Raw genomic sequence first — 72,089 nt, 5'->3', positions numbered from 1 at the left:
ACCCCGAGCCGAGTAAAACCTTGGTTATACGATAGTTTCATGTGTGTACAATAGTGTCCCGCAAAGTTCAAACGCGATTTCGGCATAAATAGATTAGAATCTGGTCATTTAAGACAGGTTACTCTGCCGAAAAAAGGCGCGAATTATATCGCAAATACCACTTTTTCGACATACGCGCAGTCGTCCTGCCCAAAGGCTAGAACCCCAAGCCGAGTAAAACCTTGTTTTTACGATAGGTTCATGTGTGCACATTAGCGTCCCGCCGAGTGCAAAAGCGATTTCGGCATAAATAGATTAGAATCTGGTCATTTAAGACAGGTTACTCTGCCAAGAAAAGGCGCGAATTATATCGGAAATACCACTTTTTCGACATACGCCCAATCGTCCTGCCCAAAGGCTAGAACCCCGAACCGAGTAAAACCTTGGTTATACGATAGTTTCATGTGTGTAAAACAGCGTCCCGCAAAGTGCAAACGCGATTTCGGCATAAATAGATTAGAATCTGGTCATTTAAGACAGGTTACTCTGCCAAGAAAAGGCGCGAATTATATCGGAAATACCACTTTTTCGACATACGTGCAATCGTCCTGCCCATAGGCTAGAACCCCGAGCCGAGTCAAACCTTGGTTATACGATAGTTTCATGTGTGTAAAATAGCGTCCCGCCGAGTGCAAACGCGATTTCGGCATTATTAGATTAGAATCTAATAATGCCAAAAAAAGTCGCGAATTATATCGGAAATGCCACTTTTTCGACATACGCGCAATCGTCCTGCCCAAAGGCTAGAACCCCGAGCCGAGTCAAACCTTGGTTATACGATAGTTTCATGTGTGTACAATAGCGTCCCACCGAGTGCAAACGCGATTTCGGCATTATTAGACTAAAATCTAATAATGCCAAGAAAGGCCACGAATTATATCGGAAATACAACTTTTTCGACATACGCGCAATAGTCCTGCCCAAAGGCTAGAACCCCAAGCCGAGTAAAACCTTGTTTTTACGAGAGTTTCATGTGTGCACAATAGCGTCCCGCCGAGTGCAAACGCGATTTCGGCATAAATAGATTAGAATCTGGTCATTTAAGACAGGTTACTCTGCCAAGAAAAGGCGCGAATTATATCGGAAATACCACTTTTTCGACATACGCGCAATCGTCCTGCCCAGAGGCTAGAACCCCGAGCCGAGTAAAACCTTGGTTATACGATAGTTTCATGTGTGTACAATAGCGTCCCACCGAGTGAAAACGCGATTTCGGCATAAATAGATTAGAATCTGGTCATTTAAGACAGGTTACTCTGCCAAGAAAAGGCGCGAATTATATCGCAAATACCACTTTTTCGACATACGCGCAATCGTCCTGCCCAAAGGCTAGAACCCCGAGCCGAGTAAAACCTTGGTTATACGATAGTTTCATGTGTGTACAATTGCGTCCCCCCGAGTGCAAACGCGATTTCGGCATAAATAGATTAGAATCTGGTCATTTAAGACAGGTTACTCAGCCAAGAAAACGCGCGAATTATATCGGAAATACCACTTTTTTTACATACGCGCAATCGTCCTGGCCAAAGGCAAGAACCCCGAGCCGAGTCAAACCTTGGTTATACGATAGTTTCATGTGTGTACAATAGCGTCCCGCCGAGTGCAAACGCGATTTCGGCATAAATAGATTAGAATCTGGTCATTTAAGACAGGTTACTCTGCCAAGTAAAGGCGCGAATTATATCGGAAATACCACTTTTTCGACATACGCGCAATCGTCCTGCCCAAAGGCTAGAACCCCGAGCAGAGTCAAACCTTGGTTATACGATAGTTTCATGTGTGCACAATAGCGTCCCGCCGAGTGCAAACGCGATTTCGGCATAAATAGATTAGAATCTGGTCATTTAAGACAGGTTACTCTGCCAAGAAAAGGCGCGAATTATATCGGAAATACCGCCTTTTCGACATCCGCGCAATCGTCCTGCCCAAAGGCTAGAACGCCGAGCCGAGTAAAACCTCGGTTATACGATAGTTTCATGTGTTTACAATAGCGTCCCGCCAAGTGCAAACACGATTTCGGCATAAATAGATTAGAATCTGGTCAGTTAAGACAGGTTACTCTGCCAAGAAAAGGCGCGAATTATATCGGAAATACCACTTTTTCGACATACGCGCAATCGTCCTGCCCAAAGGCTAGAACCTCGAGCCGAGTAAAACCTCGGTTATACGATAGTTTCATGTGTGTACAATAGCGTCCCACCGAGTGCAAACGCGATTTCGGCATAAATAGATTAGAATCTGGTCATTTAAGACAGGTTACTCTGCCAAGAAAAGGCGCGAATTATATCGGAAATACCACTTTTTCGACATACGCGCAATTGTCCTGCTTAAAGGCTAGAACTCCGAGCCGAGTAAAACCTTGGTTATACGATAGCTTCACGTGTGTACAATAGCGTCCCGCCGAGTGCAAACGCGATTTCGGCATAAATAGATTAGAATCTGGTCATTTAAGACAGGTTACTCTGCCAAGAAAACGCGCGAATTATATCGGAAATACCACTTTTTCGACATACGCGCTATCGTCCTGGCCAAAGGCTAGAGCCCCGAGCCGAGTCAAACCTTGGTTATACAATAGTTTCATGTGTGTACAATAGCGTCCCGCCGAGTGCAACCGCGATTTCGGCATAAATAGATTAGAATCTGGTCATTTAAGACAGGTTACTCTGCCAAGAAAAGTCGCGAATTATATCGGAAATACCGCTTTTTCGACATCCGCGCAATCGTCCTGCCCAAAGGCTAGAACCCCGAGCCGAGTAAAACCTTGGTTATACGATTGTTTCATGTGTGTACAATAGCGGCCCACCGAGTGCAAACGCGATTTCGGCATAAATAGATTAGAATCTGGTCATTTAACACAGGTTACTCTGCCAAGAAAAGGCGCGAATTATATCGGAAATACCACTTTTTCGACATACGCGCAATCGTCCTGCCCAAAGGCTAGAGCTCCGAGCCGAGTAAAACCTTGATTATACGATAGTTTCATGTGTGTACAATAGCGACCCACCAAGTGCAAACGCGATTTCGGCATAAATAGATCAGAATCAGGTCATTTAAGACAGGTTACTCTGCCAAGAAAAGGCACGAATTATATCGGAAATACCACTTTTTCGCCATACGCGCAATCGTCCTGCCCAAAGGCTAGAACCCCGAGCCGAGTCAAACCTTGGTTATACGATAGTTTCATGTGTGTACAACAGCGTCCTGCCGAGTGCAAACGCGATTTCGGCATAAATAGATTAGAATTTGGTCATTTAAGACAGGTTACTCTCCCAAGAAAAGGCGCGAATTAAATCGGAAATACCACTTTTTCGACATACGCGCAATCGTCCTGCCCAAAGGCTAGAACCCCGAGCCGAGTAAAACCTTGGTTATACGATAGTTTCATGTGTGTACAATAGCGTCCCGCAAAGTTTAAACGTGATTTCGGCATATATAGATTAGAATCTGGTCATTTAAGACAGGTTACTCTACCGAAAAAAGGCGCGAATTATATCGGAAATACCACTTTTTCGACATACGCGCAATCGTCCTGCCCAAAGGCTAGAACCCCAAGCCGAGTAAAACCTTGTTTTTACGATAGGTTCATGTGTGCACAATAGCGTCCCCCCGAGTGCAAACGCGATTTCGGCATAAATAGTGTTATGGCAGAAGGCAATTCGAAGGCTTTGTTTCGTCAGGTTCGCCGTCAGCCTTTAATGGCGTCCATTCTCTCACTGGCACACACTAAACTTCTTCTTCCTTCCTGTATTTGCAAGTCTTCGTCTTGCACAACAACCTTTACGGTGTGATTCTTCGTCTTGCACAATACTCTTTACGGTATGAGTCTTCGTCTTGCACAACACTGCACCCCTCCCTGTAGAGGCTCTCGTCCCGAGGCCCGCATATGTGTTCACTTAGTGTGGTATGGTGCGAGACGATCGAAATGGACTGTCTGAGGTTGATGGTTGTTAACATGGCGGATCCGGTAGACAACATCGTTCAGTTTCTTGATGATCTCATAGGGGCCATACCAGTTTCGTTGTAGTTTTGGACTACGACCTTTGGTTCTAGTTGGTCTGTATAGCCACACCAAATCTCCAGGTTTCAGTTGGTGGCTGGATGCGCTTCGATTGTAGCGAGTCTCTGCATGGGTGCTGCTGAGTTGTAAATGCCTTCGTGCGAAGTCATGGACACATTCCAATTTCTTGCGTAAATGGAGAGCGTGGTCTAAATGAACATTTTCACGTGTTGCCTCCCGTGGTGGTGGCGCCGGAGTACCGAACATAATGTCCGCAGGTATTCTTAGCTCTCTCCCCATGAGCAACATTGATGGTGTGTACCCTGTTGCTGCGTGGACAGCTGAACGGTAGGCAAGTAAAAAGAGGGGAACCAGTTCGTCCCAGTTGTCCTGGTGCTCGTTGACGAAGAGAGATAGGTATTGCTTAAGGGTCCGGTTGAGCCTCTCCACCATACCGTTCGACTGTGGATGTAATGGTGTTGTTCTAGTTTTCTTTATGCCAAGTGCTGTGCACAAATTCTTGAAGGTCTGCGACTCAAAAGTGCGTCCCTGATCAGAATGGATTTCTAGGGGCACTCCGTACCTCGATACGATGTCTGTAAGCAAGATTTGAGTGATGGTTGCTGCGTCGTACTTGCGAACAGGGAAAACTTCTGGCCACTTTGTGAAGTAGTCTGCAATGACTATTAGATACCGATTTCCTTCTCTTGTTTCTGGCAGTGGCCCTACGACGTCAATGGCTACTCGCTCAAACGGCACGCCAACGTTGTATGTTTTCATCTGTCCTCGGCAACGAGAGGGAGGTCCTTTGCGCGATGTGCAGTGGTCACAGCCTCTGCACCATTCGCGCACGTCACGGCTGGCGCCGACCCAGTAGAATCTGTCACGTACTCTCTGTAGAGTTTTGTGTACCCCAAAATGCCCGCCGGTAGGACTGTCATGGAGTTCCTGCAGCACAGTTTTGACTCGCACTTGAGGCAGGACAAGTTGAAGGGAAACGTTCACTCCATCGTTGTTTTCCCAGCAGCGAAACAGGAAGCCGTTTTGTATGACGAGAGAATCCCATTGAGCCCAGTAGGCTTTGACGACATGGTTCTGTGGTGCAACCAGGTACCAATCCGGCCTTTCGCCTTCTTGCTTCCACTGTATAACAAGCCGAATATTGTCGTCCTCTCTTTGAAGCGTACGCAAGGTTTCGTCACTCCAGTCAGTGGGATCATCATCGGTTGATGGACGCGTGATCACCGCCTGTCGCGTTACCGTTGACTGAGACGGTGGATCCGTGCTGTTGCGGTCGGAGTGCGCTTCGACATCAAGGCACGGGTGGCAATCTTTTCGTGAGCAAGGCCTTCGCGAGAGTGCATCGGCGTTCATGTGTTTCCTACCAGCTCGGTGCTGGACATTAAATTGGTACTGTTGTAAACGCTCCAGCCACCTTGCAACTTGTCCTTCAGGGTTCTTAAAATTCAAAAGCCAGGTGAGGGACGCGTGATCGGTCCTAAAGAGGAAGTGCTTGCCGTAGAGATAATGGTGAAAATGTCCTACAGCTTTAACTACGGCCAACAGTTCCTTTCTTGTGACACAGTAGTTTAGTTCTGCTTTCTTTAATACCTGACTGTAGTACGCAATTACCCGTTGAGTTCCATCCTCTAACTGTGACAAGACTGCACCCACGCCAACGTTACTTGCATCCGTGTCCAGGATGAACTGACGATTCGGATGGGGAAATCCGAGAATAGGAGGTGAAGTAAGGGTATTCTTGAGTTGGAGAAAAGCCTCCTCAGCTTGCATGTTCCAGTGAAATTTCGTGTTCTGTTCTGTCAACGTATAGAGTGGTTTGGCCACGGTAGCAAAGTTCTTGACAAAACGTCGGTAGTAGGTACATAGTCCTAAGAAACTTTTGAGCTCACGATGACTGTGTGGTTGGGGCCAGTTTCGAATACAGTCCGTCTTGTCGGGGTCTGTCTCCATCCCATTCTCAGAGACAATGTGGCCTAAGTACCGAACTCTTTTCTGGAATAGCGAGCATTTTTTGGGATTCAATTTTAGGTTCGCTTGTCTTAGGCTCTCAAAGACGTCTGACAGATGATGAAGAGCAGCTTCAAAAGTCTTTCCGTGCACCAATATGTCATCAAGGTATACGAGACACACATTGAGGGGCAAGCCTTGAAGAACCTTGTCCATGAGGCGCTCGAAAGTCGCTGGCGCGTTGCAAAGGCCAAATGGCATTACCTTGAAGTGCCACAAACCATCGCCTGTAGTAAACGCTGTCTTCTCACGGTCTGAGGGTTTTACCTCAACTTGCCAATAGCCGCTCCTGAGATCAAGCGTAGAAAACCAGGAGGCGCCGGCCATTGCATCAAATGTGTCGTCGATCCTAGGAAGAGGGTAGGAGTCCTTTTTAGTGACGTTGTTCAGTCTACGATAATCCACACAAAACCTCGTGCTCCCATCTTTCTTCTTTACCAATACTACAGGTGAGACCCATGGACTAGATGAGGGCTCAATGATGTCCTGTTTTCGCATATCCTGGATCATTTCAGTGACCTCATTCCTCTTAGCGAGCGGAATTCTCCGAGGTGCCTGCTTGATCGGAATAGCGTCACCAGTATCTATGTGGTGGTGAGCAGCACTCGTGCGCCCGATCTCTGATGGGGAGCAAGCGAAGACATCTCTGTAGACGTTGATTAAATTCGAAAGGGACTCTTGTTGCGGTTGGCTGAGGTGCTCCTTGGAGCGGTCTGCTAGTTCTAGCAAAGACATTGGCAGCCATCTTGCTTCACGTTGGTACTTTCTCTTCTCAGGCTTCTAAGGCTCACAGCGTGGGACCAAGTCGCCATTCGACAACCTTTTTTGATGTTTATCGCTTTATCCGTTAGGTTGGCAATACGGATAGGGACGCGCTCATTGCTGAAATTCACAAGTGTTTTTACGACAATGACACCTGGTATGTTGTCACAAGCCTCATCTCCTTCAGCGACCGCGATACCTTCAGAACAGCAATTGCCATCAGTTGTCCAAACGATGGTTTCACACTGCGGAGAAACAACAGTTGACTTCGAACAGATGAGGAATCCACCCTTATTTTTCAAGAGCGCTCGTCTGCTGCACAGGATGATGCTTTCCTCGCTCAGATCTAGTGTCTGATTCTTTAGATCCATCGAGCAACCGTGTTCCTTCAGAAAGTCGAGGCCCAGGATGCATTCTTCAAATATATCAGCGACATAAGTCACGTGTGAAAATTCTTGACTGCCAAAACGGAACATGAGCTGTGATGACGCCGTGACTGGTGCTATATCGCCTGTGGCTGTACGGAGGGAGCATTCAGCGAGCCGTCTGTACGATTCTAGAGATCCCTTTATTTGGTTGAATATATCAGGTCTCACTAGGGTGACGTTTGCCCCAGTGTCCACAAGCATACTACATGCAATACCCTCGAGTTGCCCATCTACGAAAAGTCCGTCTTTGTCGGCCCGCAATTTATGCACCTGGAATGCAGTTACCGGCTCCTTAGTTTTCAGTTCAGCCGAGTTTTGGCCGGTAAGCTCGGCTGACACTAGTTTTCCGTCATAGAGTCATCGTTTCCTTGCAGCCGTGTCTCGGTACCATTCCAGTTACAATAGCGCTGTAGGTGACCTTGTCTGCCACAGCTCCAGCACGTGGGTGGGGATCTACGACGCGCAGGTGCCACCGATGTTCTGCACTCGTGCCGCAGAGCAGGCTGACGAGGTGGCGGGGCGGGTGGGAACTCAACGGCGGCAGATACCCGACGGGTAGTTCTGACAGCTCTCCTGGCCGCTTCCACCTCCATGGCTCGCGCAACAGCATCACGCATGCAACCAGGTGACGAAAGCCGCACGAACTGTTGTACCTCCGAGTCAGAAATAGCATCCACGAAGTGCCCAGCTGCAACTAAGTCAAGTGTAGAGGCTGCACAACCTTCATAGGCATGGCGTGCCAGTCTTTCGATATCTGTCGCGAGTTCTGCCAGGGACTCATTCCTTTGTTGTACACGTGTACGGAGCGTAGCGTGGTATAGTCGCCCCAGATGCTTGTCTCCGAAGCGTCCCTCCAGAGCACTCACGAGAGAGTTGTAGTCTCTCTGTATAGTTGCGGGTAGATTTTGCAGTACTTCCAGTGCTGCCCCTCGAAGCGCTGACGCCAAGAAAGCTCCGCGTGAATTATTTTTCCATCCATTTATGTCTGCCACTAGGTCGAAGTGCGTCCGGAAGGTACCCCAGGGGTTGCGTCCATCGTATGTGTCAAGTTTAACGATCATCTTTGGGGCGATTTGGCCCTGCAGTTCTTGCTGCTGGCTTGCTCCCTCAGAGGAAGTCCTTTGCTGCGACGACAGGGGATCTGTTACGACTGCGTGGTCCCCGACATGGTCGATGGGTGAGGTCCGGGAACCACTGCTGTCATCAGGCATAGTTCCGGTGCCCTCACCAGACGAAGGCAGTGCTGGCATTACGCTTTGAGATCCCGAAAGCAGCGGTGAAGCTTCAGGTTCACTATCAGTTTGGAGTCGAGCGGCCACCTCTCGTCGCAATTCTGCGAAGGCTTCCCGATGCTCTTCCCGATGGCGGGTGTGTTCTTCGTGGAGACTGTCTAGTGACTCCTTCAAAGCGTTGATGGCTTCCAAGACCTGGTGCTGATTTTCTGGGCGGTGCTTCGGGTTTCCATGATCCCACTTCTGACACCAATTGTTATGGCAGAAGGCAATTCGAAGGCTTTGTTTCGTCAGGTTCGCCGTCAGCCTTTAATGGCGTCCATTCTCTCACTGGCACACACTAAACTTCATCTTCCTTCCTGTATTTGCAAGTCTTCGTCTTGCACAACAACCTTTACGGTGTGATTCTTCGTCTTGCACAATACTCTTTACGGTATGAGTCTTCGTCTTGCACAACAATAGATTAGAATCTGGTCATTTAAGACAGGTTACTCTCCCAAGAAAAGGCGCGAATTATATCGGAAATACCACTTTTTCGACATACGCGCAATCGTCCTGCCCAAAGGCTAGAACCTCGAGCCGAGTAAAACCTCGGTTATACGATAGTTTCATGTGTGTACAATAGCGTCCCGCCGAGTGCAAACGCGATTTCGGCATAAATAGATTAGAATCTGGTCATTTAAGACAGGTTACTCTGCCAAGAAAAGGTGCGAATTATATCGGAAATACCACTTTTTCGACATACGCGCAATCGTCCTGCCCAAAGGCTAGAACTCCGAGCCGAGTAAAACCTTGGTTATACGATAGCTTCATGTGTGTACAATAGCGTCCTGCCGAGTGCAAACGCGATTTCGGCATAAATAGATTAGAATCTGGTCATTTAAGACAGGTTACTCTGCCAAGAAAACGCGCGAATTATACGGAAATACCACTTTTTCGACATACGCGCAATCGTCCTGGCCAAAGGCTAGAACCCCGAGCCGAGTCAAACCTTGGTTATACGATAGTTTCATGTGTGTACAATAGCGTCCCACCGAGTGCAAACGCGATTTCGGCATAAATAGATTAGAATCTGGTCATTTAAGACAGGTTACTCTGCCAAGAAAAGGCGCGAATTATATCGGAAATACCACTTTTTCGACATACGCGCAATCGTCCTGCCCAAAGGCTAGAACCCCGAGCCCAGTAAAACCTTGGTTATACGATAGTTTCATGTGTGTACAATAGCGTCCCACCGAGTGCAAACGCGATTTCGGCATAAATAGATTAGAATCTGGTCATTTAACACAGGTTACTCTGCCAAGAAAAGGCGCGAATTATATCGGAAATACCACTTTTTCGACATACGCGCAATCGTCCTGCCCAAAAGCTAGAACCCCCAGCCGAGTAAAACCTTGGTTATACCATAGTTTCATGTGTGTACAATAGCGTCCCACCAAGTGCAAATGCGATTTCGGCATAAATAGATTAGAATCTGGTCATTTAACACAGGTTACTCTGCCAAGAAAAGGCACGAATTATATCGGAAATACCACTTTTTCGACATACGAGCAATCGTCCTGCCCAAAGGCTAGAACTCCGAGCCGAGTAAAACCTTGGTTATACGATAGCTTCATGTGTGTACAATAGCGTCCCGCCGAGTGCAAACGCGATTTCGGCATAAATAGATTAGAATCTGGTCATTTAAGACAGGTTACTCTGCCAAGAAAACGCGCGAATTATACGGAAATACCACTTTTTCGACATACGCGCAATCGTCCTGGCCAAAGGCTAGAACCCCGAGCCGAGTCAAACCTTGGTTATACGATAGTTTCATGTGTGTACAATAGCGTCCCGCCGAGTGCAAACGCGATTTCGGCATAAATAGATTAGAATCTGGTCATTTAAGACAGGTTACTCTGCCAAGAAAAGGCGCGAATTATATCGGAAATACCGCTTTTTCGACATCCGCGCAATCGTCCTGCCCAAAGGCTAGAACGCTGAGCCGAGTAAAACCTTGGTTATACGATAGTTTCATGTGTGTACAATAGCGTCCCGCAAAGTTCAAACGCGATTTCGGCATAAATAGATTAGAATCTGGTCATTTAAGACAGGTTACTCTGCCGAAAAAAGGCGCGAATTATATCGGAAATACCACTTTTTCGACATACGCGCAATCGTCCTGCACAAAGGCTAGAACTCCAAGCCGAGTAAAACCTTGTTTTTACGATAGGTTCATGTGTGCACAATAGCGTCCCGCCGAGAGCAAAAGCGATTTCGGCATAAATAGATTAGAATCTGGTCATTTAAGACAGGTTACTCTGCCGAGAAAAGGCGCGAATTATATCGGAATTACCACATTTTCGACATACGCGCAATCGTCCTGCCCAAAGGCTAGAACCCCGAACCGAGTAAAACCTTGGTTATACGATAGTTTCATGTGTGTAAAATAGCGTCCCGCAAAGTGCAAACGCGATTTCGGCATAAATAGATTAGAATCTGGGCATTTAAGACAGGTTACTCTGCCAAGAAAAGGCGCGAATTATATCGGAAATACCACTTTTTCGACATACGCGCAATCGTCCTGCCCAAAGGCTAGAACCCCGAACCGAGTAAAACCTTGGTTATACGATAGTTTCATGTGTGTACAATAGCGTCCCGCAAAGTGAAAACGCGATTTCGGCATAAATAGATTAGAATCTGGTCATTTAAGACAGGTTACTCTGCCAAGAAAAGGCGCGAATTATATCGGAAATACCACTTTTTCGGCATACGTGCAATCGTCCTGCCCATAGGCTAGAACCCCGAGTCGAGTCAAACCTTGGTTATACGATAGTTTCATGTGTGTAAAATAGCGTCCCGCCAAGTGCAAACGCGATTTTGGCATTATTAGATTAGAATCTAATAATGCCAAGAAAAGCCGCGAATTATATCGGAAATGCCACTTTTTTGACATACGCGCAATCGTCCTGCCCAAAGGCTAGAACCCCGAGCCGAGTCAAACCTTGGTTATACGATAGTTTCATATGTGTACAATAGCGTCCCACCGAGTGCAAACGCGATTTCGGCATTATTAGATTAGAATCTAATAATGCCAAGAAAGGCCACGCATTATATCGGAAATACAACTTTTTTTACATACGCGCAATAGTCCTGCCCAAAGGCTAGAACCCCAAGCCGAGTAAAACCTTGTTTTTACGAGAGTTTCATGTGTGTACAATAGCGTCCCGCCGAGTGCAAACGCGATTTCGGCATAAATAGATTAGAATCTGGTCATTTAAGACAGGTTACTCTGCCAAGAAAACGCGCGAATTATACGGAAATACCACTTTTTCGACATACGCGCAATCGTCCTGGCCAAAGGCTAGAACCCCGAGCCGAGTCAAACCTTGGTTATACGATAGTTTCATGTGTGTACAATAGCGTCCCGCCGAGTGCAAACGCGATTTCGGCATAAATAGATTAGAATCTGGTCATTTAAGACAGGTTACTCTGCCAAGAAAAGGCGCGAATTATATCGGAAATACCGCTTTTTCGACATCCGCGCAATCGTCCTGCCCAAAGGCTAGAACGCTGAGCCGAGTAAAACCTTGGTTATACGATAGTTTCATGTGTGTACAATAGCGTCCCGCAAAGTTCAAACGCGATTTCGGCATAAATAGATTAGAATCTGGTCATTTAAGACAGGTTACTCTGCCGAAAAAAGGCGCGAATTATATCGGAAATACCACTTTTTCGACATACGCGCAATCGTCCTGCACAAAGGCTAGAACTCCAAGCCGAGTAAAACCTTGTTTTTACGATAGGTTCATGTGTGCACAATAGCGTCCCGCCGAGAGCAAAAGCGATTTCGGCATAAATAGATTAGAATCTAATCATTTAAGACAGGTTACTCTGCCGAGAAAAGGCGCGAATTATATCGGAAATACCGCTTTTTCGACATACGCGCAATCGTCCTGCCCAAAGGCTAGAACCCCGAACCGAGTAAAACCTTGGTTATACGATAGTTTCATGTGTGTACAATAGCGTCCCGCCAAGTGCAAACGCGATTTCGGCATAATTAGATTAGAATCTGTTCATTTAAGACAGGTTACTCTGCCAAGAAAACGCGCGAATTCTATCGGAAATACCACTTTTTCGACATACGCGCAATCGTCCTGCCCAAAGGCAAGAACCCCGAGCCGAGTCGAACCTTGGTTATACGATAGTTTCATGTGTGCACAATAGCGTCCCGCCGAGTGCAAACGCGATTTCGGCATAAATAGATTAGAATCTGGTCATTTAAGACAGGTTACTCTGCCAAGAAAAGGCACGAATTATATCGGAAATACCACTTTTTCGACATACGCGCAATCGTCCTGCCCAAAGGCTAGAACCTCGAGCCGAGTAAAACCTCGGTTATACGATGGTTTCATATGTGTACAGTAGCGTCCCACCGAGTGCAAACGCGATTTCGGCATAAATAGATTAGAATCTGGTCATTTAAGACAGGTTACTCTGCCGAAAAAAGGCGCGAATTATATCGGAAATACCACTTTTTCGACATACGCGCAATCGTCCTGCCCAAAGGCTAGAACCCCAAGCCGAGTAAAACCTTGTTTTTACGATAGGTTCATGTTTTCACAATAGCGTCCCGCCGAGTGCAAACGCGATTTCGGCATAAATAGATTAGAATCTGGTCATTTAAGACAGGTTACTCTGCCAAGAAAAGGCGCGAATTATATCGGAAATACCACTTTTTCGACATACGCGCAATCGTCCTGCCCAAAGGCTAGAACCCCAAACCGAGTAAAACCTTGGTTATACGATAGTTTCATGTGTGTAAAATAGCGTCCCGCAAAGTGCAAACGCGATTTCGGCATAAATAGATTAGAATCTGGTCATTTAAGACAGGTTACTTTGCCAAGAAAAGGCGCGAATTATATCGGAAATACCACTTTTTCGACATACGCGCAATCGTCCTGCCCAAAGGCTAGAACCCCGAACCGAGTAAAACCTTGGTTATACGATAGTTTCATGTGTGTACAATAGCGTCCCGCAAAGTGCAAACGCGATTTCGGCATAAATAGATTAGAATCTGGTCATTTAAGACAGGTTACTCTGCCAAGAAAAGGCGCGAATTATATCGGAAATACCACTTTTTCGACATACGTGCAATCGTCCTGCCCATAGGCTAGAACCCCGAGCCGAGTCAAACCTTGGTTATACGATAGTTTCATGTGCGTACAATAGCGTCCCGCCGACTGCAAACGCGATTTCGGCATTATTAGATTAGAATCTAATAATGCCAAGAAAAGCCGCGAATTATATCGAAAATGCCACTTTTACGACATACGCGCAATCGTCCTGCCCAAAGGCTAGAACCCCGAGCCGAGTCAAACCTTGGTTATACGATAGTTTCATGTGTGTACAATAGCGTCCCACCGAGTGCAAACGCGATTTCGGCATTATTAGATTAGAATCTAATAATGCCAAGAAAAGCCACGAACTATATCGGAAATACCACTTTTTCGACATACGCGCAATCGTCCTGCCCAAAGGCTAGAACCCCAAACCGAGTAAAACCTTGGTTATACGATAGTTTCATGTGTGTAAAATAGCGTCCCGCAAAGTGCAAACGCGATTTCGGCATAAATAGATTAGAATCTGGTCATTTAAGACAGGTTACTCTGCCAAGAAAAGGCGCGAATTATATCGGAAATACCACTTTTTCGACATACGCGCAATAGTCCTGCCCAAAGGCTAGAACCCCAAGCCGAGTAAAACCTTGTTTTTACGACAGTTTCATGTGTGCACAATAGCGTCCCGCAAAGTTCAAACGCGATTTCGGCATAAATAGATTAGAATCTGGTCATTTAAGACAGGTTACTCTGCCGAAAAAAGGCGCGAATTATATCGGAAATACCACTTTTTCGACATACGCGCAATCGTCCTGCACAAAGGCTAGAACTCCAAGCCGAGTAAAACCTTGTTTTTACGATAGGTTCATGTGTGCACAATAGCGTCCCGCCGAGAGCAAAAGCGATTTCGGCATAAATAGATTAGAATCTGGTCATTTAAGACAGGTTACTCTGCCGAGAAAAGGCGCGAATTATATCGGAATTACCACATTTTCGACATACGCGCAATCGTCCTGCCCAAAGGCTAGAACCCCGAACCGAGTAAAACCTTGGTTATACGATAGTTTCATGTGTGTAAAATAGCGTCCCGCAAAGTGCAAACGCGATTTCGGCATAAATAGATTAGAATCTGGGCATTTAAGACAGGTTACTCTGCCAAGAAAAGGCGCGAATTATATCGGAAATACCACTTTTTCGACATACGCGCAATCGTCCTGCCCAAAGGCTAGAACCCCGAACCGAGTAAAACCTTGGTTATACGATAGTTTCATGTGTGTACAATAGCGTCCCGCAAAGTGAAAACGCGATTTCGGCATAAATAGATTAGAATCTGGTCATTTAAGACAGGTTACTCTGCCAAGAAAAGGCGCGAATTATATCGGAAATACCACTTTTTCGGCATACGTGCAATCGTCCTGCCCATAGGCTAGAACCCCGAGTCGAGTCAAACCTTGGTTATACGATAGTTTCATGTGTGTAAAATAGCGTCCCGCCAAGTGCAAACGCGATTTTGGCATTATTAGATTAGAATCTAATAATGCCAAGAAAAGCCGCGAATTATATCGGAAATGCCACTTTTTTGACATACGCGCAATCGTCCTGCCCAAAGGCTAGAACCCCGAGCCGAGTCAAACCTTGGTTATACGATAGTTTCATATGTGTACAATAGCGTCCCACCGAGTGCAAACGCGATTTCGGCATTATTAGATTAGAATCTAATAATGCCAAGAAAGGCCACGCATTATATCGGAAATACAACTTTTTTTACATACGCGCAATAGTCCTGCCCAAAGGCTAGAACCCCAAGCCGAGTAAAACCTTGTTTTTACGAGAGTTTCATGTGTGTACAATAGCGTCCCGCCGAGTGCAAACGCGATTTCGGCATAAATAGATTAGAATCTGGTCATTTAAGACAGGTTACTCTGCCAAGAAAACGCGCGAATTATACGGAAATACCACTTTTTCGACATACGCGCAATCGTCCTGGCCAAAGGCTAGAACCCCGAGCCGAGTCAAACCTTGGTTATACGATAGTTTCATGTGTGTACAATAGCGTCCCGCCGAGTGCAAACGCGATTTCGGCATAAATAGATTAGAATCTGGTCATTTAAGACAGGTTACTCTGCCAAGAAAAGGCGCGAATTATATCGGAAATACCGCTTTTTCGACATCCGCGCAATCGTCCTGCCCAAAGGCTAGAACGCTGAGCCGAGTAAAACCTTGGTTATACGATAGTTTCATGTGTGTACAATAGCGTCCCGCAAAGTTCAAACGCGATTTCGGCATAAATAGATTAGAATCTGGTCATTTAAGACAGGTTACTCTGCCGAAAAAAGGCGCGAATTATATCGGAAATACCACTTTTTCGACATACGCGCAATCGTCCTGCACAAAGGCTAGAACTCCAAGCCGAGTAAAACCTTGTTTTTACGATAGGTTCATGTGTGCACAATAGCGTCCCGCCGAGAGCAAAAGCGATTTCGGCATAAATAGATTAGAATCTAATCATTTAAGACAGGTTACTCTGCCGAGAAAAGGCGCGAATTATATCGGAAATACCGCTTTTTCGACATACGCGCAATCGTCCTGCCCAAAGGCTAGAACCCCGAACCGAGTAAAACCTTGGTTATACGATAGTTTCATGTGTGTACAATAGCGTCCCGCCAAGTGCAAACGCGATTTCGGCATAATTAGATTAGAATCTGTTCATTTAAGACAGGTTACTCTGCCAAGAAAACGCGCGAATTCTATCGGAAATACCACTTTTTCGACATACGCGCAATCGTCCTGCCCAAAGGCAAGAACCCCGAGCCGAGTCGAACCTTGGTTATACGATAGTTTCATGTGTGCACAATAGCGTCCCGCCGAGTGCAAACGCGATTTCGGCATAAATAGATTAGAATCTGGTCATTTAAGACAGGTTACTCTGCCAAGAAAAGGCACGAATTATATCGGAAATACCACTTTTTCGACATACGCGCAATCGTCCTGCCCAAAGGCTAGAACCTCGAGCCGAGTAAAACCTCGGTTATACGATGGTTTCATATGTGTACAGTAGCGTCCCACCGAGTGCAAACGCGATTTCGGCATAAATAGATTAGAATCTGGTCATTTAAGACAGGTTACTCTGCCGAAAAAAGGCGCGAATTATATCGGAAATACCACTTTTTCGACATACGCGCAATCGTCCTGCCCAAAGGCTAGAACCCCAAGCCGAGTAAAACCTTGTTTTTACGATAGGTTCATGTTTTCACAATAGCGTCCCGCCGAGTGCAAACGCGATTTCGGCATAAATAGATTAGAATCTGGTCATTTAAGACAGGTTACTCTGCCAAGAAAAGGCGCGAATTATATCGGAAATACCACTTTTTCGACATACGCGCAATCGTCCTGCCCAAAGGCTAGAACCCCAAACCGAGTAAAACCTTGGTTATACGATAGTTTCATGTGTGTAAAATAGCGTCCCGCAAAGTGCAAACGCGATTTTGGCATAAATAGATTAGAATCTGGTCATTTAAGACAGGTTACTTTGCCAAGAAAAGGCGCGAATTATATCGGAAATACCACTTTTTCGACATACGCGCAATCGTCCTGCCCAAAGGCTAGAACCCCGAACCGAGTAAAACCTTGGTTATACGATAGTTTCATGTGTGTACAATAGCGTCCCGCAAAGTGCAAACGCGATTTCGGCATAAATAGATTAGAATCTGGTCATTTAAGACAGGTTACTCTGCCAAGAAAAGGCGCGAATTATATCGGAAATACCACTTTTTCGACATACGTGCAATCGTCCTGCCCATAGGCTAGAACCCCGAGCCGAGTCAAACCTTGGTTATACGATAGTTTCATGTGCGTACAATAGCGTCCCGCCGACTGCAAACGCGATTTCGGCATTATTAGATTAGAATCTAATAATGCCAAGAAAAGCCGCGAATTATATCGGAAATGCCACTTTTACGACATACGCGCAATCGTCCTGCCCAAAGGCTAGAACCCCGAGCCGAGTCAAACCTTGGTTATACGATAGTTTCATGTGTGTACAATAGCGTCCCACCGAGTGCAAACGCGATTTCGGCATTATTAGATTAGAATCTAATAATGCCAAGAAAAGCCACGAACTATATCGGAAATACCACTTTTTCGACATACGCGCAATCGTCCTGCCCAAAGGCTAGAACCCCAAACCGAGTAAAACCTTGGTTATACGATAGTTTCATGTGTGTAAAATAGCGTCCCGCAAAGTGCAAACGCGATTTCGGCATAAATAGATTAGAATCTGGTCATTTAAGACAGGTTACTCTGCCAAGAAAAGGCGCGAATTATATCGGAAATACCACTTTTTCGACATACGCGCAATAGTCCTGCCCAAAGGCTAGAACCCCAAGCCGAGTAAAACCTTGTTTTTACGACAGTTTCATGTGTGCACAATAGCGTCCCGCCGAGTGCAAACGCGATTTCGGCATAAATAGATTAGAATCTGGTCATTTAAGACAGGTTACTCTGCCAAGAAAAGGCGCGAATTATATCGGAAATACCACTTTTTCGACATACGCGCAATCGTCCTGCCCAAAGGCTAGAACCCCGAGCCGAGTAAAACCTTGGTTATACGATAGTTTCATGTGTGTACAATAGCATCCCACCGAGTGAAAACGCAATTTCGGCATAAATAGATTAGAATCTGGTCATTTAAGACAGGTTACTCTGCCAAGAAAAGGCGCGAATTATATCGGAAATACCACTTTTTCGACATACGCGCAATCGTCCTGGCCAAAGGCTAGAACCCCGAGCCGAGTCAAGCCTTGGTTATACGATAGTTTCATGTGTGTACAATAGCGTCCCGCCGAGTGCAAACGCGATTTCGGCATAAATAGATTAGACTCTGGTCATTTAAGACAGGTTACTCTGCCAAGAAAAGGCGCGAATTATATCGGAAATACCGCTTTTTCGACAACCGCGCAATCGTCCTGCCCAAAGGCTAGAACGCCGAGCCGAGTAAAACCTTGGTTATACGATAGTTTCATGTGTGTACAATAGCGTCCCGCCAAGTGCAAACGCGATTTCGGCATAAATAGATTAGAATCTGGTCATTTAAGACAGGTTACTCTGCCAAGAAAAGGCGCAAAGTATATCGGAAATACCACTTTTTCGACATACGCGCAATCGTCCTGCCCAAAGGCTAGAACCTCGAGCCGAGTAAAACCTCGGTTATACGATAGTTTCATGTGTGTACATTAGCGTCCCACCGAGTGCAAACGCGATTTCGGCATAAATAGATTAGAATCTGGTCATTTAAGACAGGTTACTCTGCCAAGAAAAGGCGCGAATTATATCGGAAATACCACTTTTTCGACATACGCGCAATTGTCCTGCCCAAAGGCTAGAACCCCCAGCCGAGTAAAACCTTGGTTATACGATAGTTTCGTGTGTGTACAATAGCGTCCCACCAAGTGCAAATGCGATTTCGGCATAAATAGATTAGAATCTGGTCATTTAACACAGGTTACTCTGCCAAGAAAAGGCACGAATTATATCGGAAATACCACTTTTTCGACATACGAGCAATCGTCCTGCCCAAAGGCTAGAACTCCGAGCCGAGTAAAACCTTGGTTATACGATAGCTTCATGTGTGTACAATAGCGTCCCGCCGAGTGCAAACGCGATTTCGGCATAAATAGATTAGAATCTGGTCATTTAAGACAGGTTACTCTGCCAAGAAAACGCGCGAATTATATCGGAAATACCACTTTTTCGACATACGCGCAATCGTCCTGGCCAAAGGCTAGAACCCCGAGCCGAGTCAAACCTTGGTTATACGATAGTTTCATGTGTGTACAATAGCGTCCCGCCGAGTGCAAACGCGATTTCGGCATAAATAGATTAGAATCTGGTCATTTAAGACAGGTTACTCTGCCAAGTAAAGGCGCGAATTATATCGGAAATACCACTTTTTCGACATACGCGCAATCGTCCTGCCCAAAGGCTAGAACCCCGAGCGGAGTCAAACCTTGGTTATACGATAGTTTCATGTGTGCACAATAGCGTCCCGCCGAGTGCAAACGCGATTTCGGCATAGATTAGAATCTGGTCATTTAAGACAGGTTACTCTGCCAAGAAAAGGCGCGAATTATATCGGAAATACCGCTTTTTCGACATCCGCGCAATCGTCCTGCCCAAAGGCTAGAACGCCGAGCCGAGTAAAACTTTGGTTATACGATAGTTTCATGTGTGTACAATAGCGTCCCACCGAGTGCAAACGCGATTTCGGCATATATAGATTAGAATCTGGTCATTTAAGACAGGTTACTCTGCCAAGAAAAGGCGCGAATTATATCGGAAATACCACTTTTTCGACATACGCACAATCGTCCTGCCCAAAAGCTAGAACCCCGAGCTGAGTAAAACCTTGGTTATACGATAGTTTCATGTGTGTACAATAGCGTCCCACCGAGTGCAAACGCGATTTCGGCATAAATAGATTAGAATCTGGTCATTTAACACAGGTTACTCTGCCAAGAAAAGGCGCGAATTATATCGGAAATACCACTTTTTCGACATACACGCAATCGTCCTGCCCAAAGGCTAGAGCTCCGAGCCGAGTAAAACCTTGATTATACGATAGGTTCATGTGTGTACAATAGCGTCCCACCGAGTGCAAACGCGATTTCGGCATAAATAGATCCGAATCGGGTCATTTAAGACAGGTTACTCTGCCAAGAAAAGGCACGAATTATATCGGAAATACCACTTTTTTGACATACGCGCAATCGTCCTGCCTAAAGGCTAGAACCCCGAGCCGAGTGAAACCTTGGTTATACGATAGTTTCATATGTGTACAATAGCGTCCCGCCGAGTGCAAACGCGAGTTCGGCATAAATAGATTAGAATCTGGTCATTTAAGACACGTTACTCTGCCAAGAAAAGGCGCGAATTATATCGGAAATACATACGCGCAATCGTCCTGCCCAAAGGCTAGAACCCCGAGCCGAGTAAAACCTTGGTTATACGATAGTTTAATGTGTTTACAATAGCGTCCCGCAAAGTTCGAACGCGATTTCGGCATAAATAGATTAGAATCTGGTCATTTAAGACAGGTTACTCTGCCAAGAAAAGGCGCGAATTATATCGGAAATACCACTTTTTCGACATACGCGCAATCGTCCTGCCCAAAGGCTAGAACCGCGAACCGAGTAAAACCTTGGTTATACGATGGTTTCATGTGTGTGCAATAGCGTCCCGCAAAGTGCAAACGCGATTTCGGCATAAATAGATTAGAATCTGGTCATTTAAGACAGGTTACTCTGCCAAGAAAAGGCGCGAATTATATCGGAAATACCACTTTTTCGACATACGTGCAATCGTCCTGCCCATAGTGCTCTCACCCCGAGCCGAGTCAAACCTTGGTTATACGATAGTTTCATGTGTGTAAAATAGCGTCCCGCCGAGTGCAAACGCGATTTCGGCATTATTAGATTAGAATCTAATAATGCCAAGAAAAGCCGCGAATTATATCGGAAATGCCACTTTTTCGACATACGCGCAATCGTCCTGCCCAAAGGCTAGAACGCCGAGCCGAGTAAAACTTTGGTTATACGATAGTTTCATGTGTGTACAATAGCGTCCCACCGAGTGCAAACGCGATTTCGGCATAAATAGATTAGAATCTGGTCATTTAAGACAGGTTACTCTGCCAAGAAAAGGCGCGAATTATATCGGAAGTACCACTTTTTCGACATACGCGCAATCGTCCTGCCCAAAAGCTAGAACCCCGAGCCGAGTAAAACCTTGGTTATACGATGGTTTCATGTGTGTACAATAGCGTCCCACCGAGTGCAAACGCGATTTCGGCATAAATAGATTAGAATCTGGTCATTTAACACAGGTTACTCTGCCAAGAAAAGGCGCGAATTATATCGGAAATACCACTTTTTCGACATACACGCAATCGTCCTGCCCAAAGGCTAGAGCTCCGAGCCGAGTAAAACCTTGATTATACGATAGTTTCATGTGTGTACAATAGCGTCCCACCGAGTGCAAACGCGATTTCGGCATAAATAGATCAGAATCGGGTCATTTAAGACAGGTTACTCTGCCAAGAAAAGGCACGAATTATATCGGAAATACCACTTTTTCGACATATGCGCAATCGTCCTGCCTAAAGGCTAGAACCCCGAGCCGAGTGAAACCTTGGTTATACGATAGTTTCATATGTGTACAATAGCGTCCCGCCGAGTGCATACGCGATTTCGGCATAAATAGATTAGAATCTGGTCATTTAAGACACGTTACTCTGCCAAGAAAAGGCGCGAATTATATCGGAAATACATACGCGCAATCGTCCTGCCCAAAGGCTAGAACCCCGAGCCGAGTAAAACCTTGGTTATACGATAGTTTCATGTGTTTACAATAGCGTCCCGCAAAGTTCAAACGCGATTTCGGCATAAATAGATTAGAATCTGGTCATTTAAGACAGGTTACTCTGCCGAAAAGAGGCGCGAATTATATCGGAAATAACATACGCGCAATCGTCCTGCCCAAAGGCTAGAACCGCGAACCGAGTAAAACCTTGGTTATACGATAGTTTCATGTGTGTGCAATAGCGTCCCGCAAAGTGCAAACGCGATTTCGGCATAAATAGATTAGAATCTGGTCATTTAAGACAGGTTACTCTGCCAAGAAAAGGCGCGAATTATATCGGAAATACCACTTTTTCGACATACGTGCAATCGTCCTGCCCATAGTGCTAGAACCCCGAGCCGAGTCAAACCTTGGTTATACAATAGTTTCATGTGTGTAAAATAGCGTCCCGCCGAGTGCAAACGCGATTTCGGCATTATTGGATTAGAATCTAATAATGCCAAGAAAAGCCGCGAATTATATCGGAAATGCCACTTTTTCGACATACGCGCAATCGTCTTGCCCAAAGGCTAGAACCCCGAGCCGAGTCAAACCTTGGTTATACGATAGTTTCATGTGTGTACAATAGCGTCCCACCGAGTGCAAACGCGATTTCGGCATTATTAGATTAGAATCTAATAATGCCAAGAAAAGTCACGAATTATATCGGAAATACAACTTTTTCGACATACGCGCAATAGTCCTGCCCAAAGGCTAGAACCCCAAGCCGAGTAAAACCTTGTTTTTACGAGAGTTTCATGTGTGCACAATAGCGTCCCGCCGAGTGCAAACGCGATTTCGGCATAAATAGATTAGAATCTGGTCATTTAAGACAGGTTACTCTGCCAAGAAAAGGCGCGAATTATATCGGAAATACCACTTTTTCGACATACGCGCAATCGTCCTGCCCAAAGGCTAGAACCCCGAGCCGAGTAAAACCTTGGTTATACGATAGTTTCATGTGTGTACAATAGCGTCCCACCGAGTGAAAACGCGATTTCGGCATAAATAGATTAGAATCTGGTCATTTAAGACAGGTTACTCTGCCAAGAAAAGGCGCGAATTATATCGGAAATACCACTTTTTCGACATACGCGCAATCGTCCTGCCCAAAGGCTAGAACCCCGAGCCGAGTAAAACCTTCGTTATACGATAGTTTCATGTGTGTACAATTACGTCCCGCCGAGTGCAAACGCGATTTCGGCATAAATAGGTTAGAATCTGGTCATTTAAGACAGGTTACTCTGCCGAAAAAAAGGCGCGAATTATATCGGAAATACCGCTTTTTTGACATACGCGCAATCGTCCTGCCCGAAGGCTAGAACCCCAAGCCGAGTCAAACCTTGTTTTTACGATAGTTTCATGTGTGCACAATAGCGTCCCGCCGAGTGCAAACGCGATTTCGGCATAAATAGATTAGAATCTGGTCATTTAAGACAGGTTACTCTGCCGAAAAAAGGCGCGAATTATATCGGAAATACCACTTTTTCGACATACGCGCAATCGTCCTGCCCAAAGGCTAGAACCCCGAGCCGAGTCAAACCTTGTTTTTACGATAGTTTCATGTGTGCACAATAGCGTCCCGCCGAGTGCAAACGCGGTTTCGGCATAAATAGATTAGAATCTGGTCATTTAAGACAGGTTACTCTGCCGAAAAAAGGCGCGAATTATATCGGAAATACCACTTTTTCGACATACGCGCAATCGTCCTGCCCAAAGGCTAGAACCCCAAGCCGAGTAAAACCTTGTTTTTACGATAGGTTCATGTGTGCACAATAGCGTCCCGCCGAGTGCAAACGCGATTTCGGCATAAATAGATTAGAATCTGGTCATTTAAGACAGGTTACTCTGCCAAGAAAAGGCGCGAATTATATCGGAAATACCACTTTTTCTACATACGCGCAATCGTTCTGCCCAAAGGCTAGAACCCCGAGCCGAGTAAAACCTTTGTTATACGATAGTTTCATGTGTGTACAATAGCGTCCCGCAAAGTGCAAACGCGATTTCGGCATAAATAGATTAGAATCTGGTCATTTAAGACAGGTTACTCTGCCAAGAAAAGGCGCGAATTATATCGGAACTACCACTTTTTCGACATACGCGCAATCGTCCTGCCCATAGGCTAGAACCCCGAGCCGAGTCAAACCTTGGTTATACGATAGTTTCATGTGTGAAAATAGCGTCCCGCCGACTGCAAACGCGATTTCGGCATTATTAGATTAGAATCTAATGCCAAGAAAATCCGCGAATTATATCGGAAATACCACTTTTTCGACATACGCGCAATCGTCCTGCCCAAAGGCTAGAACCCCGAGCCGAGTCAAACCTTGGTTATACGATAGTTTCATGTGTGTACAATAGCGTCCCATCGAGTGCAAACGCGATTTCGGCATTATTAGATTAGAATCTAATAATGCCATGAAAAGCCGCGAATTATATCGGAAATACAACTTTTTCGACATACGCGCAATAGTCCCGCCCAAAGGCTAGAACCCCAAGCCGAGTAAAACCTTGTTTTTACGATAGTTTCATGTGTGCACAATAGCGTCCCGCCGAGTGCAAACGCGATTTCGGCATAAATAGATTAGAATCTGTTCATTTATGACAGGTTACTCTGCCAAGAAAAGGCGCGAATTATATCGGAAATACCACTTTTTCGACATACGCGCAATCGTCCTGCCCAAAGGCTAAAACCCCGAGCCGAGTAAAACCTTGGTTATACGATAGTTTCATGTGTGTACAATAGCGTCCCACCGAGTGCAAACGCGATTTCGGCATAAATAGATTAAAATCTGATCATTTAAGACAGGTTACTCTGCCAAGAAAAGGCGCGAATTATATCGGAAATACCACTTTTTCGACATACGCGCAATCGTCCTGCCCATAGGCTAGAACCCCGAGCCGAGTAAAACCTTGGTGATATGATAGTTTCATGTGCGTCACGTGCGTCACGCGTCTATGTTGCAACAACGTTGGACACATTTTTTGACCCGTAAACAAAAAAAAGGATGCCAAGGTATTAAAAGGATTAGATTGTCAAAGCACTCGGCGACATTTTATTTGTTTTAACTGCCGAGCTGTCGAGAGCGTCTCGTATCCTGTGTGCGGAAATCCGAAAAATCTGTCACGGAGCATTTTTTTAGTGTTTTGTTTGGTATGAATTTGAACCATGGTGAAGAATAAATATCAAGATGATCTGAATCACAATTAAAGACACAATTTAAATCAAACCTCTTTTACTGTAATGATTTTAATCAAACCTTTCTAAAAAATTCAGAAACTAGTTTTTATCTACAGTATTTCTATAATTTGGCGCTTTCTACGTGAATTTGCCTTAGACTGGAATAATGGTAAAAAAAATTAAGCAAGAGAGATTGATATCAGGATCATCACGAGCCAAAATTAGTGGTCTTCTTAGAAAATCAGATAACTCCGGGTTTTTTTTTTCTTTTTTTTTCCCTTTCCCCGCTGTGAACTTTGTTGTGCAAGCAAATCAGAACACTAAAGAAAAGCAAATAAAAATTTCATTATATAACTAAAAAAAACGCTGTTGTTTCTTTTAGTATAACGCGGGTCAGATCAGTTAAGTTAAAAATCTTAGCAGAGCGTGGTTTCGATCCACGGACCTCTGGGTTATGGGCCCAGCACGCTTCCGCTGCGCCACTCTGCTGGACGGAAGGTAGTGTTTGTCGTACGTAGATATGTTTCTCACTCATTAAAGCAGGTTTATTCATAGTAATTCTTCTAATATTTGCTACACTATATGTCTCCGGATACTACTACGATACTACCATTAATAATAATATGATTAAACTTACCTCGACACTTCGCATTCAAGCGATTGTCGCTGGATGAGCCGTGCGTTTCTTTTGACATATTTCATTATTTTTGTGTTGCCCCGTTTCGCAATTTCGATTTAAATCATACCTGTCTTACTATGGCGATTTGAAACAAGTTTTTCTTAAAAAATATTTCCGAAAATAGTTTTTATTTACAGTTTGTCTATCATTTGACGTTTTTATGTGCATTTGCTTTGTACTAAAAAACAACAACAATCAAGAGAGATATTGATATCTGGATTATCACGAGTAAAAAACGGTGCTCTTCTAAGCAAATTGAACCATTGAGCTTTTTTTTTCTTTTTTTCTTCTCTTGATTCCGCATTTTGCTTGTTAGTTAAGTAACATCCTATACAAGCAGATCAAATAACAAGAGAAAAATAAAATATTTTTTTAAACCTAACTAAAAAGATCAAGCTGTTTTTGTTCTCGTATAACAGGGGTACACCAATAAAAATGTGTTAGTTGGATTGTAGCTTATATATACGGTAATACTTTGTCCCGCAATGTTATCAGTGATCGACGGATTGATCGAGCAATCCGCCATGTTTAAAAATGCATGTCGTGACAAAGAGTCACTATGTTATAGTTACAGTAATTTAAATCATAGTAATCTCATTCATATCAAATAAATGCGATTTGAATCAAATAACTCAGATATACACAACATAAAAATATATTGATATTTTTTATTAGCGCAATCACCGAGGAGAGGTAGTGATAAAAATGTAACAAATACAATAAAAAAAAGAAAAAAATATTAGCAGAGCGTGGTTTCGATCCACGGACCTCTGGGTTATGGGCCCAGCACGCTTCCACTGCGCCACTCTGCTACATGAAAAGTTCCGTAAGCCGTACATGGAAAGAATAACTCACTTTTTAAAACCTTTTTTTTTTTAAATGTTACTTCTTTATTTTAGTTGTTTGCCACGCCATTTCTCTCCTGTTACTATACTACTACTACTATTATTAATAACACTATTAAACTTACCTAGATACTTCGCATTTCTCTACACTATTTCTCCAAACTGTTATCTGGCGACACTTCTGGGGAAGTGAGTTCAAAGTGTCGTCAAGTCCACTTCGTGATCTGAGATCTGCTCCGCGTTTTCAAATTCCACGGATAAGAACTCATTATGGTGAAAGTATTCGCTCATTCTATGTCCCAAAAATATTTAATGAAGTCCCTGATTCTTTGCTTCTCCTTACTTCAAACAAGACATTAAAGAAATTTCTGAGGAGCTCGATCTCCGACGTGTATAGACAGTGAACTTTACTGCTTTTAACTCGTTTCTTTGTCCTTACATATTGCATATTCCCTTGTGTCATTCTTTTTTCTTTTCTTTTTCACTAAAGTACTTTTTTTATTTATTTTTTTTTTGGACACACAACGTGACTAGTAGATGTATTGTGTGAAATTTTCTATTTGTTCCTATGCATTTTGTTTTTTTGTGTGAACACACCCTGAGTGAATTTGCCTGACTCAGCAAGATACATTCGTGTCTCCAATACGATATTTATTGTTGCATTTTTGCGTAATTTCGTGCGCGAAAGTGTGTGCCATCCAGTGCTTTTTTTTTTATGACTCATCTTTATGCTACATACAAACACGACTAAAACACCAACTCTGACTTTTCGCCTGTACTCTGATGAAACATTGAATGTGTGTGTGTGTGTGTGTGTGTGTGTGTGTGTGTGTGTGTGTGTGTGTGTGTGTGTTTTCCTCTATGTTCACGGCAATGTGAGTCCGTGTGAATATCCGGTCTGCCACACCAAATGCTGGATCTGGTCCCACAAGCCTCTGCTGCTTTGACCAGACCCGAGACTCAAGTGGTTATATTTTCAATGTTGAATAAAAAATTATTATTATTATTATTATTATTATTATTGAGCCGATTCACGCAGAATGCGAAGTGTCTCTTTTGAAGTATTAAAATAATTTGCGTTGCCCGTTTGGCTTTTGGCGTTGGTGCCACTGCGTGGTGTCGCGGTTGGAGTTATTATGAATGTGTGGTCGCGTGACCGGATGGCCACGTGACGTGACGTCGAATCATCTGACGTAACGCTTTCATGTGACGTCACGGTGTACGTCGTGGTGTCTGGTTGCGTGACGTCAAAGTTTCATGCAACACCTTGAGGTCGCGGCTTGGTTTCACATGACATCCCGAGAGATTTTGTAGATGGTTTTCGCCGTCCCGCAATGCTCTCCGCAATCCGCTACGATATCCGGAACTCTACAGTCAAGGCCATCGGCGCGCAGGCGCAGTAGCAACTTCTTCGTTGCGGAGGGCGTAGCGGAGAGAGAAACGCGGTCTACGAAAGTTCCCTATCACGTGACCTAAATTTAGCGGAAAACAACTTGCGAACGTGATCTGGTGCCGATTAAAAGCCGGGAGTTCTTTTAATATCGCCACGCGATGTGGTTGGCAAAACAGATGACACGCCTTAAGTTCCACGCATTATTCAAGTGCCCCTGAAAAGAAAAAAAAAAAACAAATAAACACACATTTTTTTAAACAGTCTGGTTGGGACACGCGTATCAAAAAATTAATTTTACGTGAAAAAAACAAATTTTTAGCGCAACATCGCACAGTGGCGTGCGCAAAACGCACCATAAAAATGACGATTCTATTCATTGTATAGAGACAATTGTGTAAAAGTTAGCAATAATATATCAGTTATTGGCTTGCCGAGTCCGGTTGGTGCTTTGCGCAAGCAACTGCGCAGTATTGCGAGGTCGTCCGTAAGGGGTGCGTAATTATTGAAAGACCTAATCTCGTGGTTGCCCTACGGCAGCGACGACATGAGGCATTTTTTAATCGATCGTTCCGACGATTTTGATAGCGACACTCCGCGGACACCTTACGCATGCATCGCATCAGAACGATGTTTGAAAACTAAAAATGAACCGCCTAGGGGGCACCCGGATTTGAACCGGGGACCTCTCGATCTGCAGTCGAATGCTCTACCACTGAGCTATACCCCTTTTTTTTTTTTTTTTCTTTATTGCACTGAGCTATACCCCCACGACCTCCAGGCTTCTCTTCGCAGCTGCGGCCTTCTACGCGATATCAGTTGCTACGTGCTTTCGCAACATTTCACCCGTCGCTAGCCGTCGTTTTGCTAACCTTTCCTTATTTAAAGCACCGTTAAGAGCTTTTCTAGTATAAGGCGGTCGTATTATTTTTGTGTGATTGTTTTTATGTGATGTAATGATTACTAAATATTTTAAAAGATTCAACGGCTAGATTTATAAAACTCGTAAGGTTTTATAAAACGGATAGTTTTATAAAACCCGTATGTCTCTTTTATGTTGTCACTAACTATACTTCGTTTCACCTTATGTTGTACCGCAGACAAGTCTAGAAGCGCGAGCTCATAGCGTTGGCAACCGCTCTTAAGTCACGAGAGCTTGTGCCTCCGAGATGGGCCCCAGAGCGAGCAGCTCGCGCTTGTAGCCTTTCCTGCGGTACGTTAGTAGGTGAAACAGAGTATAATTGCGTCAATAAATTTAATACTTTTTTTTACAAAGTCAATGAAAATAATCTGACTATTTTTGGACGCGGACCTACTGGAAGATTTTAGTTTGTTTTCGCCATCTGGATGATGGCAATAATACCACCAACAATAAGATACTTTTAGCTTGTTTTAGTGTTTGACTTGTTTTGACCACCTATATGACAGCAATTATAAAACCAACAATAATGATACTTTAAGCTTATTTCTAGCCTTTAAATTGTTTTCATCACCTTTGAGAGGAAACTAATAAAACCAACAATAATAATACCTTTATTAGACACCTCAAAACAATTGCAGCCTAAAAAAAAGCTATCAACGAGTATTTAACGTTCATCTGACAAAAAAAAGACTAGCAACAAGAACATAATTTTTTGGCAAAAAAAAAAGAAGAAAAAAAGGTGTTTCCAATGTTTTTTGGTCAAATTCAAATTTTACATGAAAATAAAATTTCGACCAAACAGTGTATCTTAAAGGGAAACTGTAGTGGTTCTCTATTTGAGAAAAAACACGTGTATCGTCTTCATTTTAACTCCAGGATCACGAATATTGAAGTGGTTTTTCAATTAGGTGCACGGAGGCTGCAGAAAATCATTTTCAAAGTAACGCTAAAGACCCCCCCACAAACACTTTTTCCCGGAGCGTGACGTTATATTTGGAGTTTTCATTAATCTCCGCTCTCATGCATCTGCAGCGACTATCAAAGCTATTCACGTACACTCTTGCTATTGTCAAAAAAAAAAAGAAAACATTTTTTTTTTGTTTAAATATCGCAATGTTGTTTCGGTCATCTGTGTCTTGTAGCCTTCCCTTCGGCGTGTTCGCTTGTGAGTTGCTATTGTTGTATTGCGCGTTTTTGCTCTACGTTGTGCCGTTGCCTTCTCCCCTTCTTTCCTTCTCTCTTTGCTGTGCGGCCACTCAATTCTCACATTATGTAAATCGCTTGAGAAAGCCGGGTCCTCCCCGCGAAACAGTTGGGAAGAAATGTCTTAAAGGGATACTTCAACGAAATTTGAACTGTTCCCGTCGTGTTCAAACATAGGTTGATTATGATTTACAATATCCGTAAATGACAATCGCACGTTTGTATTTTGATCCTGGTGGCTGTATTTTTCGTTATAAACGGCCCACTCTGGCAAGCGCTCGGAGAAGGCCCAGCTTAGATCACGTGACATCCGACGGAATCGTGACGTATTTTGTCTCGAAACGAGCAAAGCTACGGCGAGGCTGACGTCGAGAGGATGGCCTAGTCGTTCCAGCCAACGAAGCGGCTGCCTTTGTACGAATTTTGAGCGACGGGTTAATCTTCTATAATCTTGTAGAGGGACAGTAAAGCGCGAGACACATGCGGGAAAAATCCATCCGATCCGACGTCCGATCCGGCAGTACGACTGCCTGATCCGAAAAATTTGGTCGCTTCAGACGTCGGATCGGCGATCCAACATGCGTCCAATGCGCCAGATAGTTTCGCACGGCGGACGGATTGTTGGACGCGTCCAGCCAATGACAGCACAGCTAGCGCGAACGTCATGATGACGTACTGGGTCTGTCGGGACGAATAAGAAAACGGGACGGGCGACGGGAAGCCGGACGCATGGATCCCGCTGACCCATTGGGAAAAGATGGCCCCGGCAAAGAATGCACGCGCTAACGAGAACGAGCTTCTAACTTCGCTCGTGTGAGCTAAACCGTCAACCTGGAACCAGAGATCTGTGAACGCGGACCTCCGCTGGAGTGCTTGAATCTCCTGGGCAGAGCCGAACGAATCGTCGTGTCGCATACAAGGTCGGAAGCGTGTGTCTCAAACTGTCGCGTGCGGCGATTCGGAGCGGCATTCGGACTGTCGGATCGGACGTCGGATCGGACGATTCTGCCGTTCATGTATCTCGCCCTTAACGACTTCTGGGACACACAAAAGAGATTCTCGAGGAAAGGAGAGTTCCTCCTTCCCCTCCCCTCTCGTCGCGGCCGGAGGCGAGACAGTTACCGTCACTACTTCTCAAGGTTCCTAGACGGGCATTACAAACGAGGAGCGACATCCACCAGAAGCTCTTTGCTAATCATTTAATTCTGTTTTAAAATTTCTTTTCATGTCTTTTTTAACAAGATATTGGTCGTGTGTACGATGTGATACTGCTCCTTTAAACACATATAGACCCCCCCCAGAAAAAAATAAGCGCCGAAATTTCTTTGTAGTATCCCTTTGATGTTGTTTTAAGGTGACGTTTTTATTTCCCCAAATTCTTCTGCGTCCCAGATTTACTAGTTTGTCATATATATATATATATATATATATATATATATATATATATATATATATATATATATATATATATATATATTGGGTATAACTTGAGCCGAGGTTTAAAAATATTTTGGCGTATTTTAGGAAGACGAAACCAAAGAAATCAGCATATTCAGTGTTTAGAACAAGTCAGGCTATTTTTTGTACTTTGTTTAATCAACTAATAATTTAAATCAACTAATGAACTTCTGAAATATTCAATCTAGAGCGAAAGTTTCAATGACAAAGTTGTAGAGCGTCCTCCAAAATAACCAATTCAGTAGCTTTTATCAAGGAACCTCTAACACTGTTCGTTTTTCTGCGCATAAAAAAAGCCCGCAAAATTCGGAAAAAAAAACACACACAAAAAAAAAGGTGACTTTGCGCTTCAGAGCCTTGTATCGCAGCGCTCTCAGCCGTGGCTTGAATAAAGCAGACCCGCACGCTGAATAGGACACGGTTGACAGGACGCTGTTAAAATATTCGGGTTTTTTCGTGCTTATTTTCTTCATTATTTGCTAGCTCCTTTTGCAGCCCTCAGAAACGAACATTGGTAGAGGTTTCTTGATTATTATTGTATTATGGGGCGTAATGCAACTCGCGCGTTGAAGAACAAGAACCATCGCGTTCAAAATTGCCTCCATAGAAGCGTGCTTCGCTGGTTCATTTGTTCCTCTACAGGGTAGAACTGGTGTCACAATTTTTCAAAGATATACAATACACTATTGCACGCTGTTCATCTAGGCCTCTTAAAAACCTAGATGAGCAGAAAATTCAAACCAGGCTCATTTAGAAAAATGCAAACAATGATATTTTAAAGTTTTCATCCTTTCCCGGTAACACATCAGATTGGAACACTTTGCTCTAAGAAATGTAGTGGACAGCGACAGAGTAGGCGTGCTTGAAAAGCTAACCCTAAGATTATGTTTCGTTTAGGTAATGCGTTTTGACTCTATTATTATATTTGTTTATAATAACTCTATATAATAATAATATAATAAATATTATTTGGGATCTATCATCGTACTCAAGCCGAAGCGAGGAAAGACAACATGGAAAATGCAAATAAAAGTTCATCGACACGTGAAGATTTCTGCTTCCCGAGTAAATTAGAATCATAAATTCCGCAGTATCTAAATCAAATAAGGGTTTAAGCAAGATGAGCTGGGAAGCAAAGAAACCATCCTACCAAGCACATGCATGTTTCGTGCACATTTTTTGTATGCACAGAGATTTCGCGAAAGAGCGGGGACGCGAAATTGTCTAAATATAATAACTCTATCACACAATCCTTGTATCGCTATCCCTTTCAAACGGCGCGGCACCACTACGAATCCCGAACGAAATTGTCAGATGAAGACCAGACTAAATATATTAAATCCACTTCGGATCTCAGATTCGCATTGAACCACTCTCCGGTTTCATCCGGGCGGAAGTTTTTCTTGGATTTTGTTTGCAGATCAGGAGTTTCTTGCTCAGTTTCACTCAGTTTCAAGTCGGTCCAGCACGCTTTCAGGGCTCCCGATTGGATCCGACCTTTCGGCTTCGGCGATGGAAAAGGGCTGATCCACTCGCCGCTGTCGAAACACACAACTCTAAAAGCTGAAGCCGGAAGTGCGATCGAATAACAAGTCGACACCGCATTTCGGGCCAAACACAGGCGCGACAAGTCTTTGGATCATAACCGAAACGCCAAGGTTAATTTCGTTCACATGTAGTTTATTAAACATTTAGCAAAAATTAATCTTCTAGAACGTAAAATGGAAAAAAAAAACGGACGCAAGTGATCTGTTTGAAGTTAGTCACGCTTATCAATCAATTAGAAACGGCCTATATCGCATACAAGTTCGAATGTGAAACGGCTTGGTGAAACGACAGGCAAATAACCTTAGGTTGAGCGATTTAAGTGTCAATGCCATTGTACACTAGAAATCTGCAAGGAGAGGGGGAACGTCCGTTGCAACAAATTTCGGGTGAGTAAAATGTACGTACAATGAGAACAGAAAACTCTACGCAAGTAGTCTGAGATCACTGACGCACAGCACAATCGCAAATGAAGCCGTCAGAGACACTCAACGTTGCGTGCACAAAGGCAACACAGACTGGAGTCAGAAACGACACACTTTGCGCGGAGACCGACAACCGACCACAACGACGCCGAAGAACGAAAGTGCCGCTCTGTGTACGCGGCTTGTAACAAAGCGCGATTCCCGCTTTCTACATGTTCAAACTAACAGTGGAACCACTATTCAAGAGTTAAACAAAGCAAAATTATAGTGTGTCCCCGGAGCATTACCGTATTTCCCTTTTTTTTATTTTTGCAGTGAACATAACGAGGGGATTCCTTCGGTACTATTTTGTAAAACGTTGGAAGGGCATTTTCAGAGGGCCTATTTTTTTTTTTCGTCGCTCGCTCGTGTTTCTCCCCTCCGGCACCGCTCTGTCGCTGGCCGCGTGCTTTTCGCGTGTTTCTTGTTCGTTCCTCTCATTTCTTCGGCGTCTACGGGCACGGAGTAGAGTGAACGGCGCCGGCGGTGCCTGCCCGTTGGTCGAGGGGCCGAGCCGCCGAGCTGCGGAGCCGCAACGGGGATGAAAGCTGCCAGTTGTGATCCTGCTTAGGCAGCCGGACAAACCATAGCTACCCAGAGGAAAATCCGGGGAACTCCCGCGGTCACGTGTGTACCCATCATCACCAGTCGGCCTATGCTGTAGCTCCGGCTCAGCGGATTCACACGATATGGCAGCGCGCGTGGTCTTACGAGAGATCGGCGCGCAGAGAGAAAGAACGACGGAACGACGAGGAATAGGCCCACTGATAACGTAAACATAAAAAAGACAAAAATTCCGGCTTCTTCTCCTCCTCTTCTTCGCTTTCTCCCCCTGGGTCTCACCCACCACCCTCCCTCCCTCTCCCCGACGCTCCCCCGTCGAACTTCGGGAGGCAAAGTAAGACCAGTAAACGTTTTGTTTCAAGTCGAAAGTCTATGTCGTCTGTTTGTCTTTTATGTCCCTCTTTCGCTATCGTAAAAAAAGAGAATATTCATTCGTTTGTCATGTGATCGATAACTTAAGCCTAATGATTACTTCAGATACAAAGGGGCACGCAGACTAGTGAAGTTAGATACATTGCGCAACAGGAGAACGGTGTGGGATTTGATGTTCCTCTACATGGTGCTGAACGGAGTTATCGATCCTCCCTTGCATCTCAACTACATCCGCATAAAGGAGCTGTTGAACGATTTTAACGTTGAAAGTATTTGCATTTTCTAATTTTGAAATTGTTTATCTTGTCACAAGAGAGAACAAATCACATCTGCTTCCTTCGAAATGTTGCGATTCCGCCACGTATTCATGAGGCAAATCTTAGAATATTTCCCAACCTGCAGTCGCGAGCGGCGGCTATGAGAACCACGCGGCATGATGTCAATCAGGAATTGAAAAAAAAATTGGAAGTTGTGCAAATACCTGCTAGATAAAAGGTAATTTTTTACAGACCTGATCGTTCTCACGTAAATATAAATGCTTCAAAAACCTGGCATCATCGACAAAACTTTTATCATACGGAGTTTTAGTGGCGCGACCTATCCGAGGTCAACGAAACCGTCAGCTTTACCTCCCTTACAGAAATGTCATATCTGGATTTATATTAAAAAATACAGATATGGATATATAAGGAATTGGGCAGATATGGCCAGATATGCATACTCAGGCCATATCTGGACTGATAAAGCCATATCTGCCCAATTCCTTATATACCCATATCTGCCCAATTCCTTATATAACCATATCTGCCCAATTCCTTATATGCGATATCTGGACTGCTTTATATGATCCCTTGTTTGGGCCTGGGAAATAGGGTATCCACCCCATAAAAAGCAATTTTCATGTGATGCTTCTTCTAGCATCACATGAAAATTATTGCCATGGGGCAGGTACCATACTTTCCAGGTCCAGACATGGGATCATATAATGCATTTCTATGAATATCCACATAATATACATTTTACTGCTATCCCACACTGCCAAACGCGTGTTTACGTAGATATATCTACAGAATAATAGACCACTGACCAGTCCTTATTGGTCTGGTTGGGAAACTGTCGTTCCGACAAATATGTATGCTACAAATATAGAATGCAGGCGATCGCTAGCTCGGAAACATTGTAACGTATTATTCGACGTCGGAAAGTAAACAGCCCTTTGATGGGATTGGTTGTCGAAGGAGCAGACGGAGAATATGGTTTGCAAAAAAAGTTTTATTTATAAAAGCGCAAAAACTCTAAACAAGTACTTCCCCCATTCAAGAAAAAATGGTAAGAAACAAAACTGTAATATAGCACGGACAAACATTAAAATGGACTAAAAATGTAATAGCACAAAGACACCTATTAAAGTAAAACAATTAAGCTGTAAACTATACGAAAGTTTCAAAGTCGTTGATTCCTACTCACAGAGTCACAGTCCTGATTCAACTCTCCGGTCGAGCACCGCAGTTTTGACAAGGGCTTGCTTGCTAGCCTCGTCGTTGAAGTCCTTTCTTCGACCGTGTGATGTTCAAAGCCCCCAGTCGCTCCTCGCTGGCGTTGTTTTTCCGTTTGGTCGCCAAATCTTCCCGTGTGATAAACACGTCACACATGCACACAGACAACGTTGTTCGCCGCGGAAGCAATACAAGATGAAAAGGCTATTACTGCTCCTTGAACACGACGAGGTCACCACTGTTTCCCGGACTAGAAAATGACGAGGGCATCATCAGTAAACTAAAACATCATAAAAATAAAAAAATAAAAAATTGAACACATAAGAAACAAAAACAAAAGGACTAAATCATGAGAAAAAAAATGAAATAACGAACACAGAAGTAAAAAGAATAAAAACACGACGGACTAGCCTCATTTGTTCAGTTAACAATGACGTTTAATTCTGATAAAAAAATATTCCAGCTGCGCTAAAGATTACCAATATGGTGTGTAAACTAGGCCACCTTGAGCAGAGCAGGAATATTTGTGATCATAATCAAATGTCATTGCGAACTCAAAGTGTGGCTGCCTGCGTAAGTCCTTCGTATTACTATTCTTCTGAATTCCGTGTTCATTATTGTGAGTGTTTGGGACCAGGCGGAACTTGGTGGTGCTTTTTCCATTCTGGTCTTAGTTCGAACAGCTTCCCACCCATTGAAAAACCCACTAGCTTCTCTACATAACACCACTCCTAAAAAAAAAATTGTGTGTATGTTTATACAGTCAGAAGTTAGCTTGCCTCAGTGGGCGCCTGCTGTCTCAGCTGTAGAGTAGTTTAGGCAGCGCGGTACAACCGCTAGCCTGGGGTCTTTAACGCGCACCACGCAGTAGTGATACACAACCGCACGCCGGTATGATGCTCATCCAGATCGAAACGGGCAGGGGCGGTGATCCACTCCTTCTCCTTGCTTCCCTTGAGGCACTGACAAATAAAAATCAAAGGGTGGGTCAATTGTGTTAACGCAATATACTTCAAACACGTAGCATGAGTGCTGGCAAGATATTCGCTGCCTTGAATCTAGATAAGCTTGTAAATTTACATGCTAAATAACAGGTAACTTAAAAGCTGAAATATATTTCGGTGGAACTACAAAAACCGAAGACTATCTCTGCAAATATAGTGCTATCTAGTATACCATAATTGAGTAGAATCGGATTACAGCGTTCCCCTCACAAAGACGGGAGCGAAACAAGTATAGACTCTGCCGTGCCACTACAACAGAAACAATGGTATTGTGATCTCGTGGAGATCAGAGTTCGAAAAAATTGTGACAGGCTTTGGCACGACAAATATGCCAATGTCATTATTCATTTTTGCATATTCTACTGTGACAGTGCAGGGAAACAATCACACACCAGATGCTCAGAAAGACAAGCACACGCGCTGAACGTATAACTCTTGTGTATTCGACTAATATAGATACCAAAAACTGGCGAGACACTACTTTAATTGAGGACATGCATGTACATTTCCCTAGAAGCTTGTAATTAATACTTCAAAGCCTCCAAAAAAAAAAAACACCAGTAGGAAGAGAAAAAAATACTTCACCATATAAAGCAGCCTGAGTGTTTCTGGAGGTGTGAAATTCGTTACACGTACGTTGGATCATATGAAACACGCGTACTGCAAATGATCTTTAGAGCTCGACATTTCGCGAGGAATAAATGCCAGCGTAAAAATTATTTCGCGGGCACAAATTCTTGCGATCGGAAGTGGTATGCTATGCATTAATCACCACGGGGTAAATTCATCGAGGCACCAATTTTTGGCAATTTTTTAACTGCGAAAATGAAGGCGTCTGCAGACTACTGGGGCGGCGAAAGCTACGGACTTGCTCGATCAATCAATCGCTGTTTTTGTCGGGTCCAGCTCTCAGCAGGCAAGTACGGAGAGTGGCATCGGCGATGGAGGGGCACCGCGCTCTTCCAGACATTCTAGCTGATCAGTAAACAATACGGCGGAGGGAGGAAATCAACCCCCCCCCCCCCCCCCCCCCCCATCCGTCTCCCAAAGAGTTCCGCCGCAACTGATCGACCTTAACCGCTCATTCACACTGACCGCTCGTTCACACTGGAAGCGGATCCGCGTTCGCAAAGCGGTTGCGAACGCCACTGATGTCATCGAGTGCGCGTGCAATTGTACTGGATCTTTACACAACCGCGTTCGCAACCGCTTTGCGAACGCGGATCCGCTTCCAGTGTGAATGAGCGGTGACAGCGGATCCGCGTTCGCAAAGCGGTTGCGAACGCGGTTGCATAAAGATCCAGTACAATTGCACGCGCACTCGATGATATCAAGTGCGCGTGCGATTGTACTGAATCATTATACAACCGCGTTCGCAACCGCTTTGCGAACGCGGATCCGCTTCCAGTGTGAATGAGCGGTAAGCGAGTAGACAGCCTCTGCATCGAGGAAAAAAGAAAAACAGCCTCGCATAACACCATCCGCGCACAATTAGTAATACTGGTAAAAGCGAGCAATCTACAGACAATAACAAGCCTTTTGAACGCAGGAAATAATCTAGCGCAAACGAACAAAACACGAACTTACTTCGATCCTGTGCCATGATCTTGGCTGTTGAGCAGATTTGACGTAGTTCCACGTCCCACAGATGCTTCGGTCTTCGTCGGACACATTTGAAACGAAGGCAAACTCCACGCATCACCACTAATCGGGTAATTGGACCGTTAGCCGGCCGTGATCACAGGCATTCAAACGATTCAAACGCACACGGCCGGCAAAACGTGCGAAAGAGAGGCCGTTGCTTCGATGGCATTGTATACGTATCTTCAACACGTTTGAAATAAAACGATCAGCAAACTGCATTATAAAACTCATAAAAGACACAGCAATATTAAATTATTTCGCATGCCAATTTTGCGACAATATTATGAATAAGTGCTGAACATGTTGCAAAATAATAAATACGAAACTAAGCCTGCAATGATGAGAGCCTAATTCAGAGGACATGTAACCTTCTAGAAAGGGAGCGAAGGTCATCCTTAAGGCGATATTTGTTTTCTTGTTTTCTATTTGTTTTCTTACACTGTTTTTTAATTTTAAATGTTTTTTCTCAGCTTTTCGTATTCGTTCTTATTATTTTTAATATTTTTTCTCACCTTTTTGAATTTTGTTTTATTTTATTTCGTAATATTTTATATTATTTTGTATTATTTTAAATATTTTTTTCTCACCTCTTTGTATTAGTTTTTATTTTAAATATTTTTTCTCATCTTTTTGTATTACTTTTTATTATTTATATTTTTCCCTCACCATTTTAAAATTGTTTTTATTATTTTAAAATTTTTTTTCACCTTTGTGTATTAGTTATTTATATTTTAAATATTTTCTATCTGTATGCTGCCGTCGGCACCATTCTTCGGGGTAACAATCACGCAGAAGGTGAAAATAAAAAGTGCGAGCCCACATTTGAATTGATGCAATTCAGAAACCCTGTCCCTCTTGTTTTGCCGGTATGATTCGCTCCCTCCGTGCTAATAGGTGGGTCAGTGTAGTAGGCAAACAGCGCAAGTCCTTTCAACGAAGAAATGCAATTAATAATAATGGGTACATTTAGAGAAAAATGGGAAAATGTAAGATATAAAACTGCCACAGTGATGAAGCCAAAGTTTGTCATGAAAGCGGTCCATCTTCACCCACTATTGAAACAAAAATACCGCCATTTTAAGGCAGTAATTTAGTTGAGCTCATAGCTCATAAGCACGTTTCTTAATTTTCTGACTTCCGGAAAGTAGTATTTAATTTTGTTATGGTAGATCAGCGCTATTCCCCGCGTGCCGCCAGGTCTTACTTATACAGGTTGCGCTCCGCAGTTTTACTTATTGTTAGGCCTAAACACTTTTTTTATTCCTGAGATTCAAGTACAGCGCGGATAATTAAACTAGCTTTCAGAAATGCTATCGTTCGGCATTGTGACATTTATTTTTCGTAGTGTCAAGGGGTCACATTCACAAACCCAGCAGTGTGTACATCCAGAACGCATTGGTGTTTGTCGTTTTTTTGAGTAAAGAAAAAAAGTTTTTATATTCGCGTTCCTCTGGTACGGTATGTCGTATAACATAAGCTATTAAAGAGACAGATACCGTTTGGCCTATGTGAACATTTAAAATATTTCTCTTAGATGATCGTTTTATATGGTAACTACCACATAAAACAGTCAATTCCTGCCTGAAATAGCATATTTTCACACTAGATTAAAATCACCATTAAAATGACCTCTCAGGAGATTTATGTACCTCTCGTAGCGTCATAAGCAATAAACACATCTCTTACTTTTCTAGTTCCTGGAAAGTAATGTTTATTATTGTTTTGTAGCTCAAAGCGCGTGCTCAATCATGCCACGTCTTTTTTTTTTTTTTTCATTCGAGGCTCCGCTATACCGTTTTTATTTTTTATCAGAGCCAAACACCTGCGTATAACGCCAGACCTTAAGTATAGTACATCTAATTAAACTAACTCCCTGAAAAAAGTGTCGTTCGGCGTTGTAAAATTTCATTTTCGTGGCGTAGGGGGTCAGGTTCTCAAATCCTGGACTGCAAATTTTCCTCACGGCGTTGTTTTTTTTTTTTTTTTTTTTCGCGTTTTCGCGATAAAACACGTCAGCCTTGCCATGGTGGGATCAAATACGCCAGCGTCGGCAGTCATTTACGAAGGATTGATCAACGGGAACATTTCCACTCGCTACATATGAATCGCCGCAATTCGTCGGAATCTCAATGACGTGACTGCATTGTAAAAAAAGGCAAAAAAAAATAGAACGATGCCGGTCAGTAAACGGAAGTTCCCGGGGCTCGCCAGCCTGCAAACAGCAAAGCGCCAATGCCGGCCAGTCATTGAACTTCCATGTAAAACTGCCCATCAAAGACAGGAAAATCCCGATGCCGGCCAGTTACTGAACTTCCAAGTAAATACTGGCCATCAAAGACAGTAAAATACCGGTGCCGGCCAGTTGCTGAATTTCCGTAAATACCGGCCATCAAAGACAGCATAATACCTATGCCAGCCAGTTACTGGAACCTCCAAGGAAAGACTAGCCAGCAAAGACAGCAAAAACCCGACGCCGGCCAGTCACTGTAACTTCTACGGTTGGACTGGCCAATGAGCAAGACGAAATTCCGACGCCGGCCGGGGCCGCTAGCTCCCCGGTGCCCATGGCCAGGCGCTGCCATCCTGTTACCATGGGCGGGCCGGCGTAGTCCCGATACCGGCCGACGCGGAGTGCTACCTGCATCTACACGTTGACTGGCACCATATAGTGCCATATACAGGAGTATCAGGCATCCTATACTGTCATATATGGCAGCCACTGGCACCATATATGACTTTATCTGGCAATATATATCGTCATATATGGTGTCACCTTACCATATCTGCCCTGATTTCAGCCCTTGTATGGCAATATATGACCGTATATGTCTACTTATATGCCCATATACGGCCCTATATCAAATATATCTGGGTCATATATGACATTTCTGTAAGGGCTGCTACCGCGATCAGCCGCCAGAAGCCGAAAGGGGACGGGGGCAGAGCCGGACGCGGATGGCCGGACCCGGATGAGAATTTCCTTCTTTCGCCATGTTGACCGCGCTGCGCAAGCACGTGGTCGCCAGCCGATTAGCTCTCGCTGTTTACTGATGGCTCTAGGGAGATAGCTTCACTGGAACTCGAAGCGTCCCCCATTCACATCAACGCGCACGTGACTCGGATGATGGTGAAGGAATTCAGAGGTGCCCGAAAGCCTCAATCTTTGTCCATATAAAATAAAAACTTGGACATGAGGGCAAAAGCGTTTTTTTTTTTTTTTTTTTTTTTGTTTACTTCAGAAAGGTCGAGACAACAACTGAAATTGCCGCACAGCTCCTTCAAGGCTCATCTACGCATTGTAAGCGAGGACACAAGACCGGTTTTTAAGCCTAATGGGACGTCCTGGGGCCAGGTGCGCTGCTGCGGAACTGGTCTTAAGACGTCGTGAGAGGCTTAAAAACGGTCGTCTCTCTCCGTCTTAAGGAGTGTCCAAACAGTACACTACAAAACCCACGACTCCGACAAATCGTGAAAATTGAAGCGGGCTTGAAGCGGGCGCGTCCGCTTCAATTTTCACGATTTGTCGGAGTCGTGCGATTTGTAGTGTCCTGTTTGGACACCCCTTGACACGACTCCAAGCGTGTAAACGGTGCTTTAAGTGTTTCTCGAAGGTCTACTAAACTGCGCTGATTGTGTTATCCTCCTGATTCGTATATGTTCGCCCCGTGACTCGCATAAAATTTACATGCACAGTGCCCATGCTGAATACATCCATGCGGTACTACTCCTACGTTTTGATATAGCATACTTATATTTTGACACTATTAATGTCAATGTTGAAGAGCGCAGCTCTTAGGCGCCCGTTTCCGGCTTGAACGGCGTCGGCGTCGCCGTCGCCGTCGCTGTCGGCGTAACCGCGCGGTGCATTATGGGTAAATTTCCCCGCTAAATCTAGCGGAAAAATTTCCCCGCTAAATCTAGCTCGAACATTTCACCGCACCATCTAGCTGAAAAATTTCCCCGCTGAATTTAGCGAAAAAAGTTTCCCTCTAAATCTGGCGGGAAAATTTCTCTGGGGGGTCACGTGACCCCCGTGGTCACGTGACACCCCCAGGTCACGTGACCCCCACGTGACCTTGGGGAGGGGTCATGTGACCCCACCAAGGTCACTGGACCCCCCCCCCCCGCCGAGAACACGTGAACCTCAGTACCCTTCCCTCCTCCTCCTCAAGAGCTGCGCTCTAATTCGGCGTTACAGGGAGTTGTAAACGGCTTTCATTTTTTGTTTGTTTTTTCCTTTAAAATAGTTTACTTTAGTTTCAGAGGAATAGGAAGGTGCGCAACTAAGCTGTTAGTGGACACTGCCGAATTTTGCCATTCCATGCCTGTATTATATTAGCTATAGCATGTGTTTTAAAGGGACATGCATATATATTATGAACTATTTACGTCTCGTTTATCTTTTTTTTATCAAAAAGAACCAAACTTCTTTTTTTCCTGTATAGTATTAAACATTACTCGCGAAGTGGAAAAGACTATGCTTTTTACCTCCACAGGGAATCCCATGATGAAGAGGCCAATTTTATGCGTATATGGTGTGGGGTTACCAAGTGCCACCGTGGGTACATATCCAGGTGTTTGTGACTACACGTTCCTGGACTCACTCTACAAAGCTGGCCATAACGAAACGTTCTTCAAACGTACGTCTGAAGGCATGGCACGGTTCATGAGGATGGTGAGAGAGCAACAAGATAACCACACTGAATATGGACTTTTCATAAACTTCAAGTAAGTTCCACGGCAATTGTTGTTCATTCGCAGCAGTTAGAAAAAATGTCCGCACTTCTATAAATGAGAACCCAACTCGTGCCCGATAGAAGTTACGCATAATAAACAAGTAAAACGAAGCACGTAAATCGATTAGTATACTTGTATATCACGGTCTATAGGCCTATTCTATTTATCCCCATTTGCGTGCTGCCTTCTTTATTTAAGGGGCTGTGGAACGTGGTCTGGACTTGAGCACTAGCTTTCTTTTGAAGGACATCAGACACCACACATGCGTTCACAACCTTGTCGTACAGGGTTTTCTGGCTGCGTAAAACCCGCTGAAATGATGTATTGAACTAATCTAGAAAAGACTTTCTTTATTTTTTCAATCAATTCCCTACTGAAAAAAACTATATGATTTTTTTTCTGATATGTTTATTGGACACCTTTTTCATATCAGAACTTATTATTTCATATCAGTTTCCTATGCCACATATCAGTTACACTAGGCTAGGTGGCGCTAGGTACCACCCAATTCATGTGCTGCAAAAATATATTTATTTACTCACGCCACCAAGTAGATACATCACGCATACCACTAGCATCAGTTGAACAAATGCATTGAGTGCACACACATATACACGGCACAACAAACATGAATACAACAGCACACCCAATAACTACTTCCGAGCTCTGCGTTTCCGCCTTTTATACAGGTCGTTTTGTAAGTACGGAGTTTTTCGGTGACCACCTATGCAATAAATAATATTTTCAGCGTGTTGGATTTTTTTCAGTAATGTCGTACCTCTGAGAGTATTTAGAACGGCTCAGGGGACGATTCTCCTAATAAAAAGTAAACACTCATGCCGTAATTATTTGAAAGCCAGTAAATCAAGCCGCTCCACTGCGGTTCCAAGTCACGTGTTTGCTTTCCCGCGCGGCACGTCGTATACTGAAAAAAATTATATGAATTTATTTCTTATATGTTTATTGGACACATTCATATCAGTTGGCATATGTTGCATATCAGTTCTTATATGTCGCATATCAGTTTTTGGGTATTTCATATCAGTTCTTATATCGCATATCAGTTTTTGGATATTTCATATCAGTTGGCATATGTTGCATATCAGTTCTTATATGTCGCATATCAGTTTTTGGGTATTTCATACCAGTTCTTATATCGCATATCAGTTTTTGGATATTTCATATCAGTTTCATATGCTGCATATCAGTTTTCGGATATTTTATATCAGTTCTTATATAGATTCATATACTCTTTTTCAGTAGGGAAGGCCCGTTCACACTCTTGCGACCGAGTACGACTGAGAGAGACGAGATCTCTTACAACTTCTAAAATGTTTCTAGAATGAGGGAACACACTGACATTGTGGCGCCATCTATGCGGTGACCCTAGAACTGCATTTCACAAAAGCGAAGGTTTTGCGGGATTTCCGAGGTCAAATGTGCGTAATACCCATAGAAAGGCTCGTTTATAACATTGACAAAAGCTTTTCGAGCCAAAAAAGAAAGGATATTGCGCGAGAAATAAAAAAAAAATATGCCGGACCGCCGAGTTTACACTGCTTCCCAATAGATGGCGCCGGTGTGTTCTCTGGTTTAAGAAGTTTTAAGGAACCCAGGTTTAAGAGGTCGCAAGCAGTCGCAAGAGTGTGAACGGGCCTTCATTAGTAAAGAGGGTATTCGGCTTGACGTTTGCGATTTCATGGCTGGCTCACCATTCCAGCCGTGGCGGGTCTTTGATTCAAGTTCGCAATAAAATTGAATTTTGCACGGGGAGCGCGTTTTAAATCTTTCACCAAATCAGAATTCCGATGCGGGATCATTTCTTTAAAACACTAAGTTATCTTTGACTTTTGAAGCTTAACTGGTCGAGAATTCAACAAAATCAACATATTTTATGCATACAAACCTTCACGGGAAAGCGTTCGTGTAATTCAGTATAACGCAGCCATTTTCTAAGTGCCCTTTGATCGGATAAACAAAGGAGATACTATCTTTGTTGTCGTTTTACGGGTTCCTCAAACAAAATATATTATACCATGGACGTCCACTGGACGTCTTTCAAAAAGTTCTATAGCCCCGGTATTTTTATTGATTCGGGCGGAGCGGATGACATTTAATTTTACTTATCTTTTTGGTAAGACGGGAAGAAACTTGAAATTACCGGGCCGAATTCCCGTTTGGCCAATCGTGGCTTCCCACAACGGCTACCATAATGCGTTCGTATATCAGAGTCCTTAATCCTTGGTTAAATTGATTGAAGGCGCCGAAATGTCGTTATTAACTGAATTCATGCTGAAGGCATTTATAATTTCTCTGCCAAACCTGTTACTGTGCCCTTCCAAAATAATCGCTAGCTCGAAAGTCGGTACACAGCCACGGCACATGCGGGAATGAACGCCAGTGGGGTGAAAATAGTCTGCCGTAGCTTTTGAAATTTCCAGGTGGTGATCGCGGAGTCGGTGGTTGACGAACCTGCTCGTTTGTCCTGTTTTTTTTTTTTTTCCACACCTCAAAGGAAAAGAATAACCCTTTTGCTCTTCGACTGGGAGGAACTTGCTGGCATGCTTGACTGCGCATCCTTTCAGGCTTCTCGCTCGATCTCACTCTTTGGTAAAGCTGTCTGAGGCGCACCCGGCAGGAAAATACCATATTGATGTTCGCCTAGGAGCAATGAAATATGAACGTATGGAATAACCACAAAACTATCCCGCTTTTGGCCTCTAGTTGTAGTGTCGGCCAAGAAGGAATCTTGAATGGGCGGCTATAAGAACATCCTCTGGATAATTAGCGTTGGCAAGCCTCTGATGTTGTAAATTGAAGCTTTTTTCAGAAAAAGTGAGGCCATGATTTTCTAAAAGAGGAGGAGAAAAGAGACTTGACAAGGTCAAGCTTACCCGTTTTAGAATAGGCATTTGTAAAGGGTAGCACTGGCCTCTTTGTTCTCTCTTGAAATGCCCAGCAAGGCACTGAAAGAAAAAGATGGAGGCGAATTTCTAAGTATTACAAACCCTCGGGTAAAGAATCTTCCTTTGTAAAAGTGAGCCCTGACCAACAAGAAGTGAAAACTTCAACGATTCTCTCAGGGAGATTCGAGCATTTATGAATGTCTAAGAAATCGTCTACAAATCTAAAGACTTGGCACCCATCTTCCTTTTCCTTTCTTCTGGGTAGTGGTGGGTTCAAAAATACTCCGCTGGGAGACTGACTGTATCTGTTTTGTTGCGAGTCCATCGTTCCATTTGTTTCAAGTGTGTTATTCTTTCTGTCGTCTTTGTCTACAGAAAAGAAAGGATGTTTTGTACTAGTAAAAGTTATGGACCATTTCATAACATAGGGAAGAGAGGCAGTTTAAACTTCTATATGTTACATCCTTTACCACACCACCTTGCGCGGTCGCAAGGTAGTTTGAATGAATAGGATCGGATTAATAGGAGCTTGCCAGCGACTACCTCCAGGCGTTTATTGATTTTGAAGCATCGATGTTTGTCGAAGGAACATTTGTGTGCAACTTTTGTCAGGAAACAAATTGGTATTGTCACTGTCAATTGCAACAACGCCAAACCCAGCTGTAGAAATGCTAACTGATAAAAGAACGTTTTTTTGTTATCAAGCGTACATTTACACCCGGATATTACAAATTTATTTATTTTTTATTAGAAACACTGTAAAATTATATTTCGATTTTAAAGTAATTGAGAATCAAACGAAATTTAACTTGGTTAAACTCCGGCTTTTCGGAAAAGGAAAGCTGCGAGAAATCATTATTTGAATTTGACGAAAAATAAAGTCATAAAACATTGATTGCTACTTCTAATGCAAAGAACGTAGTTATTCGAGGAGATTCTTTGAATTGTTTGGAAGTCATTACGGAGCCGTTTCGGGAGTGCATTTACACCGATTTTCGTGACGATTAATTGATACGCCAACAAGACCATGGAAGGTGGAGGGCGAGGGGGACAGACGGGAAGGAAGGAGAAGGGAAAAAAATAGGAGGGGAAAGGGACTGGAAGGGAGGGAAAATGAGGTAGACGGACAGGTGGAGAGAGTACTCTAGAAGTTGAAAGGGATTGGGAGAGAAAGAAAGAGGGAATGGAGAAGGGATGAATGACAAGAGTGAATCGGTGTTTCTCGTGACATATTTACCCGCGAAATGTAGCTTAATGTGACATGCCCAAGGAGGAGGAGAAGGAGAGAGATGGGAGGAGGGGCATCCTTCAAGAATGGGGGAGGGATGGTTGTGAGAGGGAAAGGAAAGGAGGTAGGAAGTTAGAGGTGCTCGCATGTAGGTAGGGAGGGAGAGAGAGCGACGGGGAGCGAGGGGAAATAATGCTGTTGAGGATTACACCCTAGGAGGGTGAGGGACGGGGATGGAAAAGGAAGGGAAAGGGAGGAGAGGAATTCGCAAATGCTTCACTATAATCGGGGACAGCTTTTCTTGGCATTTCTAAGGAGCGGAGAGAGCACGCGACGAGCTCTATTCAGCACTTTAAATGGAGAGGGCACACGTGACAAGATCTTTGAGTACACTGGCAAAAGAGTCGTTCCCGAGTGTAGCGAGAATATAACGAGGAAGACGGCAATAAAGAGCCGCAAAAACACCTGTGACGGTGGCAACGGTACCGTCTCGGCATCCGGAACCCTATCAACCGCACCCTATTTCGAGGCGTCGCCTGGTTACCTGCTCTAGCGCCGAGAGGGGGGGGGGGGGGGGGGGGGGGGGAGAGAGGCGTGTCCAATAAACCTCTATGCCAGGGGAGGATTCGCCGAGGCCATCGGTCTGCCTACTACCAATGAGGAGTGTGCTGTATTTCCCTTGTAAAATATTTGGTATAATATGTCACGTAACGCGGGTATTTCCCTGTAGACTTTAGTGGGGTAACCGAATTGTTGTAAAGGTCATTCGACATGAAGTCGTGTGACGTCGATTTCCCTCTCCCTTCCTTCTAAATTTAGCGGGAAAACGTAATGGACGTATAGATCACACGAAGTTAATTATGAAACTGTGTTTAGACCGCGTAAGGGAAAATGGACGGATGGACAAAAGTTTGGAATTGGCTGGAATGAAATGCTTTGAGTATAAAAGCATTCCATTCTTTGATCTTAACAAAAAATTGAGTTTCCCTCTAATGACAAAGCAGTTTTTGTTTTAATTTTTTTGTTAAGTGACTAATGCTCTTTTTATTTCAGTAATGCCAAAAGAGCCGAGGAGGACCTCAAATCGCCGAAGGGACAGGAGGAATTCCAAAATCTCTGGAATGAAAGAATCTATCATTATGGCGTGGCGAGCGTCCGGCTGCATAACGACTTAACTCCAAATGTTTCAACACTGCACAACATATTCAGTCTGATGAGGGTAGGTGTTAAGTAACGAAGGTTTTTGTTAGAAATAAGTAAGATTTGTTTTAGAAAAGTCTGTCTTTCTACAGTTGCGTCGGCATCGTTTTTTTTTTTATCTGCCTATGTTTGTGTTCACATTTTTGGGCGTTTGCTCGCAGACCCGCGGCAGGGGGTGAGAGCGTGAACAGGGAGTCGTCTTGTTCTCTCAAGCGCGGGAGGCTTCTAGCAGCCGCGGCGTTCGGTAGAGAAGAGTCGGACCCCGGTCGTTAACAAACGCTTTGGATTTCAGTTGGGGCGCCGGAACACCCCTGTCTTGGGCTCCTCTCCGCAAATGTGGCTTTTAAGTGCGTGTGCTTGTGTGCGGCGTGTTTCGCCGCTTAGTGTAGAAAACTTCGCATTTAGTCGACGCAATAACTTAACTTGGTGGCGCCAGCCAGACGGCTGAGAAAGCATGTGGTTACTTTACAGAGAATTCGGGTGTGACCGCTGAAGTGTCGGAGGGGGGTCACGTTGACAGCTCGCTGGTCATTGGGTAAGAGTGCACCACGTGACAATGGGCAAATTTGAAGTGATTGGCCCGTCTCTGGAGAGTAAGGAGGCCCCGACGAGTCTATAAAAGGGCTGCCGAGAGGATTCTCGGGAATTCGGCTTTTGAGATCAGGCAAATTCGGCTCTTGAGACTGGGGACTAAAGTAGGGGGTTTTAATTTTGGGTGTTCTGTAAATTACTGTTGACTTGTTGTCGTTTTGTTTTGAAAATAAACGTGGCCAAACTGGCCATCATAAACCAACCACGTCGTAATGTGTCAGCGAGATGGAAAAACTTTTAGTGTGTGTTTTTTTTTTTTCTTATTCGACTTTTCGGGGAACTTGCATCGGGCGAACATCATCATCGGTCGTCACCATCCTGAATGACCGGCCCCCTCTACCCTCCCACGGAAGGTTGACTGTAGGTCATACGCCATATGTGTGCGCTTTATTTAGGCTTAGAGAAATCCAAGTTTGCAGCCTCATTTACCGAACTTTTACCGTCCTTATACTCGCGGAGAGCATTCTTTAGGATTTAAGAAGATATCACAGTAGAATTACTTCTTCGATTCAAGCTATTTACGAATCTCACGGAGATAGGAAGCGTCTGGAAGCGACATGCTGCTGTGCAGAGGAACGCGCCCCCAACGATGTAGGTGCACTGGGCTCCCGGTTGGGGAGCCCAGTGCACATACAGTCCCAGATCTGTACAAAGCACTCGAGGAGCTGCAGCTCCGTAATTTCGCGCTTGCCGATGTGGGGTGAGTGTCGGGAGGCATGTTGCACGTGGAGAAAAGCCTCCGCAATGTCCCTTTTCGTGGGGGGGTCTTGCACTGTGAAGACGCGTTGGCGGCCGGCGACTTGTACGTTGTAGGGCTGCGTGGCGGCGAAATCATAAGGTGCATAAAACCTCCCGGGGTCGGGGGGGGCCGATCCCAAAGGGCTGTTGCTGCTGGAACCGGGGGTCCGGGGCGGCGACTGCTGCCGCGTGAGTTGCAGGGGTGGGGTTGAATTCTGATTGCGACACAGGCGGCCAGGGGTCGGCGGGAAGGGGGACGGTGACCGGGGGCTGGGAGTCCGGTGGGCCTCCTTGGAGGCGGAGTCCCCCAAAGCTTGTGATGGGGGGCTGCGTGGTCTGGGGGGGGACGGGCGGGGCCGTTCCGGGGTGGTGGAGTCCCTGGGCCAGGACCCTCCCAACGGCGTTTGCAACGGCGTCGGCCATCTCGCGCTGCGATTCTTGTTGCTGCCTGTGTGCGTCCTGCAGGAGCCGCTCCAGCGTTTGGTTGGCGGCGACTCGATCGGCGTGGACAAGTTCTTCAATCCTCTGAGCGTGGGACTCAAGTGCTCTGACCACAGTTGGAGCGTCGGACTCGTTTTCCGAGCTCTGAACATCATCATCGGCGTTGCGAGTTGTAGTCTTGGGCGGCATGGCGGGAATAAGATGGTAGCTGCCAAAAGCAAGAGGTACGTCCCAGACGTGTCTGCCACACTTGTAGTCGGGATGGGGTCTATCCGGGAAAAATTTGCGATACCCTCTGCTACGGTGCCCTCTGCTACGGTGCCCCCTCCGACGCCGCACTTGCCCGCACCCACCTTCTGCCTTCCACCCCTACCAAGAGTTCTAACTCAGTGTCCCCTACCTAAGGCGCCCTTCTTCACGAAGGTAGACTTAAAGGATGCTTTTTATCATTTTTCTTTGCATCCACGTACTAGACCACTTACTTGTTTTCGCCTTGATGGCAAGTACTATAGGTACACCGTTTTGCCTTTCGACATTAGGATCGCACCCTTCGTGATGCAACACCTAGCAACAGCCCTCACAAGAGAAGCCAGAGCCCGAGGACTATGGTGTTGGTCCCATATAGACAATTTTTTGTTCGCACACTCCAACGCTGACTTTCTCCAACGTGAAACGACTAAGTTCGTCCAGGACCTCGTTGACTGTGGGTTCCGCCTAAATCCGGAGGATTCACACTTCGCGCCTGCAAGACGCATTCGCTTCTTGGGTTTCCTCCTGGATGGTCAAGCCGGCACCATCGGCCACACACCAAGCCGCTACCAAGACCTCCTCGGAACCCTACAGACGCTCAAGGTCCCGCTACCCATTTCTACGTACCAGCGACTCGCTGGACTTTGGAACTTTTATTTTTCGCTGTACCAGGGCCATTTCCACGCCTTGCGCCCGCTCCATCAAGCGACCGCCACCGGGATCCCCCCACCACTGGACTGGATCCAGATTTTTTCTTTTACCCTGACCATGCTGCCCGCCGCGGTCCCCTTCGTGCCCCCGACGGTGCAGCACGTCGTGTTTTCCGACGCCAGCCTGACTGGCCTCGGTGTGTGTGCAGCAAGCGGCAACATCGCCGTCATCAGCCCAACGCCAACCGGCATCTACAGGAGAGAACTCTTCGCAGTTTTTTTCGCACTCCTGTGTGCTCCACCAAGAACTTTAGTGTATTGCGACAACGCGGCGCTTGTTTTCGCCCTAACCAAGGGCCATGGCCGCACCTTTAGTTTCCTAGAAGCCTTAACGGCTACTTTGCTCTTGACAAATAAAGGAAGCTGGCTGCGTTGGCTCCCAACGGCTGAGAACCCCGCCGACGTTCCCTGTCGGCTCAACCGCGCACTTCTCCGTGGGTCGAGAGGGTTCCGTCGCCAGGGGGCCGGGCCTACTTAAGGCTCGTCCCTCTGGAGGGGGACTCAGTCGAAGGGCAGGCACCGTAGCAGAGGGTATCAAAACCAAGAGACGCTATTGGAGGGAAATGAGTTGGCGCCAATTAAGCTCTCCTCTTGCGTTTGGTCATCGTTGTGGGCGGGTTCCTCTGCACAGTGTCATGCCGCCTTCAGAAGCTTCATACCTCATTGGCGAATTTATTGATGGCGCCACAACTCCGGTATGGCAAGAAACGTTTTGACAGCCAAGCCAATCTGACTTGCCTGTCTGCGCTTTTTCGATGACTACATCTTAAAATAACCCATATACAAGTTCCGCTTGATTTTTTGTTTCTTTTTTTATGGTTTGCGCGCGCTATTTTTTAGAGAAGGGGGAGCTGCCAAGTACAATAAGCTAAAACACGAAAGCGCAAATGTTTGGCTGTGCTACACGAAAAAATACGTGGACAAAAAGGTAAGGACAGCGTTTCGGGCGGACGCCTTTCTGAAAGTGACAGACGCGAAAACGGCTAGAAACAGGCGATTGTCATACACGTCACTAAGTAGGGGTAGGAACGTTGGCCGTTAGGGAGGGGAAGGCGAAACCGTTAGTAGACGGAGTACCACTTCTTCGCTTGTCATCTGACGCAATGAAAAAAAAACGGACGCGCAAGTATCACGGGATTTCGAAATTGCCTTATGGCGCTTTCCGCGAGAACACGAACCCAGAATGGCCTTCGAGGGTCCCCGGTCGCCACAAGCACGATCGCAGCGGCTACGACAGGCGGACGCGCGGATCGGATCGGTTCGAGGAAGCCCCTCACCCCATGTCGGGTGGCACGTGTTAACTTCGGCGCCGTTTGTTTCTGAGAGATGCAGGAAAAAAATGCAGCTTTGTTAACAGTAGGAGGGACGATTTCTTGCTATTCGTTTTGAGTGTTAATTCATTTGCCTTCGAGTCTACCAAACCGCCCAATACCAGAAAACACCAACGCAGCAAGGCCATTCGCGAACCGGCGCAAACACAAGACCTACTTCCCCCCCTCCCCCCCCCCTCTGCCCCCTCCAAAAACAACCTCCCCCCCCCCCTTTTTTTTTTCCTTTCCCGTTTCCTCCTTCTCCTGCCTGCCCCCCCCCCCCCCCCCCCCCCCCACACCCACGGCAGCAAACCTCCTGATGAAACACACTTTTGCACTGGATGTAAGTATTCCCACTATACACAACATGATGCAGGTTAAAAAAAGCCGGAAAGGCGAAGTGCCGCGATTAAAAATTATACTGTCGAGAGGAAAGAATGTACGAGAGCAAACGATAAGGCTCCCAGAAAAAAAACAGAAGGACGAGGGCAGAAAATATATTCCACGAAATAAAACTATGTCATAGAAGAAGCGGCAACACTGCCTGGGGGCAACCACCCGCGGTTACGCCGTCAAAGTCCCGAGCGATCATGCACTCGCGCACTGCAAGTGCCGAGCATACGGCTGTGCAAGCGGGTCCGTCGCTTCAGCTGTTCAACAAAAAAAGAAAAAAAATGTATCAATACAAACATTTAGTACCCGAAAGAAAGTTTGGTGTTAAGACCAAGGAGAAATTCTGTTTTAAGGTTGAAGATAAGAATCTGAAGTTGGGCAAGTTGGTACATCTTAGATTCGAAAAGCGCCAGAAAACAAGGACAACAGAAGGAATAGACGAAACGATGCGTTGAAGATAAGATGGTTTTCCTCTCTCTTTCGCGCGTGGGGGCAGAGGACGCCTTATTTGGTGACACAGACGCGCATGTTTAGCTCAGTATGGTGGGAGGTCGAGAAACGATCAGCCGCATATGTGGATTGCTCTGATGGAAGGTTTCCTGACAATCTTCTGGTGACGAGAGGGCGGTGTTTACGGAATCATTCGTGCAGCCTTCGGTCTACCTCTCCGATCTACAGAAAGTTAGGGCAGCTCGTGCAGGAAATGGCGTAGATTACATTGGCTGACTTGCAGGTCTGGTTGTCGGGAAGGTTTTGTTTAAGATGTTGTGGCGAACCAAGGTGCCTGCAAGTAAGGCATTTGGGAGCATTACAGGGCGTGGTGCCAGGTATGATGTCAACTGGGTCTGTGTTGGCTTTCACCTTCGGGCTACTTTTGACAAGAAGAGTGTGGAGGTTCGGTGGACGGAGGTAAGTGACGGAAGGAGACCTGGAAATTTCTTGGGAGATGTGCAGATGAGATGTTGCACAGAGGGGTTTGTGTGCTAGTTTTGGACTTTGGGGTGGTACGTAACTATAAGAGGGTTATTTTTGTCTTTAGGACAAGGGTCTACAAAAAGGGCGTTACGCCTGAAAACGCCGAAAACCCATCGTTTAGCCCTCTCGAGCAAGTGGAGAGGGTAGCCGCGGTCGAGGAAGAAAGAAATCATTTCGGTCGCCTTGTTTTTAAAGTCAACAAAGTTGCTGCATATGCGCCGCAGGCGGAGGAATGTGAGAATGTGGGGGAATCGTTTTGAGTTCGAGAGTGGCCGGAGGACTAAAGCAGGTAGCTGTGGGTTTCGGTGGGTTTATCATGGACGGAGGTTTCAAAGAAGCCCTTGTCCACTGATATGCGGAGGTCCAGGAAAGTCACAGATTGGGAGACTGATGATGTGAATTTTAGAGAAGGGTGCACTTCCGAAAGGCTGTCAGTGAACTTAGCGACGGTGCTCGGGGATCCAAGTCAAATGTGTCGTCGACGTAGCGGCCGTAGAAATCGGGGTGCGGATCGCAGAGGGAATCAAAAAGGGCCATTTCCACATACCCTAGATAGAGGTTACCGAACGAAGGGCCCTCCTTTGAGCCCCATTGCAACCTCACATTTTGGACGGAAGAAAGAGCCGTTGAAATGGAAAGCGTTAAGGCTTAGCACCAGTTCTGCAAGGCGGAGAATGAGGTGAGAGGGAGGGTCCACATTTTCTCTCGGATCAAGAAAACGTTGCAGTGCCAGAAGGCTGTCCTGGTGGGGAATGGCAGTAAGGTATGCCTCCGTTTCAGTGCCAGAAGGCCGTCCTGGTGGGGAATGGGAGGTAACATCCATAGTGAAGAGGACGGTGTTGGAGTTTGGCCTGAATGTATAAACTTGTTGTAGGAGATGCCTGGTACCTTTTATATAGCTAGGCAAAGTCCGGACGATAGGCTGGAGCAGTGGCGTACGCAGGATTTCATTTCGCGGGTGGCCGAACCAACGAGAGTAAAGGGGGACAAGATAAGAAGAAAAGAAAGTCCAAGAGAAAATAAAAGCATGTTCATTTTTTTCTAATGACTATGCATTCTTCTATTAAATAATTAAAATAAAGTTGTCATATTGGTTTTGGGATGATTATGATACATAAAAATGATGCCCTGGAAATTCCTCACCAGGAAGGCATTTGCATTTTACTTTTTTTTTTATTTACAAGTGACGTCAAAAGAAGGCACCAGAGCAGTGTTGGAGGTAACGGGTTACTAGTAACGACTTTACTGGTAACGCGTTACATTTTTCGCTAACGCAGTAAGGTACTCGTTAGTATTCTGAATTACTAACGAGTAAAGTATTTCCGTTACTTTTTTTACGGTATCGGTTGTCAAATTACGTTACTCGTTACTCGTTACTTCTGACCAAAACTGTTGACATCCTGCTCGAGCTCGTCGCTGCACGAAACCAGCATCCCTGTCACAGTAAAGAAAAAAAAAAAAACTCACTTCTTGAAGGCGAAAAAAACCTTCGGCTACCAGTTTATTCCGTTATCCTCCTTTTTCTTTTTTTACCCGTATTGTCACCACCCACAAGGCTTGAACGAACGACTGCGTTACAGCCCCCTCCCCTCCCTCCTCTTCCCCCCCTGCTTTGTGCAGCAGGGGTGGACAGCGGGGGGGGGGGGGGGGGGGGGGGCCGTGGAGAGACGTCTGTTTACAACAGTGGACAACTAGTGGCGAAGCGATTTGCTCATTTCTCTAGTTTCAAAAAAGAAACACCCTTTGTGGAATCTTTTTACCTCGCTCTCCCCCTCGCTGCCTGAAAGTTCCTGACCCACTTTTGTAGACAGAATCTTTCGCTTGATTAGTCTTTATTTTCCTAAGGTCACGATAAAAAATTTAAAAAAAAGTTTTAAACCTGGAAAGAAAACTTACAAACACGAAACCTTTTTTCTCACACAAAAACTAAGAGCTGCTGCTGGTAGGAGGCAGCAAATGATTATAACCAGTGTGCTGGTAACCGGTGTCGTGTAACAGATAGTGAAATAAATCAGTCTCTGGTAATAGTATGAACCGGACTGTTACGAAAACCGGCGTACAGATGTGGGGTGTTGGTTGGCTGGTTGTGTTCCAGCAGACCCCGTTCGCATTCTGTAGTTTATAAAAGCCGATTGACTAACATCTCCGACTCATTCTGCGCGTGAGATGGACATGAATAACGAAACTCCGTCGCCATGGCCAGGAGGTCTGAATGAAATGTATCAACTAAAGGAGACAGAATCAGGTAAATTACAGTTTTAATGCCTATTCTGCATGGCGAAAATTAAGCTACTTCGCGCGTCAAAACACTATGAAACCACTCTGTAAGTTTCTATCTTTATTCAAGCTTGTTAAGGATGCTTAGTATACATCTCTGCCAGACATATGTACTCGAACACAAAAGTAACGTAAAAGTAACGTTCGTTATATTTGAAAAGTAACGGTAACGGTAAATCGTTAAGTTTGTAAAAGAGTAACGTAGCTCGATAACGCGTTACTTTTTACCAAACTAACGAGTAACGCTATTTCGTTACTTTTTTTCGGTAACGGGCACAACACTGCACCAGAGTAAGCAGAAAACAAGAATCATAAAAACAAATAAATATGAAGCACGACTCCAATGCACAAAGCCACCATCCAGTCATCGGGGCTGATAAAACAATGATGCATAAGTAGAAACGCGGAACATCTTGATGTTTAGACGATAAGCACTTGAAAGCTGCTCCACCATAAAGTACTCCCTATCTTAACCTGATCTAACCAACAAAAATCTCACGTAATTTGTTCGTTGGTGTCGATTTCTAAGGTTTCCGAAGTCCGCTCACAAAAGAAAGTCAAGGAAGCCACACAACGCAACAAAGGGACGATGTAAAATGGTTTACACACTCACATATTGAACTTGGCTCTCGTCCTGAGGCAGCAGGTCGCACACTCGCGCCCCTATTCCGCGCGGTTCTCAAACTGCCGATGACAACTTCCGTACTCGAACCTTGAACCGGCCCTGACGGCTCCGCGGGGGGGACATGGGGCACTCGCGAAACAATAAAAGTAAAAGTAAAGAAAGATATTCGTTAATTGATTATTTTCCAGTCATATTAGATAAAAGACGTTAAAACTACACATTTTTTTATTATCTTTACTATGTCATAAATGGCCATTTGCATTTCCTTCCTTTTTTATTTCCTTTTTTTTACAACTTCTCCACGAAGTTTGATTTTGATAAACCCGAGAGTCAGTAACCTCGCCGACTCTCCCCCCCTCCCCCCCCCCCCCCCCCCCCCCCCCTCTGTACGCTACAGGGCTGGAGGATAAAGTCCACAAAATCGGATAGTTAGGCAGTAGGGCAAGAGATGACAGAAACAATGGGGCGACCGGGGGTGTATTTTCGGCAGAAGATAGAAAGCATAGAGTTAGGGATGATTCACAAAAATGCGGCGGGCGGGAGAGGGAAACGCGTTGGCGTCAATATCATGTTGAATTGTGGATTTAATTAATTCTTGGTACTGGTTGGTGGGGTCAGAAGGAATGGGCTCGTAGAAGCTGGAAACAGAACGTTGGCGATGGGCTTGCTCCCTGCGTAGGTTTTTCCTCCAGACCACTATCGCACACCCTATATTGGCCGGTTTGATCGCTTTGTCGTTACGTTTTTGGAGAGAGCGGAGGGCAGTTTCGTGCTGACGGTTGATGTTGCGAGCGAAGGACACCAGAGAAGAAGGTGACTGTTGTAGGGCGTTGCGGCAGGCGCGGATGCTATTGTCTGTCTCAGGGTGCTACGACGCTGGGGGATTACAGATACTAGGCTTGGGGCTATAAGTTCGAAAATTCTGCGTGTAAATCCAGAGGTAGATGAACCTTTATAGAAGTGAGCATTTAGGAGAAGGCGCCCTAAGTAGTGCTCGGATTTCTTGTGAAGAGTGAAAGGGTTAGGAGACCTTTGGGGGTTAGGAACGAAAGACCTTTGGAAAGCAAGGACCGCTCAGGTAAAGTGAGATGTAGGTAGTCCGGAATGGTAACCAGGAAGGTGTTCGGGGGATTGAAAGGCTCACGTAAACCTTGATGGAGGAAATGGCGAAGTTTATTGGATATGGTCGCTTTCAAGTCCAAATAAAGTAAAGCATTCAGTGGCCGGATCTTTTGTCTTTCGTCTTTCGCGCGACCTTTCGTGTTTAAACCTGGAGTGTGTATTTTTATTTCCTTCTAGCCTTCATCTCTGTACAGTGCTTTGACTGCGAATAGAAGCCAGAGAGCCAAGAGAGCGATAATACTAAGTTGAGGAAGTTATCGGCTCCTTTAGTTGTTTCCAAACATATATCACGAAAAGCTGGATTCTACTAAGATATAGACTACACGTTCAGAATCACAGTTCACCAAAACACTCGAGGAGCGCCCAAAATGTCAAGAAATCTCTTGAGACAGTTCTGCCCAGGTTTATATTTCGGACCATTTTTTCTGCAGTATCTTGACCGCCACATTGAGTCTGGAGACATTTTGTGCGGGGTCATTTTGTCCTGGACTATTTTTCCGGGACAATTTTGTTCTACTCCCTTTGGCTACACAAGCCCTGAACAGAAAAGGCCACAAAAACACGTACCTTTGTTCCGTCGCCGGCATATGTGGGGAGGGTTATTTTTTATGGGTGTGCGAATATTCACAATTTTTGAATAACGAATCGAATATTACCCTAATCGATTTGTTAATCGAATCACATCATAATGTTCAAAGGTTTCGGATATCTTTTAATAATTTCCGAATAGTCGTTACGGTGTCGCCCCGCGAGTGTTTCTTGACAGAGGTCCCACATCGCGCCGCCATGCCGCCGCATGTGCCGGAAGATGGCGATACGTACCCTCTTCTCTAGACAATAATTATTATCATTGGCAGCAGCAGTTCCTTTCTATTCGTGCATTGCTATTGCCTCAATTAGGAGCGCTTTCGGACGAGACTGCCCTTGCACGCTTTCGAAAAGCGTTTCGTAGTGACGTTTCGCAGCTTGTTGCAACGGTGGTACCTCTCAGTATCAACGACATATAAGTGGTAGAAGCAAGAAGTTGTACAAGGAGTAACCGCAGCAAAGTGTGGAAGTTTTTCGGCCGCTCCTGCGCCGCTTCATCGAAATGACTGGTGTTGTAGGACGCGATTATTGAAATACGACGGCGCCTTTGTTAAATCACCTGAAGCGTCATCCTGGGGCCCGCCAGGAGTATGAAAGCGGAGCTGCTACGGCCACGCAAAGTCATGCTCCAAAGTCCAAAGATACAAGTATGACTCCGCCTTTCAGACCCCGCCCAAGCAAACAGAGCGCTCTCGCCAGATAACTAACAAAGCATATTGGCTGTTTCATCGTAACTGCTTTGTACAGGTATTCAGTCGAATAAGAACCACGACGAAAATAATCCCTGGAGAAGGGGAACAAGGAACAAACAAAAATCTCCAAACAGAGCTAGGTGACTGGTGTGCGACCGAAAAAATCCGCCTGGTCCTGCTATCGGATTAGGGACCTCTCCACTTTCAGTGGAGCGCTCTACCAACTGAACTAACTAGAAGTTAGACGTCAGTAGAGCAAACGGGTTTTATCAGCTGCCACCAGTCTAACACCGACAAGAGTGAACGGCTCGCATTTTAAGGTTATGAATATGAAGCTATTAAAGGCGAAGGTGCAAGCGAGCTGGACAAAAGCAACGATTCTTTTCCAGCTTGCTTGCACCTTTGAATTTACTTGCTTTATATTAGTAGAAGCACCAGTTTTTTTTGAGCTGATGACATGTGCATTGCCCAAGAACAGCGTTCCTTCTGGAACGACGCTCTCGAGGACTGTCGTGCCGAAAATGCACGATGCTCCTAGGTGTGCTTTCCACACTTCGGGACGTGGGATGTATCGCCATCACTACTGACGGCTGGGCATCATGCGCTAGCGACAGTTATGTGTCAGTGTCGTGTAGCGTGCTGAATATGGACTTTGTGCCTTACAGTTACGCCCTCGCGTGTCGCCGCATAAATGAATGCCACACTGCGGAGATTCTGCGTTCTCTGATCGAGGACGTCTTTGAGGAGTGGGGCATAATTCTGAAACTTTCTTGCTTTGTAGTCACTGATAACGCTCGGAACTTCGTTTCTACAATTGGCGGGTGCAGGGTATTTTACATACCTTGCACCAGGCGTTCAAGATGCACAGAAAGAAGCCAAGGGGTTCACAAACGTGTGCACCAAAACGCCAGCGATAAACCGTGTTTACATGAAAGCGACTTCAGTGCATCGACACCAATCGTCCTTCGAATGAAGCCGACGTGGCAACGTTTACATAAATGCGCACCAAGTCATACGCGAACGTGGCGTCACGCCGTGTCGAAGTTCAAAGTTAAAGTTGCGTTTCCGGGCGAGCCACACGCTATTTTTTTTTTTTATTTCTCAGGGGGAGTTTAACGGGTGACGTCAGCAAAGTTTCCTTACAGCGCTCAGCGGTGTCCACGTGATTGGCGTAACGCGCCTTCGCAGCGCGCTTCTTGAGAGCTGTCCGCCCGTCCCGCCATTTCCACCGTTTACCACGTCCTAACCGCCGTCGTGTTCCCACTCTCAACTTTTGTGATTATTGTCTTCCGGAACTTCGTTCACATTACATGCGCAGACGGAAGCCGCAGTTGTGCAAAGGCGTCGCCAAATGTCGTGGGCACCAAAGCGTGGTGTAAACGTGAGGTGTAGACGACACTTGCGCCTTGCACCGGCCCGCTCCAACGGTGGCCCGCCGGCCCTCCCCAATCCCGCCCGTCGTTGCGCAAAGGAACCACGAGGAATTTCGTAGGACGTGCAAGCCATGTTTTCGGCGGCCCGGGGCCAATGTTGCCAGAGGGAGCAGATGTGTCGGCTGTGTTTCTTAAGAAACACAGCCGACAATGTATGTGACATTTTTTGTTACGCGAGAATGGAGCGGCAAAACGTTAGAAAGCGAATTCATCATCCTGCGATGCCGTACATAATGTATACTTTTCCGATCTTAAAAAGGAAAAACTTTCGCTGCAGCAGAATGTCTCGGCAAAACCTAGGAAATGTCCAGCCCAAAAAATAAAATCACTAACATCTGGCCCCTTTCGGCGCCCTAGCAACTCTCACATTGCCAACTACTTCACTGCTTACTTGCCTTCTAAATTAGAAAAAACCTTCTAATTATACTGGAGACGCCTTCTAAATATGCCTTTGTCTGCTTTAGAAGGCGTCTCCAGTTTCAGTACCATTAATTCTGCACCACTGCAATGCGTGATTACGACTAATTACGCACACTGGCAGTGTCGTAATAATTAACGTGTCCGGCAGCTCCAAATCCGCTCGTATAAATCTTTAAAAAAAAAGAGAAAGAACTAACGATTATAAAAGACCAGGACGACGCGAACAAACCGCACGCACAGCAAATACGAGGCCGGTAGCGACGACCCCAACCCGAGAGATAGCGTTGATTGCCGGCCTTTTAAAAGGGAAAAGACAACGGTGCTGCGACACACCAGGCCCTTCAGACGTCTCCGATCCTGTCCCCACCGAGTCAACTGTGTTCACCGAGGCTGTATTTCCCCTAGTAAAGTATTTGCTTCCGTTTTCTCAAGCACACCTTACGAACAGCTCCCCCTTTTCCGGACCGTGTTTTCGGGCTCTAATACATGCACTTGGGTGGTCGACTCCAGCCCGGCGCCAAACATACTTTGTTTGCATATGAAATGAGCTCACCTGGGCGGAGGCTGCTCTTTCTTAAGGCATCCGTATTCTGTGAAAATTCTATCCTAGAGGTCTGCATGGCCAATATTGAAGAGCCCTGACTTGCCCGGGCCGCTATCGCCTGCGCCCGGGCTCGGCTACTGCCCGTTATTCATTTCCGACAGCCAGCTCGGTGGCGCTGCTGGCTTCTGAATGACGTAGCGTAGCTCCACACGCAATGTCGCGAGGACACGATTCCGAAGTACATTTATAGTTGTTTCGATACTTTAGATATAACAAGGAAGTACATGAGTCCGTCGAGACTAACAACCGAAACCACTCGTAGGAATCCGTAAGCAAGCATAACAAAGTACAACGCGCGTATAATGCATGCACGGGTGCATTCTGCTGCCCAGGCTCATTAAAGAGATCAAGACAAAATACAGCTGTTCGTATTTTGATTACAGACAATTCGAAAGCAGCAAGACAAGCTGCAAACGTCTTCAACCCACCCAGGACGCCTCTTTTTGGGCATTTCTTTCTATTCACCAAGATCCGGAAACCTCTACACAACAATGCTGGACCAGCTAAAGCAAGTATTCGTAGTGAAGAATAATTTTCGATATAACTCGAGTGAGCTCTTCGGAGAGGAAATAGAAAAATACTATGACTGTAGACATTTACTAAATTGATTGAATCTATAAACAAAACCCATACGTGCTAAGATAAAATAAACTTGAGAAACAAATGTTAAATATATCACTTTGAATATTAACATCGCCTTCATCTCGATTAACCCTCCCATCATCACGAATGACGCTGGCGGATTGAGTCAGTCCAAATCTGTCACCTCAGCGCCCGAAGCCGCCGCATTAAATCTTTTATCTTTAGCCTAATAAATGGTGGACGTGCGGGGTATTACATAAACGAAAAAGCATTTTATATAAAATCGTACAGTCTATTATGACCTATTTAACACTTTCGCTTCGCCATCTTTGTCTTGAACATTTTGGGTATGACGGTATAATGAAGATACATATGATGTAAACAAATCACCGAGGCTTAAGCTATAAGCTAGCAATTTTGTGAATTTCGTGGCATGTGTACAATTGTGGTGTCTAAATACCATCACACCTGATCACGCATTACTGAAATTGAAAAACATTTTCTTGTAACGCAAGCTACACGGAACAGTTAGAAAAGAAAGATTATTCAGGTGAAACCGCAGTTGCAGTGTGATGGTCTACGAAAGCAGAAGCTGGTTGTGTGTAGGGCAAGGCAACCAGTAGAAACAAATCTACAACCAAAATGATAAACGTCTATTGTTTGATGCGTGTTGTCAGTAGTAAAACAAATCGCACTATGATCCAGAAAGAAAACAGGCGTTCAGAAGTGACTATATATCATCAAGACAGTGCAAAAAGTAACAAGCAGTCATAAAACAATTATTTTGTGCTCTGAAATCAACAAAAATATGCAATGTAATCTCCGGTAAGTATATGATCATCGAAACAAATAAGCGGCACAACGCCGAAACAATAGACGGATAATGCTAGAATATAGTGAATGAGAGTCTATGTAGCAGCATTTCATAGAATGGGCCTGAATAGGTGATCCGCTGAAGGAAGAAGCGCCGATATAACGAGACATTTTGGGTGGCGTACGCGCGGTTGAAAATTTACATGTTGTTCGTTTTAGCATTATTTCCATATTACAATTAACATACCCCGCAGGGGCACCTGTGAAAGCAGGTGTTCGGAGAGTGGCGTCTCCACGGACCCCGAGCCCCGCAGGGGGCGCTCGCACCTTACGTGCTAGGTACTTGGTGAGTTGCGTCACCACGGACCACAGCTACGTGGGCCTCCATACCCACACGCAGGGGGCGCTTACTTTGGTAGGTGCTTGGTGAGTGGCGTCACTACGAACCCCGAGCCATGTGGGTTCGCCCACCCACGTCTGGCTGTGCGTGGCGTACCCGTGTCCGGGGAAAAGGGGACCCTGGTGGTTGAGCTGAGCCCGGGGTATGTTTGGACCCTTCGGGGCCCCCCAGCCAAGGCAATACACCGCTTCGACCCCTGCTTCTCGTAGACGGGTGTCCTGGCTTGGCCCAACCAGGATGATTCAGTCAGTCGCCTCTTCCACCCTCTTCTCCCTTCTTCCACTTTTCCTCCCCACCTCTTTCTCTTTTCTTCTACACTCTCTTCCTTCCTTTTTCGCCTTCTTAGGGGGCAAGGGCCAACCTTGAGTAGAAACAGGTCCTGTCCCTGCAACCACACTAGGGTATAGTGCCCGGGCAGCACTGGTAGAGTAATTGTGTCAGCCAAGCCTTTCTTGCTATGGCACATTACCTACCCCCTTGTTGGGCTCCGTGGTGGGCGGTTCACCCGGGCACTGAATTTTCTTCCGATCTTTATGGGTCTGCAAACTAAAAAAAACCTCTCATCGGGCCCCGAAAAGGGTCCGCACCGAAGTACCATTCCAGTCTGAAAAGTCCTCTGTTTCTAAAAAATTTCCAAGATTTTTTGTTCTTCATTCTGAGAATGAAAAGCCACTGGGCAAACTGTCTCCCTTCCTTGTAGCTAAGGCACTGGAAGGAGTTGTTGGCAAAAACTTCAATGCAAAGAAAATGGCGTCTGGAGACCTCCTGGTGGAAATTAATACATAGCAGCAGAGTGATGCCCTCTTCGGTCTTAACTCTGTGTCGGACTATAAAGTCAGTGTTACCCCCCACCACAAACTGAACACCGTCCAAGGAGTAATTCCTGAGGACGACCTGCTGGACACATCTGACGCAGAGGTGGTGGAGGGCCTCTCTAGCCAAGGAGTTGTCGCTGCACGACGAATCACAATTCGTCGTGATGGCACAGAACTCAAAACAAAACAGATAGTCTTAACGTTTGAGTCCGGCACACTTCCAGAGGCCGTGAAAGCTGCATATCTCCACTGCAGGGTTCGGCCCTATATGCCTAATCCTCGAAGGTGTTTCAAAGGCCAGAGGTTTGGCCATGGTTCCCAGCAATGCCGTGGGAAAGCCACTTGTGCAAAATGTGCCAAACATGACCACCTCACAGACTCTTGCACCAACGACGCACACTGTGTAAACTGCGGTGATCCCCACCCTGCGTATTCTCGATCCTGCAGAACGTGGAAGGAGGAGAAGGAGGTACTTGCACTTAAAGTCAAGGAAAACCTCTCCTACCCAGAGGCACGCCGTCGCTTCGGATTCTTGCGTAAAGGCAGTTTTGTGCAGGTGGTGCAGCGGGGACCTGTACCACTGATGGTTGCAACGGCCACCCAGACATCCTTTCTGGATTATGGGAGGCCACTGCAGTCCCCCACGCCCCAGCTGAAGATTCAGCTTCCGGGGCGTGCAATCTCGGCTGGGCGGTCTACCCACCCTCCCAGCCAGAGTGGGAACCTTCGCACTCGAACGGGACAACAGCCTTTGTCCTCTAAGGCTGTTTCCCAGACCCAGGATGGGCCGGTGGCTACCGCAACCGTCCGTCCTCCGCAGTCTCCTTCCAGGGAGAAGGGTTGACACTCTCGCCCACACTCCCTGGAGAGAGCATCATTGAAGGATCGGCATGGCTCTCGTGCCGCACCTGCAGTGCCTAAGGGACAGGAACGGGTGGACTTGGGCGACGTTTCGCCCAGCACTTCCTCTGCCCCTTTGGCTGGGTCTGGTCGTGGGCGGGGCATGGCGCCCCGTTCCCCGAACCTGAAGGAAGCTGCAGGAAAAGCCTCGCCTCAGGAAACTGAAGACATGGATGAGAGCGAAGAAGCCTCCACTCATGCGTCTGACCAAGACGACATGGAGTGGCAGACTATTAAGAGTAAGCACAAAAGCAAAAACCGGTGATCCCACCAACGTGACAATGCGAATTATAATTTTTGCCACATGCGGCATCTTTAGAACTTTTACTTATTCTCCCAGCGTTTCCTTCTTCTTTACTTACACTTTAAATCGTTTTTAAAACAATGACCAATTTCCATTTTATGCAATGGAACTGCCGTGGCCTTATGAGAAATATTGATGATGTAAATTATTTTATGAACGAGGCTGAGACCCATTGCACTCAGCCTGCAAGAAAAACATCTAAACAACACTCATACACAGATTTTACGTCGGCACCAAGTTTTTAGGAAAGGTAGACTCTCCCCTAATATGTCGGGAGGAGTGGCACTAGTGGTGCAGACTGGTGTTGCTTGCTCGGAGGTCCCCCTTTCTACGCCCTTAGAGGCTGTAGCTGTACGCCTTCTTGTTGACCGTTTGATTACGGTAGTTTCTCTTTATCTGCCACCTAACTCTCCACTGCATGTCAGTGAACTTGAGTCACTTTTAAAACAATTACCTCAACCTTTTTTTTTTAATTTTAGGCGATTTTAATGCCCACCACCCTTTGTGGGGTAGTGCTCGCCAGGATTCTCGTGGAGGTGTCGTAAAGCAGTTTTTATTACCATCTGGGTTGTGTCTTTTTAATGGAAGGGAACCTACATTTTTTTAGTGCAGCACATCAATCATTCACGTCTATTGATCTTTCTATTGCATCACCAATTTTACTTGCATGGTTTTCATGGAAGGTTTTAAATAACCCTTTTGGAAGCGATCATTTCCCTATTGTTTTAGAAAGCACGATGCTAATTCCTTCCATTCCAACTCGACTTCCAAGGTGGAAACTGGAAAAGGCTGATTGGTCTCTTTTTTGTTTGGAGGCTTTTATTGATTCGTCTGTTCTCGTAAATATGAGCCCTGTAGATGCCACGCTGTACGTTACTGAAGCAATTATAGATGCCGCATCACGCAGCATTCCCCAGTCCTCTGGACGACGCCCCAAAAAGTGCAAGCCGTGGTGGAAAGATGACTGTACCACAACACGGAAGTCGCAAATCGAGGCGTGGTGCATGTTTAGACGATATCCCACTCCACGGAATCTACTTGAACTCAAGAAAAGAAGACCCAAAGCTCGCTGGACACGAAGGCAAGCCAAAGGCAGTTCTTGGAAAAAATGTCACACCGTTGAGTAGTTTTGTTTCATCAAAGGAAGTGTGGGATCATCTTAGAAGGATCAGGGGAGACTACCGGTTTTTCAGGATACCCCTTTTTTCATCAGCAACATCCCTCAAGGAACAAGCAAATGTTCTTTGTGAACACTTCAAGGAAGTCTCTAACTCAACTAACTATAGTGAATCCTTTAAGAGGTTTAAAGCAACAGCAGAAAAACAAGCTATTTCTTTTTCTGGTGCCCAGGGTGTTCCTTATAACGAGCCATTTACACGGTGTGAGCTTGAATTGGCTCTTGGCGTCAAAAAAGAATCTGCGGCTGGTCCGGATAGATTTCAATACGAGATACTAAGGAGACTGTCACCTGACTCTTTAAACAATTTGCTCACCTTTTTTAATTTACTGTGGTATGCTGCTTGTATTCCTGACTGTTGGAAAAAGGCAAATATAATCCCTCTACTGACACCTAGCAAAGACCCCTTTATACCGACGAGCTACCGCCCAATTGCACTCACAAGCTGCCTGGTCAAAACCTATGAGAGACTCATTAATCGCCATTTTGTACATTTTTTTAGCGGCAGAGGGAGTGTTTGATAGAAATCAGTGCGGCTTCCGAGCAGGTCGTTCCACGATAGACCACCTTGTCCGCCTGGAAACTTCTATTCGGGAAGCATTTGTCCATCGGCAGCACTGTGTTTCTGTCTTCTTTGACCTACAAAAGGCTTATGACACGACTTGGAGATATGGGATCCTTCGAGACTTGTACTCATATGTTGTCCGAGGTCGCATGCTTCGCTGCATTCAAAGTTTCTTGACGGGCTGGACCTTCCAAGTGCACTTGGGGTCCGTCCTGTCGGATGTTTTTCTCCGGAAGAATGGCGTCCCTCAGGGTGGAGTATTAAGCGTTACACTCTTTGCTGTGAAGATAATTAGTCTGGCTCGGGTTATACCACCACCTGTATCCTACTGTGGACGATGTACAAATATCGTTTTCCTCTTGTAACCTGTCCAGCTGCGAACGGCAATTGCAGCTCACAATCAATAAGATGAGCAAGTGGGCTGATCAAAATGGCTTCAGGTTCTCTACCGAAAAGACAATCTGTGTTCCCTTTTCACTCCGCCGTGGCCTGTCTCCAGGTCCAGTGTTGCACTTAAATGATGTTGCAACCTCTGTAAAGGAGGCGCACAAGTTTCTAGGACTAATATTTGATAAAACGCTCACTTGTATACCCCATTTGAAAGAGTTGAAGCATAAATGCCTACGTTCATCAAACATCCTCGAAGTGTTGCCGCATACGTCCTCGGGGTCTGACAGACGGTGCCTCTTACGACTTTACAACTCCTTGGTGCGGTCCCGCCTGGACTATGGCGCGATTGTCTATGGGCCGGCACGTCCGTCTGTCCTAAAAATGTTGGACTCCGTCCATCATGTGGTGCTCAGGCTTGCCACGGGAGCATTTCGAACATCACATGTGCTTAGCTTGTATGCTGATACACATCAAATGTCCTTGGAAAGACGAAGGCAGTATTTGAGTCTTTGTTATGCTTACAAGATATACAGCTATCCTCAACATCCAACTTTTGATGCACTTCAACCTTCTACGTCCTTCCGACTCTTTGAAAACAAGCCGAGCATTGTTCGGCCCTTGAGTTTCAGAGTGCAGAGCATGGCAACATCGCTCCATCTCCCCTTTAGTGAAGCTGCTTTGCTGAGGGGCAACGAGAGAGTTGCGCCGTGGGACCTTCTGCCAATTTCTTGTGTCTAAGTACAGAAAGAGAGCTATTTCTCCACTCGTTCTTCAGCAGGAGTTTGCCGATTTAGAACAGAAATACAAGGACTACTCACATTTTTACATTGATGGATCGAAAACATCAACTTTTGTGGGGTGTGCAGTTTATTCCACTACCTTTAGCAAGGTTCGACAACTCCACACTGTTGCAAATATTTTTACTGCCGAATTGTAGGGTATTTTAACGGCAGTGGAGTACTTATTAAAGAACAATATCATGAAAGAAATTCTGTTTGTCGACTCCCAAAGCGTTCTTCTGGCCGTTTCGTACTTAGCTGACAGCAAGAAGCTTCTCGTGCAATGTCTTTGGGTACGGCCAAACCGAGCACTTCAACTAGGACACCAGATCAAATTCTGCTGGGTCCCAAGCCACGTGGGTACTTCTGGCAATGAAAAAGCAGACTTGCTTGCTGCCTCTGCAAAATAATACCCGAAAACTGCCTCTTGGCCTGCCACACAAAAACCTGAAACCGATCATACAGAAATCTATTATCAAGTCATGGCAGTTGGATTGGGATATGGATAAAGAGAACAAGCTTCATGTTATCAAGCCCCAACTGGGGGTGTGGGAGAGTTCCTCCCATAAAGACCGTCAGGTTGAATGTTTTTGCCGCATACGAATCGGTCATACCCGTTTGACTCATTTGCACCTGCTCTGGGGTGAGGACGTTAAACTTTGCGACAACTGTGGGAAAGCCATGACTGTTTTGCACATCCTGTGGCATTGCAAATCTCTAAACCAAGAGCGGCAATCATGTTTTCCAGAACTTTTTCGAGGTCACCTTCCCTTTCACCCACATTTTCTGCTTGGCGATCAACCATTGGTACCATTCAATCGAGTGTTAAATTTTCTGCATAAAACTGGCTTTTTACACCCGCTGTAGCTTCCAATTCTTATAGATTATACTTTTAAGCCTCTTAGAAAAACCTTTTATTGCCGCAATCTGGCCTAAGTTGCTCTTGCGCCAAAAAACCCCAATCATCATCATCATCAATAAACATAGTATAAATCGTTATATTAGCACGCTGTATCTTTCATTACATTCTTTTTGTCATGGGCAATCAAGCATACATATCCAAGAGCCGTAACGTTTTTTTTTTTATATTATTCGCAAAGTACATGTTTTAATCAATTGAATTTAAAAAGATGCAGCACGTCCATCTGTTTTATTCCAGCGAAACGTTCCATCAGGCGGAATATGACAAAAAATTTAAAGCAAGACCCGATTTGCCAGCTACCCATGCCACAATGCCCACATTGCCGAGTTCATTCAACATTACCTCCACCACCTCACGTAGACAAACAATTTTCACGAGACACTTTGAAATAAATCTTTTGCGATTCTGAGCTGAGGTGGGCAGAGATATCCAAAAAGTATTCGGGAACACAAATGCTGAGATGCTTGTGTTTTAAGCCCCAAATACAGATACTGAGATACATTTGTCTTTTTTTGCAATGGAATATCCCTGAGGTAATTCAGCGGAAATGGCGAAAAGGTATTCTGGAATATCAGGTACAGATACATATAAAAATCCCAGGCAGAACACCAATATCAGACCTACATTGGACCAACAATGGCAAAAACCGTCTCCAGGGCCGGTTTGCTCATCTTGCGACTGCGGCTGCGGCCGCGGCCAAGAGGAATTTTTACGTCACGTGACCAGCTCCATGGGGACAAGGAAGTACCTAGCGTCCCTGCCTAATGGCGGAGAGATCCGCATCGCTTCAAGCACAAAAGCCTAATGTCGCTCGCAGGAACTGATTGCAGGGACTTTCAACTGGATCCAATTGACCGCCCCGTTATACTGTAGGAGCGGCAGGTAAAGTTACGGCCAGAAAGGGTAAATAGGAGCCAAAATAAAGAAAAAAACAACTCGAGATAAAAGCGGTAGCAGCATATTTATCTCCCTCCGCCGGCGCCGGCGCCTCGCGCGTTCTGCTTTGGTCGAGAGGTTAAACCGCCGGTACTTGTCGTCGCGGCGTGAAAGTTCCGGGTTCAAATCGGACTAGGGACTTCATTTTTTTTTCTTTTTTTTTATATTTTGCGCGTGTCATACTTTTTACTGTGATCCTTTTTAGGAAATCATCCACTTGCACTACTGCGCCTTACACGGTTTTTACTGTTAGTCCCACCTTTTCAATCGAAACATTGGGAAGAAAAAAAAAAGATGAACGCAAGTTAACGCGCTAGTACAATCATTTCATTCCATTTGTTGATCCAAAGCCATTTTAGGAGTTTGCATTAGAGTGAGGGACCTAAAATGACTTTGGATCATAATTGGAATTAATTATAATGAATTCCATTTGTTGTTCCAAAGTCATTTTAGGTGTTTGCATTAGAGAGAGGGTATTGCGATGTCGACGCCTGATTCATTTTTGCATTCGGTCGTGATCGTCCGCTAATCTAACTAAAATTCAACAAGTAATCTGGTAATATTACAAAACGATTGCCACAACAAAATGTAAAGAGTATAAATATACTTTTTATCACATTCCAAGCAAGTAAAAGTATGATCGCTTTTATTTCGGTTTTACTACTTTCTCAGACGTTTGACTTGCTGCCTTGCCTGCAGGATTTCGCTCTGTGTAGCCACAGTTGCTAGTCTTTTTTTTTTTTTTTTGCTTGTTTTTTTTTTATTGTCACAACTGCAGTTTTTATTAGTCCTAAATAGGCGTCTCTTGTTATTGAAAGGAATCGTAGCAAGAGCGTTGTATATTTAAAAACACATAAAACTAGTTGCTGAGCAAAGGATGCTTGTTTCGGCTCTGTTAGTGTGAAAGCCATAGCGATGCTGTTATCTTGGTTTGCTTTTAATGAACATTATGAAATGATTGTATTAGCGCGTTAACTTGCGTTGATTGTTTTTTTTTTTTCATCCCGGTGTTTCGATTGAACAGGTGGGACTAACAGTAAAAACAGTGTAAGGCGCAGTAGTGCAAGTGGATGATTCCCTAAAACGGATCACAGTTAAAAAGTAAGACACGCGCAAAATACAAAAAAAAAGAAAAAAAAAAAGAAGTCCCTTGTGCGATTTGAACCCGGAACTTTCACGCAGCGACGACAAGTACCGGCGGTTTAACCTCCCGACCATAGCAGAACGCGCGAAGCGCCGGCACCGGCGGAAGTAAATAACTATGCTGCTACCGCTTTTATCTCGTGAGTTTTTTTCTTTATTTTGGCTCCTATTTACCCTCCCTGGCCGTAACTTTACCTGCCGCTCCTACAGTGTAACGGGGCGGTCAATTGGACTCCAGTTGAAAGTCCCTGCAATCAGTTCCTGCGAGCGACATTAGGCTTTTGTGCTTAAAGCGATGCGGAACTCTCCGCCATTAGGCAGGGACGCTAGATACTTCGTTGTCCCCATGGAGCTGGTCACGTGACGTAAAAATCCCTC

General features: G+C 45.2%; 3 non-coding genes across 3 annotated transcripts; all 3 read right to left on the bottom strand.

Annotated features, from left to right (window-relative positions):
- Nucleotides 1-25,577: 25,577 nt before the first annotated feature.
- On the bottom strand, nucleotides 25,578-25,649 carry Trnam-cau. Its single transcript has one exon. It is a non-coding gene; the product is annotated as a tRNA-Met (tRNA).
- Nucleotides 25,650-26,579: 930 nt separating this feature from the next.
- On the bottom strand, nucleotides 26,580-26,651 carry Trnam-cau. Its single transcript has one exon. It is a non-coding gene; the product is annotated as a tRNA-Met (tRNA).
- Nucleotides 26,652-28,732: 2,081 nt separating this feature from the next.
- Trnac-gca lies at nucleotides 28,733-28,804 on the bottom strand. The gene has a single exon. It is a non-coding gene; the product is annotated as a tRNA-Cys (tRNA).
- Nucleotides 28,805-72,089: the final 43,285 nt, after the last annotated feature.

This window comes from Ixodes scapularis, unplaced genomic scaffold (genome assembly GCF_016920785.2).
Source record: "Ixodes scapularis isolate PalLabHiFi unplaced genomic scaffold, ASM1692078v2 PGA_scaffold12__126_contigs__length_90152505, whole genome shotgun sequence".
NCBI lineage: Eukaryota > Metazoa > Arthropoda > Arachnida > Ixodida > Ixodidae > Ixodes > Ixodes scapularis.
Note: the sequence above shows the minus strand (reverse complement) of the source record. Positions and strands in the feature narration are given on the sequence as shown.